Source organism: Spermophilus citellus (genome assembly GCF_964194105.1).
Source record: "Spermophilus citellus genome assembly, chromosome: 6".
Classification (NCBI taxonomy): domain Eukaryota; kingdom Metazoa; phylum Chordata; class Mammalia; order Rodentia; family Sciuridae; genus Spermophilus; species Spermophilus citellus.
Window position 1 is genome coordinate 57311525 of NC_138187.1, and position 72089 is coordinate 57383613.

Consider the following 72089-nt stretch of genomic DNA (forward strand, 5'->3'; position numbering starts at 1 on the left):
TTCCAAAAAACTACGAGTTTCCTGACATCTCAGCACACATTTTTTCACCCAAGCTTGATGACACTTTCAGGTAATGATCAGTACCCAAATCCTCCTTGGCTCACCAAATCTCGTTCTTCTAGGTTAAACCATTCGTTGGCACTAACAGTTTTAATATTTAGGTTTCACTCTGTTTTCTCCTATATGGATACATGTAGTTGGAACTCTAAATCAAACACGGTTTGTGCTAGCTCTTTGAAACTTGACACAATAAAGTAGTTCCAAGTTCTATCTCTATGGTTTGTTTCCTATTGATGTAGCCCTAAGCAGAGACTGTCGCAAATCACTTTCATGGAAAGGGGTTGCCAAGCTTCCAAAAAACTACGAGTTTCCTGAAATCTCAGCACACATTTTTTCACCCAAGCTTGATGACACTTTCAGGTAATGATCAGTAGCCCAATCCGACTTGGCATTCCAAATTTCGTTCCTCTAGGTTAAACCGTTCGTTAGCAGTAACAGTTTTAATTTTTAGGTTTCACTCTGTTTTCTCCTATATGGATACATGTAGTTGGAACTCTAAATCAAACACGGTTTGTGCTAGCACTTTGAAACTTGACACAATAAAGTAGTTTCAAGTTCTATCTCTATGGTTTGTTTCCTATTGATGTAGCCCTAAGCAGAGACTGTCGCAAATCACTTTCATGGAAAGGGGTTGCCAAGCTTCCAAAAAACTACGAGTTTCCTGAAATCTCAGCACACATTTTTTCACCCAAGCTTGATGACACTTTCAGGTAATGATCAGTACCCCAATCCGACTTGGCATTCCAAATTTCGTTCTTCTAGGTTAAACCGTTCGTTGGCAGTAACAGTTTTAATTTTTAGGTTTCACTCTGTTTTCTCAAATATGGATACATGTAGTTGGAACTCTAAAACAAACACGGTTTGTGCTAGCTCTTTGAAATTTGACACAATAAAGTAGTTCCATGTTCTATCTCTATGGTTTGTTTCCTATTGATGTAGCCCTAAGCAGAGACTGTCGCAAATCACTTTCATGGAAAGGGGTTGCCAAGCTTCCAAAAAACTACGAGTTTCCTGACATCTCAGCACACATTTTTTCACCCAAGCTTGATGACACTTTCAGGTAATGATCAGTACCCAAATCCTCCTTGGCTCACCAAATCTCGTTCTTCTAGGTTAAACCATTCGTTGGCACTAACAGTTTTAATATTTAGGTTTCACTCTGTTTTCTCCTATATGGATACATGTAGTTGGAACTCTAAATCAAACACGGTTTGTGCTAGCTCTTTGAAACTTGACACAATAAAGTAGTTTCAAGTTCTATCTCTATGGTTTGTTTCCTATTGATGTAGCCCTAAGCAGAGACTGTCGCAAATCACTTTCATGGAAAGGGGTTGCCAAGCTTCCAAAAAACTACGAGTTTCCTGACATCTCAGCACACATTTTTTCACCCAAGCTTGATGACACTTTCAGGTAATGATCAGTACACCAATCCGACTTGGCATTCCAAATTTCATTCTTCTAGGACAGACCATTCGTTGGCAGTAACAGTTTTAATTTTTAGTTTTCACTAGGTTTTCTCCTATATGGATACATGTAGTTGGAACTCTAAATCAAACACGGTTTGTGCTAGCTCTTAGAAACTTGACACAATAATGTAGTTCAAAGTTCTATCTCTATGGTTTGTTTCCTATTGATGTAGCCCTAAGCAGAGACTGGCAAAAATCACTTTTATGAAAAGTGGTTGCCAAGCTTCCAAAAAACTACGAGTTTCCTGACATCTCAGCACACATTTTTTCACCCAAGCTTGATGACACTTTCAGGGTATGATCAGTACCCCAATCCTCCTTGGCTCACCAAATTTCGTTCTTCTAGGTTAAACCATTCGTTGGCACTATCAGTTTTAATATTTAGGTTTCACTCTGTTTTCTCCTATATGGATACATGTAGTTGGAACTCTAAATCAAACACGGTTTGTGCTAGCTCTTTGAAACTTGACACAATAAAGTAGTTCCAAGTTCTACCTCTATGGTTTATTTCCTATTGATGTAGCCCTAAGCAGAGACTGTCGCAAATCACTTTCATGGAAAGGGGTTGCCAAGCTTCCAAAAAAACTACGAGTTTCCTGAAATCTCAGCACACATTTTTTCACCCAAGCTTGATGACACTTTCAGGTAATGATCAGTAGCCCAATCCGACTTGGCATTCCAAATTTCGTTCTTCTAGGTTAAACCGTTCGTTGGCAGTAACAGTTTTAATTTTTAGGTTTCACTCTGTTTTCTCCTATATGGATACATGTAGTTGGAACTCTAAATCAAACACTGTTTGTGCTAGCTCTTTGAAACTTCACAAAATAAAGTAGTTCCAAGTTCTATCTCTATGGTTTGTTTCCTATTGATGTAGCCCTAAGCAGAGACTGTCGCAAATCACTTTCATGGAAAGGGGTTGCCAAGCTTCCAAGAAACTACGAGTTTCCTGAAATCTCAGCACACATTTTTTCAAACAAGCTTTATGACACTTTCAGGTAATGATCAGTACCCCAATCCGACTTGGCATTCCAAATTTCGTTCTTCTAGGTGAAACCGTTCGTTGGCAGTAACAGTTTTAATTTTTAGGTTTCACTCTGTTTTCTCCTATATGGATACATGTAGTTGGAACTCTAAATTAAACATGGTTTGTGCTAGCTCTTTGAAACTTGACACAATAAAGTAGTTCCAAGTTCTATCTCTATGGTTTGTTTCCTATTGATGTAGCCCTAAGCAGAGACTGTCGCAAATCACTTTCATGGAAAGGGGTTGCCAAGCTTCCAAAAAACTACGAGTTTCCTGAAATCTCAGCACACATTTTTTCACCCAAGCTTGATGACACTTTCAGGTAATGATCAGTAGCCCAATCCGACTTGGCATTCCAAATTTCGTTCTTCTAGGTTAAACCGTTCGTTGGCAGTAACAGTTTTAATTTTTAGGTTTCACTCTGTTTTCTCCTATATGGATACATGTAGTTGGAACTCTAAATAAACACTGTTTGTGCTAGCTCTTTGAAACTTGACACAATAAAGTAGTTCCAAGTTCTATCTCTATGGTTTGTTTCCTATTGATGTAGCCCTAAGCAGAGACTGTCGCAAATCACTTTCATGGAAAAGGGTTGCCAAGCTTCCAAAAAACTACCAGTTTCCTGAAATCTCAGCACACATTTTTTCACCCAAGCTTGATGACACTTTCAGGTAATGATCAGTACCCAAATCCTCCTTGGCTCACCAAATTTCGTTCTTCTAGGTTAAACCATTCGTTGGCACTAACAGTTTTAATATTTAGGTTTCACTCTGTTTTCTCCTATATGGATACATGTAGTTGGAACTCTAAATCAAACACGGTTTGTGCTAGCTCTTTGAAACTTGACACAATAAAGTAGTTCCAAGTTCTACCTCTATGGTTTATTTCCTATTGATGTAGCCCTAAGCAGAGACTGTCGCAAATCACTTTCATGGAAAGGGGTTGCCAAGCTTCCAAAAAACTACGAGTTTCCTGAAATCTCAGCACACATTTTTTCACCCAAGCTTGATGACACTTTCAGGTAATGATCAGTAGCCCAATCCGACTTGGCATTCCAAATTTCGTTCTTCTAGGTTAAACCGTTCGTTGGCAGTAACAGTTTTAATTTTTAGGTTTCACTCTGTTTTCTCCTATATGGATACATGTAGTTGGAACTCTAAATCAAACACTGTTTGTGCTAGCTCTTTGAAACTTCACAAAATAAAGTAGTTCCAAGTTCTATCTCTATGGTTTGTTTCCTATTGATGTAGCCCTAAGCAGAGACTGTCGCAAATCACTTTCATGGAAAGGGGTTGCCAAGCTTCCAAGAAACTACGAGTTTCCTGAAATCTCAGCACACATTTTTTCAAACAAGCTTTATGACACTTTCAGGTAATGATCAGTACCCCAATCCGACTTGGCATTCCAAATTTCGTTCTTCTAGGTGAAACCGTTCGTTGGCAGTAACAGTTTTAATTTTTAGGTTTCACTCTGTTTTCTCCTATATGGATACATGTAGTTGGAACTCTAAATCAAACATGGTTTGTGCTAGCTCTTTGAAACTTGACACAATAAAGTAGTTCCAAGTTCTATCTCTATGGTTTGTTTCCTATTGATGTAGCCCTAAGCGGAGACTGTCGCAAATCACTTTCATGGAAAGGGGTTGCCAAGCTTCCAAAAAACTACGAGTTTCCTGAAATCTCAGCACACATTTTTTCACCCAAGCTTGATGACACTTTCAGGTAATGATCAGTAGCCCAATCCGACTTGGCATTCCAAATTTCGTTCTTCTAGGTTAAACCGTTCGTTGGCAGTAACAGTTTTAATTTTTAGGTTTCACTCTGTTTTCTCCTATATGGATACATGTAGTTGGAACTCTAAATAAACACTGTTTGTGCTAGCTCTTTGAAACTTGACACAATAAAGTAGTTCCAAGTTCTATCTCTATGGTTTGTTTCCTATTGATGTAGCCCTAAGCAGAGACTGTCGCAAATCACTTTCATGGAAAAGGGTTGCCAAGCTTCCAAAAAACTACGAGTTTCCTGAAATCTCAGCACACATTTTTTCACCCAAGCTTGATGACACTTTCAGGTAATGATCAGTACCCAAATCCTCCTTGGCTCACCAAATTTCGTTCTTCTAGGTTAAACCATTCGTTGGCACTAACAGTTTTAATATTTAGGTTTCACTCTGTTTTCTCCTATATGGATACATGTAGTTGGAACTCTAAATCAAACACGGTTTGTGCTAGCTCTTTGAAACTTGACACAATAAAGTAGTTCCAAGTTCTATCTCTATGGTTTGTTTCCTATTGATGTAGCCCTAAGCAGAGACTGTCGCAAATCACTTTCATGGAAAGGGGTTGCCAAGCTTCCAAAAAACTACGAGTTTCCTGAAATCTCAGCACACATTTTTTCACCCAAGCTTGATGACACTTTCAGGTAATGATCAGTAGCCCAATCCGACTTGGCATTCCAAATTTCGTTCCTCTAGGTTAAACCGTTCGTTAGCAGTAACAGTTTTAATTTTTAGGTTTCACTCTGTTTTCTCCTATATGGATACATGTAGTTGGAACTCTAAATCAAACACGGTTTGTGCTAGCACTTTGAAACTTGACACAATAAAGTAGTTTCAAGTTCTATCTCTATGGTTTGTTTCCTATTGATGTAGCCCTAAGCAGAGACTGTCGCAAATCACTTTCATGGAAAGGGGTTGCCAAGCTTCCAAAAAACTACGAGTTTCCTGAAATCTCAGCACACATTTTTTCACCCAAGCTTGATGACACTTTCAGGTAATGATCAGTACCCAAATCCTCCTTGGCTCACCAAATCTCGTTCTTCTAGGTTAAACCATTCGTTGGCACTAACAGTTTTAATATTTAGGTTTCACTCTGTTTTCTCCTATATGGATACATGTAGTTGGAACTCTAAATCAAACACGGTTTGTGCTAGCTCTTTGAAACTTGACACAATAAAGTAGTTCCAAGTTCTATCTCTATGGTTTGTTTCCTATTGATGTAGCCCTAAGCAGAGACTGTCGCAAATCACTTTCATGGAAAGGGGTTGCCAAGCTTCCAAAAAACTACGAGTTTCCTGAAATCTCAGCACACATTTTTTCACCCAAGCTTGATGACACTTTCAGGTAATGATCAGTAGCCCAATCCGACTTGGCATTCCAAATTTCGTTCCTCTAGGTTAAACCGTTCGTTAGCAGTAACAGTTTTAATTTTTAGGTTTCACTCTGTTTTCTCCTATATGGATACATGTAGTTGGAACTCTAAATCAAACACGGTTTGTGCTAGCTCTTTGAAACTTGACACAATAAAGTAGTTTCAAGTTCTATCTCTATGGTTTTTTTCCTATTGATGTAGCCCTAAGCAGAGACTGTCGCAAATCACTTTCATGGAAAGTGGTTGCCAAGCTTCCAAAAAACTACGAGTTTCCTGAAATCTCAGCACACATTTTTTCACCCAAGCTTGATGACACTTTCAGGTAATGATCAGTACCCCAATCCGACTTGGCATTCCAAATTTCGTTCTTCTAGGTTAAACCGTTCGTTGGCAGTAACAGTTTTAATTTTTAGGTTTCACTCTGTTTTCTCAAATATGGATACATGTAGTTGGAACTCTAAAACAAACACGGTTTGTGCTAGCTCTTTGAAATTTGACACAATAAAGTAGTTCCATGTTCTATCTCTATGGTTTGTTTCCTATTGATGTAGCCCTAAGCAGAGACTGTCGCAAATCACTTTCATGGAAAGGGGTTGCCAAGCTTCCAAAAAACTACGAGTTTCCTGACATCTCAGCACACATTTTTTCACCCAAGCTTGATGACACTTTCAGGTAATGATCAGTACCCAAATCCTCCTTGGCTCACCAAATCTCGTTCTTCTAGGTTAAACCATTCGTTGGCACTAACAGTTTTAATATTTAGGTTTCACTCTGTTTTCTCCTATATGGATACATGTAGTTGGAACTCTAAATCAAACACGGTTTGTGCTAGCTCTTTGAAACTTGACACAATAAAGTAGTTCCAAGTTCTATCTCTATGGTTTGTTTCCTATTGATGTAGCCCTAAGCAGAGACTGTCGCAAATCACTTTCATGGAAAGGGGTTGCCAAGCTTCCAAAAAACTACGAGTTTCCTGAAATCTCAGCACACATTTTTTCACCCAAGCTTGATGACACTTTCAGGTAATGATCAGTAGCCCAATCCGAATTGGCATTCCAAATTTCGTTCCTCTAGGTTAAACCGTTCGTTAGCAGTAACAGTTTTAATTTTTAGGTTTCACTCTGTTTTCTCCTATATGGATACATGTAGTTGGAACTCTAAATCAAACACGGTTTGTGCTAGCTCTTTGAAACTTGACACAATAAAGTAGTTTCAAGTTCTATCTCTATGGTTTGTTTCCTATTGATGTAGCCCTAAGCAGAGACTGTCGCAAATCACTTTCATGGAAAGGGGTTGCCAAGCTTCCAAAAAACTACGAGTTTCCTGACATCTCAGCACACATTTTTTCACCCAAGCTTGATGACACTTTCAGGTAATGATCAGTACACCAATCCGACTTGGCATTCCAAATTTCATTCTTCTAGGACAGACCATTCGTTGGCAGTAACAGTTTTAATTTTTAGTTTTCACTAGGTTTTCTCCTATATGGATACATGTAGTTGGAACTCTAAATCAAACACGGTTTGTGCTAGCTCTTAGAAACTTGACACAATAATGTAGTTCAAAGTTCTATCTCTATGGTTTGTTTCCTATTGATGTAGCCCTAAGCAGAGACTGGCAAAAATCACTTTTATGAAAAGTGGTTGCCAAGCTTCCAAAAAACTACGAGTTTCCTGACATCTCAGCACACATTTTTTCACCCAAGCTTGATGACACTTTCAGGGTATGATCAGTACCCCAATCCTCCTTGGCTCACCAAATTTCGTTCTTCTAGGTTAAACCATTCGTTGGCACTATCAGTTTTAATATTTAGGTTTCACTCTGTTTTCTCCTATATGGATACATGTAGTTGGAACTCTAAATCAAACACGGTTTGTGCTAGCTCTTTGAAACTTGACACAATAAAGTAGTTCCAAGTTCTACCTCTATGGTTTATTTCCTATTGATGTAGCCCTAAGCAGAGACTGTCGCAAATCACTTTCATGGAAAGGGGTTGCCAAGCTTCCAAAAAAACTACGAGTTTCCTGAAATCTCAGCACACATTTTTTCACCCAAGCTTGATGACACTTTCAGGTAATGATCAGTAGCCCAATCCGACTTGGCATTCCAAATTTCGTTCTTCTAGGTTAAACCGTTCGTTGGCAGTAACAGTTTTAATTTTTAGGTTTCACTCTGTTTTCTCCTATATGGATACATGTAGTTGGAACTCTAAATCAAACACTGTTTGTGCTAGCTCTTTGAAACTTCACAAAATAAAGTAGTTCCAAGTTCTATCTCTATGGTTTGTTTCCTATTGATGTAGCCCTAAGCAGAGACTGTCGCAAATCACTTTCATGGAAAGGGGTTGCCAAGCTTCCAAGAAACTACGAGTTTCCTGAAATCTCAGCACACATTTTTTCAAACAAGCTTTATGACACTTTCAGGTAATGATCAGTACCCCAATCCGATTTGGCATTCCAAATTTCGTTCTTCTAGGTGAAACCGTTCGTTGGCAGTAACAGTTTTAATTTTTAGGTTTCACTCTGTTTTCTCCTATATGGATACATGTAGTTGGAACTCTAAATAAACACTGTTTGTGCTAGCTCTTTGAAACTTGACACAATAAAGTAGTTCCAAGTTCTATCTCTATGGTTTGTTTCCTATTGATGTAGCCCTAAGCAGAGACTGTCGCAAATCACTTTCATGGAAAAGGGTTGCCAAGCTTCCAAAAAACTACCAGTTTCCTGAAATCTCAGCACACATTTTTTCACCCAAGCTTGATGACACTTTCAGGTAATGATCAGTACCCAAATCCTCCTTGGCTCACCAAATTTCGTTCTTCTAGGTTAAACCATTCGTTGGCACTAACAGTTTTAATATTTAGGTTTCACTCTGTTTTCTCCTATATGGATACATGTAGTTGGAACTCTAAATCAAACACGGTTTGTGCTAGCTCTTTGAAACTTGACACAATAAAGTAGTTCCAAGTTCTACCTCTATGGTTTATTTCCTATTGATGTAGCCCTAAGCAGAGACTGTCGCAAATCACTTTCATGGAAAGGGGTTGCCAAGCTTCCAAAAAACTACGAGTTTCCTGAAATCTCAGCACACATTTTTTCACCCAAGCTTGATGACACTTTCAGGTAATGATCAGTAGCCCAATCCGACTTGGCATTCCAAATTTCGTTCTTCTAGGTTAAACCGTTCGTTGGCAGTAACAGTTTTAATTTTTAGGTTTCACTCTGTTTTCTCCTATATGGATACATGTAGTTGGAACTCTAAATCAAACACTGTTTGTGCTAGCTCTTTGAAACTTCACAAAATAAAGTAGTTCCAAGTTCTATCTCTATGGTTTGTTTCCTATTGATGTAGCCCTAAGCAGAGACTGTCGCAAATCACTTTCATGGAAAGGGGTTGCCAAGCTTCCAAGAAACTACGAGTTTCCTGAAATCTCAGCACACATTTTTTCAAACAAGCTTTATGACACTTTCAGGTAATGATCAGTACCCCAATCCGACTTGGCATTCCAAATTTCGTTCTTCTAGGTGAAACCGTTCGTTGGCAGTAACAGTTTTAATTTTTAGGTTTCACTCTGTTTTCTCCTATATGGATACATGTAGTTGGAACTCTAAATCAAACATGGTTTGTGCTAGCTCTTTGAAACTTGACACAATAAAGTAGTTCCAAGTTCTATCTCTATGGTTTGTTTCCTATTGATGTAGCCCTAAGCGGAGACTGTCGCAAATCACTTTCATGGAAAGGGGTTGCCAAGCTTCCAAAAAACTACGAGTTTCCTGAAATCTCAGCACACATTTTTTCACCCAAGCTTGATGACACTTTCAGGTAATGATCAGTAGCCCAATCCGACTTGGCATTCCAAATTTCGTTCTTCTAGGTTAAACCGTTCGTTGGCAGTAACAGTTTTAATTTTTAGGTTTCACTCTGTTTTCTCCTATATGGATACATGTAGTTGGAACTCTAAATAAACACTGTTTGTGCTAGCTCTTTGAAACTTGACACAATAAAGTAGTTCCAAGTTCTATCTCTATGGTTTGTTTCCTATTGATGTAGCCCTAAGCAGAGACTGTCGCAAATCACTTTCATGGAAAAGGGTTGCCAAGCTTCCAAAAAACTACGAGTTTCCTGAAATCTCAGCACACATTTTTTCACCCAAGCTTGATGACACTTTCAGGTAATGATCAGTACCCAAATCCTCCTTGGCTCACCAAATTTCGTTCTTCTAGGTTAAACCATTCGTTGGCACTAACAGTTTTAATATTTAGGTTTCACTCTGTTTTCTCCTATATGGATACATGTAGTTGGAACTCTAAATCAAACACGGTTTGTGCTAGCTCTTTGAAACTTGACACAATAAAGTAGTTCCAAGTTCTATCTCTATGGTTTGTTTCCTATTGATGTAGCCCTAAGCAGAGACTGTCGCAAATCACTTTCATGGAAAGGGGTTGCCAAGCTTCCAAAAAACTACGAGTTTCCTGAAATCTCAGCACACATTTTTTCACCCAAGCTTGATGACACTTTCAGGTAATGATCAGTAGCCCAATCCGACTTGGCATTCCAAATTTCGTTCCTCTAGGTTAAACCGTTCGTTAGCAGTAACAGTTTTAATTTTTAGGTTTCACTCTGTTTTCTCCTATATGGATACATGTAGTTGGAACTCTAAATCAAACACGGTTTGTGCTAGCACTTTGAAACTTGACACAATAAAGTAGTTTCAAGTTCTATCTCTATGGTTTGTTTCCTATTGATGTAGCCCTAAGCAGAGACTGTCGCAAATCACTTTCATGGAAAGGGGTTGCCAAGCTTCCAAAAAACTACGAGTTTCCTGAAATCTCAGCACACATTTTTTCACCCAAGCTTGATGACACTTTCAGGTAATGATCAGTACCCAAATCCTCCTTGGCTCACCAAATCTCGTTCTTCTAGGTTAAACCATTCGTTGGCACTAACAGTTTTAATATTTAGGTTTCACTCTGTTTTCTCCTATATGGATACATGTAGTTGGAACTCTAAATCAAACACGGTTTGTGCTAGCTCTTTGAAACTTGACACAATAAAGTAGTTCCAAGTTATATCTCTATGGTTTGTTTCCTATTGATGTAGCCCTAAGCAGAGACTGTCGCAAATCACTTTCATGGAAAGGGGTTGCCAAGCTTCCAAAAAACTACGAGTTTCCTGAAATCTCAGCACACATTTTTTCACCCAAGCTTGATGACACTTTCAGGTAATGATCAGTAGCCCAATCCGACTTGGCATTCCAAATTTCGTTCCTCTAGGTTAAACCGTTCGTTAGCAGTAACAGTTTTAATTTTTAGGTTTCACTCTGTTTTCTCCTATATGGATACATGTAGTTGGAACTCTAAATCAAACACGGTTTGTGCTAGCTCTTTGAAACTTGACACAATAAAGTAGTTTCAAGTTCTATCTCTATGGTTTTTTTCCTATTGATGTAGCCCTAAGCAGAGACTGTCGCAAATCACTTTCATGGAAAGGGGTTGCCAAGCTTCCAAAAAACTACGAGTTTCCTGAAATCTCAGCACACATTTTTTCACCCAAGCTTGATGACACTTTCAGGTAATGATCAGTACCCCAATCCGACTTGGCATTCCAAATTTCGTTCTTCTAGGTTAAACCGTTCGTTGGCAGTAACAGTTTTAATTTTTAGGTTTCACTCTGTTTTCTCAAATATGGATACATGTAGTTGGAACTCTAAAACAAACACGGTTTGTGCTAGCTCTTTGAAATTTGACACAATAAAGTAGTTCCATGTTCTATCTCTATGGTTTGTTTCCTATTGATGTAGCCCTAAGCAGAGACTGTCGCAAATCACTTTCATGGAAAGGGGTTGCCAAGCTTCCAAAAAACTACGAGTTTCCTGACATCTCAGCACACATTTTTTCACCCAAGCTTGATGACACTTTCAGGTAATGATCAGTACCCAAATCCTCCTTGGCTCACCAAATCTCGTTCTTCTAGGTTAAACCATTCGTTGGCACTAACAGTTTTAATATTTAGGTTTCACTCTGTTTTCTCCTATATGGATACATGTAGTTGGAACTCTAAATCAAACACGGTTTGTGCTAGCTCTTTGAAACTTGACACAATAAAGTAGTTCCAAGTTCTATCTCTATGGTTTGTTTCCTATTGATGTAGCCCTAAGCAGAGACTGTCGCAAATCACTTTCATGGAAAGGGGTTGCCAAGCTTCCAAAAAACTACGAGTTTCCTGAAATCTCAGCACACATTTTTTCACCCAAGCTTGATGACACTTTCAGGTAATGATCAGTAGCCCAATCCGAATTGGCATTCCAAATTTCGTTCCTCTAGGTTAAACCGTTCGTTAGCAGTAACAGTTTTAATTTTTAGGTTTCACTCTGTTTTCTCCTATATGGATACATGTAGTTGGAACTCTAAATCAAACACGGTTTGTGCTAGCTCTTTGAAACTTGACACAATAAAGTAGTTTCAAGTTCTATCTCTATGGTTTGTTTCCTATTGATGTAGCCCTAAGCAGAGACTGTCGCAAATCACTTTCATGGAAAGGGGTTGCCAAGCTTCCAAAAAACTACGAGTTTCCTGACATCTCAGCACACATTTTTTCACCCAAGCTTGATGACACTTTCAGGTAATGATCAGTACACCAATCCGACTTGGCATTCCAAATTTCATTCTTCTAGGACAGACCATTCGTTGGCAGTAACAGTTTTAATTTTTAGTTTTCACTAGGTTTTCTCCTATATGGATACATGTAGTTGGAACTCTAAATCAAACACGGTTTGTGCTAGCTCTTAGAAACTTGACACAATAATGTAGTTCAAAGTTCTATCTCTATGGTTTGTTTCCTATTGATGTAGCCCTAAGCAGAGACTGGCAAAAATCACTTTTATGAAAAGTGGTTGCCAAGCTTCCAAAAAACTACGAGTTTCCTGACATCTCAGCACACATTTTTTCACCCAAGCTTGATGACACTTTCAGGGTATGATCAGTACCCCAATCCTCCTTGGCTCACCAAATTTCGTTCTTCTAGGTTAAACCATTCGTTGGCACTATCAGTTTTAATATTTAGGTTTCACTCTGTTTTCTCCTATATGGATACATGTAGTTGGAACTCTAAATCAAACACGGTTTGTGCTAGCTCTTTGAAACTTGACACAATAAAGTAGTTCCAAGTTCTACCTCTATGGTTTATTTCCTATTGATGTAGCCCTAAGCAGAGACTGTCGCAAATCACTTTCATGGAAAGGGGTTGCCAAGCTTCCAAAAAAACTACGAGTTTCCTGAAATCTCAGCACACATTTTTTCACCCAAGCTTGATGACACTTTCAGGTAATGATCAGTAGCCCAATCCGACTTGGCATTCCAAATTTCGTTCTTCTAGGTTAAACCGTTCGTTGGCAGTAACAGTTTTAATTTTTAGGTTTCACTCTGTTTTCTCCTATATGGATACATGTAGTTGGAACTCTAAATCAAACACTGTTTGTGCTAGCTCTTTGAAACTTCACAAAATAAAGTAGTTCCAAGTTCTATCTCTATGGTTTGTTTCCTATTGATGTAGCCCTAAGCAGAGACTGTCGCAAATCACTTTCATGGAAAGGGGTTGCCAAGCTTCCAAGAAACTACGAGTTTCCTGAAATCTCAGCACACATTTTTTCAAACAAGCTTTATGACACTTTCAGGTAATGATCAGTACCCCAATCCGATTTGGCATTCCAAATTTCGTTCTTCTAGGTGAAACCGTTCGTTGGCAGTAACAGTTTTAATTTTTAGGTTTCACTCTGTTTTCTCCTATATGGATACATGTAGTTGGAACTCTAAATTAAACATGGTTTGTGCTAGCTCTTTGAAACTTGACACAATAAAGTAGTTCCAAGTTCTATCTCTATGGTTTGTTTCCTATTGATGTAGCCCTAAGCAGAGACTGTCGCAAATCACTTTCATGGAAAGGGGTTGCCAAGCTTCCAAAAAACTACGAGTTTCCTGAAATCTCAGCACACATTTTTTCACCCAAGCTTGATGACACTTTCAGGTAATGATCAGTAGCCCAATCCGACTTGGCATTCCAAATTTCGTTCTTCTAGGTTAAACCGTTCGTTGGCAGTAACAGTTTTAATTTTTAGGTTTCACTCTGTTTTCTCCTATATGGATACATGTAGTTGGAACTCTAAATAAACACTGTTTGTGCTAGCTCTTTGAAACTTGACACAATAAAGTAGTTCCAAGTTCTATCTCTATGGTTTGTTTCCTATTGATGTAGCCCTAAGCAGAGACTGTCGCAAATCACTTTCATGGAAAAGGGTTGCCAAGCTTCCAAAAAACTACCAGTTTCCTGAAATCTCAGCACACATTTTTTCACCCAAGCTTGATGACACTTTCAGGTAATGATCAGTACCCAAATCCTCCTTGGCTCACCAAATTTCGTTCTTCTAGGTTAAACCATTCGTTGGCACTAACAGTTTTAATATTTAGGTTTCACTCTGTTTTCTCCTATATGGATACATGTAGTTGGAACTCTAAATCAAACACGGTTTGTGCTAGCTCTTTGAAACTTGACACAATAAAGTAGTTCCAAGTTCTACCTCTATGGTTTATTTCCTATTGATGTAGCCCTAAGCAGAGACTGTCGCAAATCACTTTCATGGAAAGGGGTTGCCAAGCTTCCAAAAAACTACGAGTTTCCTGAAATCTCAGCACACATTTTTTCACCCAAGCTTGATGACACTTTCAGGTAATGATCAGTAGCCCAATCCGACTTGGCATTCCAAATTTCGTTCTTCTAGGTTAAACCGTTCGTTGGCAGTAACAGTTTTAATTTTTAGGTTTCACTCTGTTTTCTCCTATATGGATACATGTAGTTGGAACTCTAAATCAAACACTGTTTGTGCTAGCTCTTTGAAACTTCACAAAATAAAGTAGTTCCAAGTTCTATCTCTATGGTTTGTTTCCTATTGATGTAGCCCTAAGCAGAGACTGTCGCAAATCACTTTCATGGAAAGGGGTTGCCAAGCTTCCAAGAAACTACGAGTTTCCTGAAATCTCAGCACACATTTTTTCAAACAAGCTTTATGACACTTTCAGGTAATGATCAGTACCCCAATCCGACTTGGCATTCCAAATTTCGTTCTTCTAGGTGAAACCGTTCGTTGGCAGTAACAGTTTTAATTTTTAGGTTTCACTCTGTTTTCTCCTATATGGATACATGTAGTTGGAACTCTAAATCAAACATGGTTTGTGCTAGCTCTTTGAAACTTGACACAATAAAGTAGTTCCAAGTTCTATCTCTATGGTTTGTTTCCTATTGATGTAGCCCTAAGCAGAGACTGTCGCAAATCACTTTCATGGAAAGGGGTTGCCAAGCTTCCAAAAAACTACGAGTTTCCTGAAATCTCAGCACACATTTTTTCACCCAAGCTTGATGACACTTTCAGGTAATGATCAGTAGCCCAATCCGACTTGGCATTCCAAATTTCGTTCTTCTAGGTTAAACCGTTCGTTGGCAGTAACAGTTTTAATTTTTAGGTTTCACTCTGTTTTCTCCTATATGGATACATGTAGTTGGAACTCTAAATAAACACTGTTTGTGCTAGCTCTTTGAAACTTGACACAATAAAGTAGTTCCAAGTTCTATCTCTATGGTTTGTTTCCTATTGATGTAGCCCTAAGCAGAGACTGTCGCAAATCACTTTCATGGAAAAGGGTTGCCAAGCTTCCAAAAAACTACGAGTTTCCTGAAATCTCAGCACACATTTTTTCACCCAAGCTTGATGACACTTTCAGGTAATGATCAGTACCCAAATCCTCCTTGGCTCACCAAATTTCGTTCTTCTAGGTTAAACCATTCGTTGGCACTAACAGTTTTAATATTTAGGTTTCACTCTGTTTTCTCCTATATGGATACATGTAGTTGGAACTCTAAATCAAACACGGTTTGTGCTAGCTCTTTGAAACTTGACACAATAAAGTAGTTCCAAGTTCTATCTCTATGGTTTGTTTCCTATTGATGTAGCCCTAAGCAGAGACTGTCGCAAATCACTTTCATGGAAAGGGGTTGCCAAGCTTCCAAAAAACTACGAGTTTCCTGAAATCTCAGCACACATTTTTTCACCCAAGCTTGATGACACTTTCAGGTAATGATCAGTAGCCCAATCCGACTTGGCATTCCAAATTTCGTTCCTCTAGGTTAAACCGTTCGTTAGCAGTAACAGTTTTAATTTTTAGGTTTCACTCTGTTTTCTCCTATATGGATACATGTAGTTGGAACTCTAAATCAAACACGGTTTGTGCTAGCACTTTGAAACTTGACACAATAAAGTAGTTTCAAGTTCTATCTCTATGGTTTGTTTCCTATTGATGTAGCCCTAAGCAGAGACTGTCGCAAATCACTTTCATGGAAAGGGGTTGCCAAGCTTCCAAAAAACTACGAGTTTCCTGAAATCTCAGCACACATTTTTTCACCCAAGCTTGATGACACTTTCAGGTAATGATCAGTACCCAAATCCTCCTTGGCTCACCAAATCTCGTTCTTCTAGGTTAAACCATTCGTTGGCACTAACAGTTTTAATATTTAGGTTTCACTCTGTTTTCTCCTATATGGATACATGTAGTTGGAACTCTAAATCAAACACGGTTTGTGCTAGCTCTTTGAAACTTGACACAATAAAGTAGTTCCAAGTTCTATCTCTATGGTTTGTTTCCTATTGATGTAGCCCTAAGCAGAGACTGTCGCAAATCACTTTCATGGAAAGGGGTTGCCAAGCTTCCAAAAAACTACGAGTTTCCTGAAATCTCAGCACACATTTTTTCACCCAAGCTTGATGACACTTTCAGGTAATGATCAGTAGCCCAATCCGACTTGGCATTCCAAATTTCGTTCCTCTAGGTTAAACCGTTCGTTAGCAGTAACAGTTTTAATTTTTAGGTTTCACTCTGTTTTCTCCTATATGGATACATGTAGTTGGAACTCTAAATCAAACACGGTTTGTGCTAGCTCTTTGAAATTTGACACAATAAAGTAGTTTCAAGTTCTATCTCTATGGTTTTTTTCCTATTGATGTAGCCCTAAGCAGAGACTGTCGCAAATCACTTTCATGGAAAGGGGTTGCCAAGCTTCCAAAAAACTACGAGTTTCCTGACATCTCAGCACACATTTTTTCACCCAAGCTTGATGACACTTTCAGGTAATGATCAGTACACCAATCCGACTTGGCATTCCAAATTTCATTCTTCTAGGACAGACCATTCGTTGGCAGTAACAGTTTTAATTTTTAGTTTTCACTAGGTTTTCTCCTATATGGATACATGTAGTTGGAACTCTAAATCAAACACGGTTTGTGCTAGCTCTTAGAAACTTGACACAATAATGTAGTTCAAAGTTCTATCTCTATGGTTTGTTTCCTATTGATGTAGCCCTAAGCAGAGACTGGCAAAAATCACTTTTATGAAAAGTGGTTGCCAAGCTTCCAAAAAACTACGAGTTTCCTGACATCTCAGCACACATTTTTTCACCCAAGCTTGATGACACTTTCAGGTAATGATCAGTACCCCAATCCTCCTTGGCTCACCAAATTTCGTTCTTCTAGGTTAAACCATTCGTTGGCACTATCAGTTTTAATATTTAGGTTTCACTCTGTTTTCTCCTATATGGATACATGTAGTTGGAACTCTAAATCAAACAGGGTTTGTGCTAGCTCTTTGAAACTTGACACAATAAATAGTTCCAAGTTCTACCTCTATGGTTTGTTTCCTATTGATGTAGCCCTAAGCAGAGACTGTCGCAAATCACTTTCATGGAAAGGGGTTGCCAAGCTTCCAAAAAACTACGAGTTTCCTGAAATCTCAGCACACATTTTTTCACCCAAGCTTGATGACACTTTCAGGTAATGATCAGTAGCCCAATCCGACTTGGCATTCCAAATTTCGTTCTTCTAGGTTAAACCGTTCGTTGGCAGTAACAGTTTTAATTTTTAGGTTTCACTCTGTTTTCTCCTATATGGATACATGTAGTTGGAACTCTAAATCAAACACTGTTTGTGCTAGGTCTTTGAAACTTCACAAAATAAAGTAGTTCCAAGTTCTATCTCTATGGTTTGTTTCCTATTGATGTAGCCCTAAGCAGAGACTGTCACAAATCACTTTCATGGAAAGGGGTTGCCAAGCTTCCAAGAAACTACGAGTTTCCTGAAATCTCAGCACACATTTTTTCAAACAAGCTTGATGACACTTTCAGGTAATAATCAGTACCCCAATCCGACTTGGCATTCCAAATTTCGTTCTTCTAGGTGAAACCGTTCGTTGGCAGTAACAGTTTTAATTTTTAGGTTTCACTCTGTTTTCTCCTATATGGATACATGTAGTTGGAACTCTAAATCAAACATGGTTTGTGCTAGCTCTTTGAAACTTGACACAATAAAGTAGTTCCAAGTTCTATCTCTATGGTTTGTTTCCTATTGATGTAGCCCTAAGCAGAGACTGTCGCAAATCACTTTCATGGAAAGGGGTTGCCAAGCTTCCAAAAAACTACGAGTTTCCTGAAATCTCAGCACACATTTTTTCACCCAAGCTTGATGACACTTTCAGGTAATGATCAGTACCCCAATCCTCCTTGGCTCACCAAATTTCGTTCTTCTAGGTTAAACCGTTCGTTGGCAGTAACAGTTTTAATATTTAGGTTTTACTCTGTTTTCTCCTATATGGATACATGTAGTTGGAACTCTAAATCAAACACGGTTTGTGCTAGCTCTTTGAAACTTGACACAATAAAGTAGTTCCAAGTTCTATCTCTATGGTTTGTTTCTATTGATGTAGCCCTAAGCAGAGACTGTCGCAAATCACTTTCATGGAAAGGGGTTGCCAAGCTTCCAAAAAACTACGAGTTTCCTGACATCTCAGCACACATTTTTTCACCCAAGCTTGATGACACTTTCAGGTAATGATCAGTACCCAAATCCTCCTTGGCTCACCAAATTTCGTTCTTCTAGGTTAAACCATTCGTTGGCACTAACAGTTTTAATTTTTAGGTTTCACTCTGTTTTCTCCTATATGGATACATGTAGTTGGAACTCTAAATCAAACACGGTTTGTGCTAGCACTTTGAAACTTGACACAATAAAGTAGTTTCAAGTTCTATCTCTATGGTTTGTTTCCTATTGATGTAGCCCTAAGCAGAGACTGTCGCAAATCACTTTCATGGAAAGGGGTTGCCAAGCTTCCAAAAAACTACGAGTTTCCTGAAATCTCAGCACACATTTTTTCACCCAAGCTTGATGACACTTTCAGGTAATGATCAGTACCCCAATCCGACTTGGCATTCCAAATTTCGTTCTTCTAGGTTAAACCGTTCGTTGGCAGTAACAGTTTTAATTTTTAGGTTTCACTCTGTTTTCTCAAATATGGATACATGTAGTTGGAACTCTAAATCAAACACGGTTTGTGCTAGCACTTTGAAACTTGACACAATAAAGTAGTTTCAAGTTCTATCTCTATGGTTTGTTTCCTATTGATGTAGCCCTAAGCAGAGACTGTCGCAAATCACTTTCATGGAAAGGGGTTGCCAAGCTTCCAAAAAACTACGAGTTTCCTGAAATCTCAGCACACATTTTTTCACCCAAGCTTGATGACACTTTCAGGTAATGATCAGTACCCAAATCCTCCTTGGCTCACCAAATCTCGTTCTTCTAGGTTAAACCATTCGTTGGCACTAACAGTTTTAATATTTAGGTTTCACTCTGTTTTCTCCTATATGGATACATGTAGTTGGAACTCTAAATCAAACACGGTTTGTGCTAGCTCTTTGAAACTTGACACAATAAAGTAGTTCCAAGTTCTATCTCTATGGTTTGTTTCCTATTGATGTAGCCCTAAGCAGAGACTGTCGCAAATCACTTTCATGGAAAGGGGTTGCCAAGCTTCCAAAAAACTACGAGTTTCCTGAAATCTCAGCACACATTTTTTCACCCAAGCTTGATGACACTTTCAGGTAATGATCAGTAGCCCAATCCGACTTGGCATTCCAAATTTCGTTCCTCTAGGTTAAACCGTTCGTTAGCAGTAACAGTTTTAATTTTTAGGTTTCACTCTGTTTTCTCCTATATGGATACATGTAGTTGGAACTCTAAATCAAACACGGTTTGTGCTAGCTCTTTGAAACTTGACACAATAAAGTAGTTTCAAGTTCTATCTCTATGGTTTTTTTCCTATTGATGTAGCCCTAAGCAGAGACTGTCGCAAATCACTTTCATGGAAAGGGGTTGCCAAGCTTCCAAAAAACTACGAGTTTCCTGACATCTCAGCACACATTTTTTCACCCAAGCTTGATGACACTTTCAGGTAATGATCAGTACACCAATCCGACTTGGCATTCCAAATTTCATTCTTCTAGGACAGACCATTCGTTGGCAGTAACAGTTTTAATTTTTAGTTTTCACTAGGTTTTCTCCTATATGGATACATGTAGTTGGAACTCTAAATCAAACACGGTTTGTGCTAGCTCTTAGAAACTTGACACAATAATGTAGTTCAAAGTTCTATCTCTATGGTTTGTTTCCTATTGATGTAGCCCTAAGCAGAGACTGGCAAAAATCACTTTTATGAAAAGTGGTTGCCAAGCTTCCAAAAAACTACGAGTTTCCTGACATCTCAGCACACATTTTTTCACCCAAGCTTGATGACACTTTCAGGTAATGATCAGTACCCCAATCCTCCTTGGCTCACCAAATTTCGTTCTTCTAGGTTAAACCGTTCGTTGGCACTATCAGTTTTAATATTTAGGTTTCACTCTGTTTTCTCCTATATGGATACATGTAGTTGGAACTCTAAATCAAACACGGTTTGTGCTAGCTCTTTGAAACTTGACACAATAAATAGTTCCAAGTTCTACCTCTATGGTTTGTTTCCTATTGATGTAGCCCTAAGCAGAGACTGTCGCAAATCACTTTCATGGAAAGGGGTTGCCAAGCTTCCAAAAAACTACGAGTTTCCTGAAATCTCAGCACACATTTTTTCACCCAAGCTTGATGACACTTTCAGGTAATGATCAGTAGCCCAATCCGACTTGGCATTCCAAATTTCGTTCTTCTAGGTTAAACCGTTCGTTGGCAGTAACAGTTTTAATTTTTAGGTTTCACTCTGTTTTCTCCTATATGGATACATGTAGTTGGAACTCTAAATCAAACACTGTTTGTGCTAGGTCTTTGAAACTTCACAAAATAAAGTAGTTCCAAGTTCTATCTCTATGGTTTGTTTCCTATTGATGTAGCCCTAAGCAGAGACTGTCACAAATCACTTTCATGGAAAGGGGTTGCCAAGCTTCCAAGAAACTACGAGTTTCCTGAAATCTCAGCACACATTTTTTCAAACAAGCTTGATGACACTTTCAGGTAATAATCAGTACCCCAATCCGACTTGGCATTCCAAATTTCGTTCTTCTAGGTGAAACCGTTCGTTGGCAGTAACAGTTTTAATTTTTAGGTTTCACTCTGTTTTCTCCTATATGGATACATGTAGTTGGAACTCTAAATCAAACATGGTTTGTGCTAGCTCTTTGAAACTTGACACAATAAAGTAGTTCCAAGTTCTATCTCTATGGTTTGTTTCCTATTGATGTAGCCCTAAGCAGAGACTGTCGCAAATCACTTTCATGGAAAGGGGTTGCCAAGCTTCCAAAAAACTACGAGTTTCCTGAAATCTCAGCACACATTTTTTCACCCAAGCTTGATGACACTTTCAGGTAATGATCAGTACCCCAATCCTCCTTGGCTCACCAAATTTCGTTCTTCTAGGTTAAACCGTTCGTTGGCAGTAACAGTTTTAATATTTAGGTTTTACTCTGTTTTCTCCTATATGGATACATGTAGTTGGAACTCTAAATCAAACACGGTTTGTGCTAGCTCTTTGAAACTTGACACAATAAAGTAGTTCCAAGTTCTATCTCTATGGTTTGTTTCTATTGATGTAGCCCTAAGCAGAGACTGTCGCAAATCACTTTCATGGAAAGGGGTTGCCAAGCTTCCAAAAAACTACGAGTTTCCTGACATCTCAGCACACATTTTTTCACCCAAGCTTGATGACACTTTCAGGTAATGATCAGTACCCAAATCCTCCTTGGCTCACCAAATTTCGTTCTTCTAGTTTAAACCATTCGTTGGCACTAACAGTTTTAATTTTTAGGTTTCACTCTGTTTTCTCCTATATGGATACATGTAGTTGGAACTCTAAATCAAACACGGTTTGTGCTAGCACTTTGAAACTTGACACAATAAAGTAGTTTCAAGTTCTATCTCTATGGTTTGTTTCCTATTGATGTAGCCCTAAGCAGAGACTGTCGCAAATCACTTTCATGGAAAGGGGTTGCCAAGCTTCCAAAAAACTACGAGTTTCCTGAAATCTCAGCACACATTTTTTCACCCAAGCTTGATGACACTTTCAGGTAATGATCAGTACCCCAATCCGACTTGGCATTCCAAATTTCGTTCTTCTAGGTTAAACCGTTCGTTGGCAGTAACAGTTTTAATTTTTAGGTTTCACTCTGTTTTCTCAAATATGGATACATGTAGTTGGAACTCTAAAACAAACACGGTTTGTGCTAGCTCTTTGAAACTTGACACAATAAAGTAGTTCCATGTTCTATCTCTATGGTTTGTTTCCTATTGATGTAGCCCTAAGCAGAGACTGTCGCAAATCACTTTCATGGAAAGGCGTTGCCAAGCTTCCAAAAAACTACGAGTTTCCTGACATCTCAGCACACATTTTTTCACCCAAGCTTGATGACACTTTCAGGTAATGATCAGTACCCAAATCCTCCTTGGCTCACCAAATCTCGTTCTTCTAGGTTAAACCATTCGTTGGCACTAACAGTTTTAATATTTAGGTTTCACTCTGTTTTCTCCTATATGGATACATGTAGTTGGAACTCTAAATCAAACACGGTTTGTGCTAGCTCTTTGAAACTTGACACAATAAAGTAGTTCCAAGTTCTATCTCTATGGTTTGTTTCCTATTGATGTAGCCCTAAGCAGAGACTGTCGCAAATCACTTTCATGGAAAGGGGTTGCCAAGCTTCCAAAAAACTACGAGTTTCCTGAAATCTCAGCACACATTTTTTCACCCAAGCTTGATGACACTTTCAGGTAATGATCAGTAGCCCAATCCGACTTGGCATTCCAAATTTCGTTCCTCTAGGTTAAACCGTTCGTTAGCAGTAACAGTTTTAATTTTTAGGTTTCACTCTGTTTTCTCCTATATGGATACATGTAGTTGGAACTCTAAATCAAACACGGTTTGTGCTAGCTCTTTGAAACTTGACACAATAAAGTAGTTTCAAGTTCTATCTCTATGGTTTTTTTCCTATTGATGTAGCCCTAAGCAGAGACTGTCGCAAATCACTTTCATGGAAAGGGGTTGCCAAGCTTCCAAAAAACTACGAGTTTCCTGACATCTCAGCACACATTTTTTCACCCAAGCTTGATGACACTTTCAGGTAATGATCAGTACACCAATCCGACTTGGCATTCCAAATTTCATTCTTCTAGGACAGACCATTCGTTGGCAGTAACAGTTTTAATTTTTAGTTTTCACTAGGTTTTCTCCTATATGGATACATGTAGTTGGAACTCTAAATCAAACACGGTTTGTGCTAGCTCTTAGAAACTTGACACAATAATGTAGTTCAAAGTTCTATCTCTATGGTTTGTTTCCTATTGATGTAGCCCTAAGCAGAGACTGGCAAAAATCACTTTTATGAAAAGTGGTTGCCAAGCTTCCAAAAAACTACGAGTTTCCTGACATCTCAGCACACATTTTTTCACCCAAGCTTGATGACACTTTCAGGTAATGATCAGTACCCCAATCCTCCTTGGCTCACCAAATTTCGTTCTTCTAGGTTAAACCATTCGTTGGCACTATCAGTTTTAATATTTAGGTTTCACTCTGTTTTCTCCTATATGGATACATGTAGTTGGAACTCTAAATCAAACACGGTTTGTGCTAGCTCTTTGAAACTTGACACAATAAATAGTTCCAAGTTCTACCTCTATGGTTTGTTTCCTATTGATGTAGCCCTAAGCAGAGACTGTCGCAAATCACTTTCATGGAAAGGGGTTGCCAAGCTTCCAAAAAACTACGAGTTTCCTGACATCTCAGCACACATTTTTTCACCCAAGCTTGATGACACTTTCAGGTAATGATCAGTAGCCCAATCCGACTTGGCATTCCAAATTTCGTTCTTCTAGGTTAAACCGTTCGTTGGCAGTAACAGTTTTAATTTTTAGGTTTCACTCTGTTTTCTCCTATATGGATACATGTAGTTGGAACTCTAAATCAAACACTGTTTGTGCTAGCTCTTTGAAACTTCACAAAATAAAGTAGTTCCAAGTTCTATCTCTATGGTTTGTTTCCTATTGATGTAGCCCTAAGCAGAGACTGTCACAAATCACTTTCATGGAAAGGGGTTGCCAAGCTTCCAAGAAACTACGAGTTTCCTGAAATCTCAGCACACATTTTTTCAAACAAGCTTGATGACACTTTCAGGTAATAATCAGTACCCCAATCCGACTTGGCATTCCAAATTTCGTTCTTCTAGGTGAAACCGTTCGTTGGCAGTAACAGTTTTAATTTTTAGGTTTCACTCTGTTTTCTCCTATATGGATACATGTAGTTGGAACTCTAAATCAAACATGGTTTGTGCTAGCTCTTTGAAACTTGACACAATAAAGTAGTTCCAAGTTCTATCTCTATGGTTTGTTTCCTATTGATGTAGCCCTAAGCAGAGACTGTCGCAAATCACTTTCATGGAAAGGGGTTGCCAAGCTTCCAAAAAACTACGAGTTTCCTGACATCTCAGCACACATTTTTTCACCCAAGCTTGATGACACTTTCAGGTAATGATCAGTAGCCCAATCCGACTTGGCATTCCAAATTTCGTTCTTCTAGGTTAAACCGTTCGTTGGCAGTAACAGTTTTAATTTTTAGGTTTCACTCTGTTTTCTCCTATATGGATAAATGTAGTTGGAACTCTAAATCAAACACGGTTTGTGCTAGCTTTGAAACTTGACACAATAAAGTAGTTCCAAGTTCTATCTCTATGGTTTGTTTCCTATTGATGTAGCCCTAAGCAGAGACTGTCGCAAATCACTTTCATGGAAAGGGGTTGCCAAGCTTCCAAAAAACTACGAGTTTCCTGAAATCTCAGCACACATTTTTTCACCCAAGCTTGATGACACTTTCAGGTAATGATCAGTAGCCCAATCCGACTTGGCATTCCAAATTTCGTTCCTCTAGGTTAAACCGTTCTTTAGCAGTAACAGTTTTAATTTTTAGGTTTCACTCTGTTTTCTCCTATATGGATACATGTAGTTGGAACTCTAAATCAAACACGGTTTGTGCTAGCACTTTGAAACTTGACACAATAAAGTAGTTTCAAGTTCTATCTCTATGGTTTGTTTCCTATTGATGTAGCCCTAAGCAGAGATTGTCGCAAATCACTTTCATGGAAAGGGGTTGCCAAGCTTCCAAAAAACTACGAGTTTCCTGAAATCTCAGCACACATTTTTTCAAACAAGCTTTATGACACTTTCAGGTAATGATCAGTACCCCAATCCGACTTGGCATTCCAAATTTCGTTCTTCTAGGTTAAACCGTTCGTTGGCAGTAACAGTTTTAATTTTTAGGTTTCACTCTGTTTTCTCAAATATGGATACATGTAGTTGGAACTCTAAATCAAACACGGTTTGTGCTAGCTCTTTGAAACTTGACACAATAAAGTAGTTCCAAGTTCTATCTCTATGGTTTGTTTCCTATTGATGTAGCCCTAAGCAGAGACTGTCGCAAATCACTTTCATGGAAAGGGGTTGCCAAGCTTCCAAAAAACTACGAGTTTCCTGAAATCTCAGCACACATTTTTTCACCCAAGCTTGATGACACTTTCAGGTAATGATCAGTAGCCCAATCCGACTTGGCATTCCAAATTTCGTTCCTCTAGGTTAAACCGTTCGTTAGCAGTAACAGTTTTAATTTTTAGGTTTCACTCTGTTTTCTCCTATATGGATACATGTAGTTGGAACTCTAAATAAAACACGGTTTGTGCTAGCTCTTTGAAACTTGACACAATAAAGTAGTTTCAAGTTCTATCTCTATGGTTTGTTTCCTATTGATGTAGCCCTAAGCAGAGACTGTCGCAAATCACTTTCATGGAAAGGGGTTGCCAAGCTTCCAAAAAACTACGAGTTTCCTGAAATCTCAGCACACATTTTTTCACCCAAGCTTGATGACACTTTCAGGTAATGATCAGTACCCCAATTCAACTTGGCATTCCAAATTTCGTTCTTCTAGGTTAAACCGTTCGTTGGCAGTAACAGTTTTAATTTTTAGGTTTCACTCTGTTTTCTCCTATATGGATACATGTAGTTGGAACTCTAAATCAAACACGGTTTGTGCTAGCTTTGAAACTTGACACAATAAAGTAGTTCCAAGTTCTATCTCTATGGTTTGTTTCCTATTGATGTAGCCCTAAGCAGAGACTGTCGCAAATCACTTTCATGGAAAGTGGTTGCGAAGATTCCAAAAAACTATGAGTTTCCTGAAATCTCAGCACACATTTTTTCACCGAAGCTTGATGACACTTTCAGGTAATGATCAGTACCCCAATCCTCCTTGGCTCACCAAATTTCATTCTTCTAGGTTAAACCGTTCGTTGGCAGTAACAGTTTTAATTTTTAGGTTTTACTCTGTTTTCTCCTATATGGATACATGTAGTTGGAACTCTAAATCAAACACGGTTTGTGCTAGCTCTTTGAAACTTGACACAATAAAGTAGTTCCAAGTTCTATCTCTATGGTTTGTTTCCTATTGATGTAGACCTAAGCAGAGATTGTCGCAAATCACTTTCATGGAAAGGGGTTGCCAAGCTTCCAAAAAACTACGAGTTTCCTGAAATCTCAGCACACATTTTTTCACCCAAGTTTGATGACACTTTCAGGTAATGATCAGTACCCCAATCCGACTTGGCATTCCAAATTTCATTCTTCTAGGACAGACCATTCGTTGGCAGTAACAGTTTTAATTTTTAGGTTTCACTCTGTTTTCTCCTATATGGATACATGTAGTTGGAACTCTAAATCAAACACGGTTTGTGCTAGCTCTTTGAAACTTGACACAATAAAGTAGTTCCAAGTTCTATCTCTATGGTTTGTTTCCTATTGATGTAGCCCTAAGCAGAGACTGTCGCAAATCACTTTCATGGAAAGGGGTTGCCAAGCTTCCAAAAAACTACGAGTTTCCTGACATCTCAGCACACATTTTTTCACCCAAGCTTGATGACACTTTCAGGTAATGATCAGTACCCCAATCCTCCTTGGCTCACCAAATTTCGTTCTTCTAGGTTAAACCATTCGTTGGCACTATCAGTTTTAATATTTAGGTTTCACTCTATTTTCTCCTATATGGATACATGTAGTTGGAACTCTAAATCAAACACGGTTTGTGCTAGCTCTTTGAAACTTGACACAATAAAGTAGTTCCAAGTTCTATCTCTATGGTTTGTTTCCTATTGATGTAGCCCTAAGCAGAGACTGTCGCAAATCACTTTCATGGAAAGGGGTTGCCAAGCTTCCAAAAAACTACGAGTTTCCTGAAATCTCAGCACACATTTTTTCACCCAAGCTTGATGACACTTTCAGGTAATGATCAGTAGCCCAATCCGACTTGGCATTCCAAATTTCGTTCTTCTAGGTTAAACCGTTCGTTGGCAGTAACAGTTTTAATTTTTAGGTTTCACTCTGTTTTCTCCTATATGGATACATGTAGTTGGAACTCTAAATCAAACACTGTTTGTGCTAGCTCTTTGAAACTTCACAAAATAAAGTAGTTCCAAGTTCTATCTCTATGGTTTGTTTCCTATTGATGTAGCCCTAAGCAGAGACTGTCGCAAATCACTTTCATGGAAAGGGGTTGCCAAGCTTCCAAAAAACTACGAGTTTCCTGAAATCTCAGCACACATTTTTTCAAACAAGCTTGATGACACTTTCAGGTAATGATCAGTACCCCAATCCGACTTGGCATTCCAAATTTCGTTTTTCTAGGTGAAACCGTTCGTTGGCAGTAACAGTTTTAATTTTTAGGTTTCACTCTGTTTTCTCCTATATGGATACATGTAGTTGGAACTCTAAATCAAACACGGTTTGTGCTAGCTCTTTGAAACTTGACACAATAAAGTAGTTCCAAGTTCTACCTCTATGGTTTGTTTCCTATTGATGTAGCCCTAAGCAGAGACTGTCGCAAATCACTTTCATGGAAAGGGGTTGCCAAGCTTCCAAAAAACTACGAGTTTCCTGAAATCTCAGCACACATTTTTTCACCCAAGCTTGATGACACTTTCAGGTAATGATCAGTAGCCCAATCCGACTTGGCATTCCAAATTTCGTTCTTCTAGGTTAAACCGTTCGTTGGCAGTAACAGTTTTAATTTTTAGGTTTCACTCTGTTTTCTCCTATATGGATACATGTAGTTGGAACTCTAAATCAAACACTGTTTGTGCTAGCTCTTTGAAACTTCACAAAATAAAGTAGTTCCAAGTTCTATCTCTATGGTTTGTTTCCTATTGATGTAGCCCTAAGCAGAGACTGTCGCAAATCACTTTCATGGAAAGGGGTTGCCAAGCTTCCAAGAAACTACGAGTTTCCTGAAATCTCAGCACACATTTTTTCAAACAAGCTTGATGACACTTTCAGGTAATGATCAGTACCCCAATCCGACTTGGCATTCCAAATTTCGTTCTTCTAGGTGAAACCGTTCGTTGGCAGTAACAGTTTTAATTTTTAGGTTTCACTCTGTTTTCTCCTATATGGATACATGTAGTTGGAACTCTAAATCAAACATGGTTTGTGCTAGCTCTTTGAAACTTGACACAATAAAGTAGTTCCAAGTTCTATCTCTATGGTTTGTTTCCTATTGATGTAGCCCTAAGCAGAGACTGTCGCAAATCACTTTCATGGAAAGGGGTTGCCAAGCTTCCAAAAAACTACGAGTTTCCTGAAATCTCAGCACACATTTTTTCACCCAAGCTTGATGACACTTTCAGGTAATGATCAGTAGCCCAATCCGACTTGGCATTCCAAATTTCGTTCTTCTAGGTTAAACCGTTCGTTGGCAGTAACAGTTTTCATTTTTAGGTTTCACTCTGTTTTCTCAAATATGGATACATGTAGTTGGAACTCTAAATCAAACACGGTTTGTGCTAGCTCTTTGAAACTTGACACAATAAAGTAGTTTCAAGTTCTATCTCTATGGTTTGTTTCCTATTGATGTAGCCCTAAGCAGAGACTGTCGCAAATCACTTTCATGGAAAGGGGTTGCCAAGCTTCCAAAAAACTACGAGTTTCCTGACATCTCAGCACACATTTTTTCACCCAAGCTTGATGACACTTTCAGGTAATGATCAGTAGCCCAATCCGACTTGGCATTCCAAATTTCGTTCCTCTAGGTTAAACCGTTCGTTAGCAGTAACAGTTTTAAATTTTAGGTTTCACTCTGTTTTCTCCTATATGGATACATGTAGTTGGAACTCTAAATCAAACACGGTTTGTGCTAGCTCTTTGAAACTTGACACAATAAAGCAGTTCCAAGTTCTATCTCTATGGTTTCTTTCCTATTGATGTAGCCCTAAGCAGAGACTGTCGCAAATCACTTTCATGGAAAGGGGTTGCCAAGCTTCCAAAAAACTACGAGTTTCCTGAAATCTCAGCACACATTTTTTCACCCAAGCTTGATGACACTTTCAGGTAATGATCAGTACCCCAATCCGACTTGGCATTCCAAATTTCGTTCTTCTAGGTTAAACCGTTCGTTGGCAGTAACAGTTTTAATTTTTAGGTTTCACTCTGTTTTCTCCTATATGGATACATGTAGTTGGAACTCTAAATCAAACACGGTTTGTGCTAGCTCTTTGAAACTTGACACAATAAAGTAGTTCCAAGTTCTATCTCTATGGTTTGTTTCCTATTGATGTAGCCCTAAGCAGAGACTGTCGCAAATCACTTTCATGGAAAGGGGTTGCCAAGCTTCCAAAAAACTACGAGTTTCCTGAAATCTCAGCACACATTTTTTCACCCAAGCTTGATGACACTTTCAGGTAATGATCAGTAGCCCAATCCGACTTGGCATTCCAAATTTCGTTCCTCTAGGTTAAACCGTTCGTTAGCAGTAACAGTTTTAATTTTTAGGTTTCACTCTGTTTTCTCCTATATGGATACATGTAGTTGGAACTCTAAATCAAACACGGTTTGTGCTAGCACTTTGAAACTTGACACAATAAAGTAGTTTCAAGTTCTATCTCTATGGTTTGTTTCCTATTGATGTAGCCCTAAGCAGAGACTGTCGCAAATCACTTTCATGGAAAGGGGTTGCCAAGCTTCCAAAAAACTACGAGTTTCCTGAAATCTCAGCACACATTTTTTCACCCAATCTTGATGACACTTTCAGGTAATGATCAGTACCCCAATCCGACTTGGCATTCCAAATTTCGTTCTTCTAGGTTAAACCGTTCGTTGGCAGTAACAGTTTTAATTTTTAGGTTTCACTCTGTTTTCTCCTATATGGATACATGTAGTTGGAACTCTAAATCAAACACGGTTTGTGCTAGCTTTGAAACTTGACACAATAAAGTAGTTCCAAGTTCTATCTCTATGGTTTGTTTCCTATTGATGTAGCCCTAAGCAGAGACTGTCGCAAATCACTTTCATGGAAAGGGGTTGCCAAGCTTCCAAAAAACTACGAGTTTCCTGACATCTCAGCACACATTTTTTCACCCAAGCTTGATGACACTTTCAGGTAATGATCAGTAGCCCAATCCGACTTGGCATTCCAAATTTCGTTCCTCTAGGTTAAACCGTTCGTTAGCAGTAACAGTTTTAATTTTTAGGTTTCACTCTGTTTTCTCCTATATGGATACATGTAGTTGGAACTCTAAATCAAACACGGTTTGTGCTAGCACTTTGAAACTTGACACAATAAAGTAGTTTCAAGTTCTATCTCCATGGTTTGTTTCCTATTGATGTAGCCCTAAGCAGAGACTGTCGCAAATCACTTTCATGGAAAGGGGTTGCCAAGCTTCCAAAAAACTACGAGTTTCCTGAAATCTCAGCACACATTTTTTCACCCAAGCTTGATGACACTTTCAGGTAATGATCAGTACCCCAATCCGACTTGGCATTCCAAATTTCGTTCTTCTAGGTTAAACCGTTCGTTGGCAGTAACAGTTTTAATTTTTAGGTTTCACTCTGTTTTCTCAAATATGGATACATGTAGTTGGAACTCTAAAACAAACACGGTTTGTGCTAGCTCTTTGAAATTTGACACAATAAAGTAGTTCCATGTTCTATCTCTATGGTTTGTTTCCTATTGATGTAGCCCTAAGCAGAGACTGTGGCAAATCACTTTCATGGAAAGTGGTTGCCAAGCTTCCAAAAAACTACGAGTTTCCTGACATCTCAGCACACATTTTTTCACCCAAGCTTGATGACACTTTCAGGTAATGATCAGTACCCAAATCCTCCTTGGCTCACCAAATCTCGTTCTTCTATGTTAAACCATTCGTTGGCACTAACAGTTTTAATATTTAGGTTTCACTCTGTTTTCTCCTATATGGATACATGTAGTTGGAACTCTAAATCAAACACGGTTTGTGCTAGCTCTTTGAAACTTGACACAATAAAGTAGTTCCAAGTTCTATCTCTATGGTTTGTTTCCTATTGATGTAGCCCTAAGCAGAGACTGTCGCAAATCACTTTCATAGAAAGGGGTTGCCAAGCTTCCAAAAAACTACGAGTTTCCTGAAATCTCAGCACACATTTTTTCACCCAAGCTTGATGACACTTTCAGGTAATGATCAGTAGCCCAATCCGACTTGGCATTCCAAATTTCGTTCCTCTAGGTTAAACCGTTCGTTAGCAGTAACAGTTTTAATTTTTAGGTTTCACTCTGTTTTCTCCTATATGGATACATGTAGTTGGAACTCTAAATCAAACACGGTTTGTGCTAGCTCTTTGAAACTTGACACAATAAAGTAGTTTCAAGTTCTATCTCTATGGTTTGTTTCCTATTGATGTAGCCCTAAGCAGAGACTGTCGCAAATCACTTTCATGGAAAGGGGTTGCCAAGCTTCCAAAAAACTACGAGTTTCCTGAAATCTCAGCACACATTTTTTCACCCAAGCTTGATGACACTTTCAGGTAATGATCAGTACCCCAATCCGACTTGGCATTCCAAATTTCGTTCTTCTAGGTTAAACCGTTCGTTGGCAGTAACAGTTTTAATTTTTAGGTTTCACTCTGTTTTCTCCTATATGGATACATGTAGTTGGAACTCTAAATCAAACACGGTTTGTGCTAGCTTTGAAACTTGACACAATAAAGTAGTTCCAAGTTCTATCTCTATGGTTTGTTTCCTATTGATGTAGCCCTAAGCAGAGACTGTCGCAAATCACTTTCATGGAAAGGGGTTGCCAAGCTTCCAAAAAACTACGAGTTTCCTGACATCTCAGCACACATTTTTTCACCCAAGCTTGATGACACTTTCAGGTAATGATCAGTAGCCCAATCCAACTTGGCATTCCAAATTTCGTTCCTCTAGGTTAAACCGTTCGTTAGCAGTAACAGTTTTAATTTTTAGGTTTCACTCTGTTTTCTCCTATATGGATACATGTAGTTGGAACTCTAAATCAAACACGGTTTGTGCTAGCACTTTGAAACTTGACACAATAAAGTAGTTTCAAGTTCTATCTCCATGGTTTGTTTCCTATTGATGTAGCCCTAAGCAGAGACTGTCGCAAATCACTTTCATGGAAAGGTGTTGCCAAGCTTCCAAAAAACTACGAGTTTCCTGAAATCTCAGCACACATTTTTTCACCCAAGCTTGATGACACTTTCAGGTAATGATCAGTACCCCAATCCGACTTGGCATTCCAAATTTCGTTCTTCTAGGTTAAACCGTTCGTTGGCAGTAACAGTTTTAATTTTTAGGTTTCACTCTGTTTTCTCAAATATGGATACATGTAGTTGGAACTCTAAAACAAACACGGTTTGTGCTAGCTCTTTGAAATTTGACACAATAAAGTAGTTCCATGTTCTATCTCTATGGTTTGTTTCCTATTGATGTAGCCCTAAGCAGAGACTGTCGCAAATCACTTTCATGGAAAGTGGTTGCCAAGCTTCCAAAAAACTACGAGTTTCCTGACAACTCAGCACACATTTTTTCACCCAAGCTTGATGACACTTTCAGGTAATGATCAGTACCCAAATCCTCCTTGGCTCACCAAATCTCGTTCTTCTAGGTTAAACCATTCGTTGGCACTAACAGTTTTAATATTTAGGTTTCACTCTGTTTTCTCCTATATGGATACATGTAGTTGGAACTCTAAATCAAACACGGTTTGTGCTAGCTCTTTGAAACTTGACACAATAAAGTAGTTCCAAGTTCTATCTCTATGGTTTGTTTCCTATTGATGTAGCCCTAAGCAGAGACTGTCGCAAATCACTTTCATGGAAAGGGGTTGCCAAGCTTCCAAAAAACTACGAGTTTCCTGAAATCTCAGCACACATTTTTTCACCCAAGCTTGATGACACTTTCAGGTAATGATCAGTAGCCCAATCCGACTTGGCATTCCAAATTTCGTTCCTCTAGGTTAAACCGTTCGTTAGCAGTAACAGTTTTAATTTTTAGGTTTCACTCTGTTTTCTCCTATATGGATACATGTAGTTGGAACTCTAAATCAAACACGGTTTGTGCTAGCTCTTTGAAACTTGACACAATAAAGTAGTTTCAAGTTCTATCTCTATGGTTTGTTTCCTATTGATGTAGCCCTAAGCAGAGACTGTCGCAAATCACTTTCATGGAAAGGGGTTGCCAAGCTTCCAAAAAACTACGAGTTTCCTGAAATCTCAGCACACATTTTTTCACCCAAGCTTGATGACACTTTCAGGTAATGATCAGTACCCCAATCCGACTTGGCATTCCAAATTTCGTTTTTCTAGGTGAAACCGTTCGTTGGCAGTAACAGTTTTAATTTTTAGGTTTCACTCTGTTTTCTCCTATATGGATACATGTAGTTGGAACTCTAAATCAAACACAGTTTGTGCTAGCTCTTTGAAACTTGACACAATAAAGTAGTTCCAAGTTCTACCTCTATGGTTTGTTTCCTATTGATGTAGCCCTAAGCAGAGACTGTCGCAAATCACTTTCATGGAAAGGGGTTGCCAAGCTTCCAAAAAACTACGAGTTTCCTGAAATCTCAGCACACATTTTTTCACCCAAGCTTGATGACACTTTTAGGTAATGATCAGTAGCCCAATCCGACTTGGCATTCCAAATTTCGTTCTTCTAGGTTAAACCGTTCGTTGGCAGTAACAGTTTTAATTTTTAGGTTTCACTCTGTTTTCTCCTATATGGATACATGTAGTTGGAACTCTAAATCAAACACTGTTTGTGCTAGCTCTTTGAAACTTCACAAAATAAAGTAGTTCCAAGTTCTATCTCTATGGTTTGTTTCCTATTGATGTAGCCCTAAGCAGAGACTGTCGCAAATCACTTTCATGGAAAGGGGTTGCCAAGCTTCCAAGAAACTACGAGTTTCCTGAAATCTCAGCACACATTTTTTCAAACAAGCTTGATGACACTTTCAGGTAATGATCAGTACCCCAATCCGACTTGGCATTCCAAATTTCGTTCTTCTAGGTGAAACCGTTCGTTGGCAGTAACAGTTTTAATTTTTAGGTTTCACTCTGTTTTCTCCTATATGGATACATGTAGTTGGAACTCTAAATCAAACATGGTTTGTGCTAGCTCTTTGAAACTTGACACAATAAAGTAGTTCCAAGTTCTATCTCTATGGTTTGTTTCCTATTGATGTAGCCCTAAGCAGAGACTTTCGCAAATCACTTTCATGGAAAGGGGTTGCCAGGCTTCCAAAAAACTACGAGTTTCCTGAAATCTCAGCACACATTTTTTCACCCAAGCTTGATGACACTTTCAGGTAATGATCAGTAGCCCAATCCGACTTGGCATTCCAAATTTCGTTCTTCTAGGTTAAACCGTTCGTTGGCAGTAACAGTTTTCATTTTTAGGTTTCACTCTGTTTTCTCAAATATGGATACATGTAGTTGGAACTCTAAATCAAACACGGTTTGTGCTAGCTCTTTGAAACTTGACACAATAAAGTAGTTTCATGTTCTATCTCTATGGTTTGTTTCCTATTGATGTAGCCCTAAGCAGAGACTGTCGCAAATCACTTTCATGGAAAGGGGTTGCCAAGCTTCCAAAAAACTACGAGTTTCCTGACATCTCAGCACACATTTTTTCACCCAAGCTTGATGACACTTTCAGGTAATGATCAGTACACCAATCCGACTTGGCATTCCAAATTTCATTCTTCTAGGACAGACCATTCGTTGGCAGTAACAGTTTTAATTTTTAGTTTTCACTAGGTTTTCTCCTATATGGATACATGTAGTTGGAACTCTAAATCAAACACGGTTTGTGCTAGCTCTTAGAAACTTGACACAATAATGTAGTTCAAAGTTCTATCTCTATGGTTTGTTTCCTATTGATGTAGCCCTAAGCAGAGACTGGCAAAAATCACTTTTATGAAAAGTGGTTGCCAAGCTTCCAAAAAACTACGAGTTTCCTGACATCTCAGCACACATTTTTTCACCCAAGCTTGATGACACTTTCAGGTAATGATCAGTAGCCCAATCCGACTTGGCATTCCAAATTTCGTTCTTCTAGGTTAAACCGTTCGTTGGCAGTAACAGTTTTAATTTTTAGGTTTCACTCTGTTTTCTCCTATATGGATACATGTAGTTGGAACTCTAAATCAAACACTGTTTGTGCTAGCTCTTTGAAACTTGACACAATAAAGTAGTTCCAAGTTCTATCTCTATGGTTTGTTTCCTATTGATGTAGCCCTAAGCAGAGACTGTCGCAAATCACTTTCATGGAAAAGGGTTGCCAAGCTTCCAAAAAACTACGAGTTTCCTGAAATCTCAGCTCACATTTTTTCACCCAAGCTTGATGACACTTTCAGGTAATGATCAGTAGCCCAATCCGACTTGGCATTCCAAATTTCGTTCCTCTAGGTTAAACCGTTCGTTAGCAGTAACAGTTTTAAATTTTAGGTTTCACTCTGTTTTCTCCTATATGGATACATGTAGTTGGAACTCTAAATCAAACACGGTTTGTGCTAGCTCTTTGAAACTTGACACAATAAAGCAGTTTCAAGTTCTATCTCTATGGTTTGTTTCCTATTGATGTAGCCCTAAGCAGAGACTGTCGCAAATCACTTTCATGGAAAGGGGTTGCCAAGCTTCCAAAAAACTACGAGTTTCCTGAAATCTCAGCACACATTTTTTCACCCAAGCTTGATGACACTTTCAGGTAATGATCAGTAGCCCAATCCGACTTGGCATTCCAAATTTCGTTCTTCTAGGTTAAACCGTTCGTTGGCAGTAACAGTTTTAATTTTTAGGTTTCACTCTGTTTTCTCCTATATGGATACATGTAGTTGGAACTCTAAATCAAACACGGTTTGTGCTAGCTCTTTGAAACTTGACACAATAAAGTAGTTTCAAGTTCTATCTCTATGGTTTGTTTCCTATTGATGTAGCCCTAAGCAGAGACTGTCGCAAATCACTTTCATGGAAAGGGGTTGCCAAGCTTCCAAAAAACTACGAGTTTCCTGAAATCTCAGCACACATTTTTTCACCCAAGCTTGATGACACTTTCAGGTAATGATCAGTACCCCAATCCGACTTGGCATTCCAAATTTCGTTTTTCTAGGTGAAACCGTTCGTTGGCAGTAACAGTTTTAATTTTTAGGTTTCACTCTGTTTTCTCCTATATGGATACATGTAGTTGGAACTCTAAATCAAACACAGTTTGTGCTAGCTCTTTGAAACTTGACACAATAAAGTAGTTCCAAGTTCTACCTCTATGGTTTGTTTCCTATTGATGTAGCCCTAAGCAGAGACTGTCGCAAATCACTTTCATGGAAAGGGGTTGCCAAGCTTCCAAAAAACTACGAGTTTCCTGAAATCTCAGCACACATTTTTTCACCCAAGCTTGATGACACTTTTAGGTAATGATCAGTAGCCCAATCCGACTTGGCATTCCAAATTTCGTTCTTCTAGGTTAAACCGTTCGTTGGCAGTAACAGTTTTAATTTTTAGGTTTCACTCTGTTTTCTCCTATATGGATACATGTAGTTGGAACTCTAAATCAAACACTGTTTGTGCTAGCTCTTTGAAACTTCACAAAATAAAGTAGTTCCAAGTTCTATCTCTATGGTTTGTTTCCTATTGATGTAGCCCTAAGCAGAGACTGTCGCAAATCACTTTCATGGAAAGGGGTTGCCAAGCTTCCAAAAAACTACGAGTTTCCTGAAATCTCAGCACACATTTTTTCACCCAAGCTTGATGACACTTTCAGGTAATGATCAGTAGCCCAATCCGACTTGGCATTCCAAATTTCGTTCCTCTAGGTTAAACCGTTCGTTAGCAGTAACAGTTTTAATTTTTAGGTTTCACTCTGTTTTCTCCTATATGGATACATGTAGTTGGAACTCTAAATCAAACACGGTTTGTGCTAGCTCTTTGAAACTTGACACAATAAAGTAGTTTCAAGTTCTATCTCTATGGTTTGTTTCCTATTGATGTAGCCCTAAGCAGAGACTGTCGCAAATCACTTTCATGGAAAGGGGTTGCCAAGCTTCCAAAAAACTACGAGTTTCCTGAAATCTCAGCACACATTTTTTCACCCAAGCTTGATGACACTTTCAGGTAATGATCAGTACCCCAATCCGACTTGGCATTCCAAATTTCGTTCTTCTAGGTTAAACCGTTCGTTGGCAGTAACAGTTTTAATTTTTAGGTTTCACTCTGTTTTCTCCTATATGGATACATGTAGTTGGAACTCTAAATCAAACACGGTTTGTGCTAGCTTTGAAACTTGACACAATAAAGTAGTTCCAAGTTCTATCTCTATGGTTTGTTTCCTATTGATGTAGCCCTAAGCAGAGACTGTCGCAAATCACTTTCATGGAAAGGGGTTGCCAAGCTTCCAAAAAACTACGAGTTTCCTGAAATCTCAGCACACATTTTTTCACCCAAGCTTGATGACACTTTCAGGTAATGATCAGTAGCCCAATCCGACTTGGCATTCCAAATTTCGTTCCTCTAGGTTAAACCGTTCGTTAGCAGTAACAGTTTTAATTTTTAGGTTTCACTCTGTTTTCTCCTATATGGATACATGTAGTTGGAACTCTAAATCAAACACGGTTTGTGCTAGCACTTTGAAACTTGACACAATAAAGTAGTTCCAAGTTCTATCTCTATTGTTTGTTTCCTATTGATGTAGCCCTAAGCAGAGACTGTCGCAAATCACTTTCATGGAAAGGGGTTGCCAAGCTTCCAAAAAACTACGAGTTTCCTGAAATCTCAGCACACATTTTTTCACCCAATCTTGATGACACTTTCAGGTAATGATCAGTACCCCAATCCGACTTGGCATTCCAAATTTCGTTCTTCTAGGTTAAACCGTTCGTTGGCAGTAATAGTTTTAATTTTTAGGTTTCACTCTGTTTTCTCAAATATGGATACATGTAGTTGGAACTCTAAAACAAACACGGTTTGTGCTAGCTCTTTGAAATTTGACACAATAAAGTAGTTCCATGTTCTATCTCTATGGTTTGTTTCCTATTGATGTAGCCCTAAGCAGAGACTGTCGCAAATCACTTTCATGGAAAGTGGTTGCCAAGCTTCCAAAAAACTACGAGTTTCCTGACATCTCAGCACACATTTTTTCACCCAAGCTTGATGACACTTTCAGGTAATGATCAGTACCCAAATCCTCCTTGGCTCACCAAATCTCGTTCTTCTAGGTTAAACCATTCGTTGGCACTAACAGTTTTAATATTTAGGTTTCACTCTATTTTCTCCTATATGGATACATGTAGTTGGAACTCTAAATCAAACACGGTTTGTGCTAGCTCTTTGAAACTTGACACAATAAAGTAGTTCCAAGTTCTATCTCTATGGTTTGTTTCCTATTGATGTAGCCCTAAGCAGAGACTGTCGCAAATCACTTTCATGGAAAGGGGTTGCCAAGCTTCCAAAAAACTACGAGTTTCCTGAAATCTCAGCACACATTTTTTCACCCAAGCTTGATGACACTTTCAGGTAATGATCAGTAGCCCAATCCGACTTGGCATTCCAAATTTCGTTCCTCTAGGTTAAACCGTTCGTTAGCAGTAACAGTTTTAATTTTTAGGTTTCACTCTGTTTTCTCCTATATGGATACATGTAGTTGGAACTCTAAATCAAACACGGTTTGTGCTAGCTCTTTGAAACTTGACACAATAAAGTAGTTTCAAGTTCTATCTCTATGGTTTGTTTCCTATTGATGTAGCCCTAAGCAGAGACTGTCGCAAATCACTTTCATGGAAAGGGGTTGCCAAGCTTCCAAAAAACTACGAGTTTCCTGAAATCTCAGCACACATTTTTTCACCCAAGCTTGATGACACTTTCAGGTAATGATCAGTACCCCAATCCGACTTGGCATTCCAAATTTCGTTCTTCTAGGTTAAACCGTTCGTTGGCAGTAACAGTTTTAATTTTTAGGTTTCACTCTGTTTTCTCCTATATGGATACATGTAGTTGGAACTCTAAATCAAACACGGTTTGTGCTAGCTTTGAAACTTGACACAATAAAGTAGTTCCAAGTTCTATCTCTATGGTTTGTTTCCTATTGATGTAGCCCTAAGCAGAGACTGTCGCAAATCACTTTCATGGAAAGGGGTTGCCAAGCTTCCAAAAAACTACGAGTTTCCTGACATCTCAGCACACATTTTTTCACCCAAGCTTGATGACACTTTCAGGTAATGATCAGTAGCCCAATCCGACTTGGCATTCCAAATTTCGTTCCTCTAGGTTAAACCGTTCGTTAGCAGTAACAGTTTTAATTTTTAGGTTTCACTCTGTTTTCTCCTATATGGATACATGTAGTTGGAACTCTAAATCAAACACGGTTTGTGCTAGCTCTTTGAAACTTGACACAATAAAGTAGTTTCAAGTTCTATCTCTATGGTTTGTTTCCTATTGATGTAGCCCTAAGCAGAGACTGTCGCAAATCACTTTCATGGAAAGGGGTTGCCAAGCTTCCAAAAAACTACGAGTTTCCTGAAATCTCAGCACACATTTTTTCACCCAAGCTTGATGACACTTTCAGGTAATGATCAGTAGCCCAATCCGACTTGGCATTCCAAATTTCGTTCTTCTAGGTTAAACCGTTCGTTGGCAGTAACAGTTTTAATTTTTAGGTTTCACTCTGTTTTCTCCTATATGGATACATGTAGTTGGAACTCTAAATCAAACACGGTTTGTGCTAGCTTTGAAACTTGACACAATAAAGTAGTTCCAAGTTCTATCTCTATGGTTTGTTTCCTATTGATGTAGCCCTAAGCAGAGACTGTCGCAAATCACTTTCATGGAAAGTGGTTGCGAAGATTCCAAAAAACTACGAGTTTCCTGAAATCTCAGCACACATTTTTTCACCCAAGCTTGATGACACTTTCAGGTAATGATCAGTACCCCAATCCTCCTTGGCTCACCAAATTTCGTTCTTCTAGGTTAAACCGTTCGTTGGCAGTAACAGTTTTAATTTTTAGGTTTTATTCTGTTTTCTCCTATATGGATACATGTAGTTGGAACTCTAAATCAAACACGGTTTGTGCTAGCTCTTTGAAACTTGACACAATAAAGTAGTTCCAAGTTCTATCTCTATGGTTTGTTTCCTATTGATGTAGACCTAAGCAGAGATTGTCGCAAATCACTTTCATGGAAAGGGGTTGCCAAGCTTCCAAAAAACTACGAGTTTCCTGAAATCTCAGCACACATTTTTTCACCCAAGCTTGATGACACTTTCAGGTAATGATCAGTACCCCAATCCGACTTGGCATTCCAAATTTCATTCTTCTAGGACAGACCATTCGTTGGCAGTAACAGTTTTAATTTGTAGGTTTCACTCTGTTTTCTCCTATATGGATACATGTAGTTGGAACTCTAAATCAAACACGGTTTGTGCTAGCTCTTTGAAACTTGACACAATAAAGTAGTTCCAAGTTCTATCTCTATGGTTTGTTTCCTATTGATGTAGACCTAAGCAGAGACTGTCGCAAATCACTTTCATGGAAAGGGGTTGCCAAGCTTCCAAAAAACTACGAGTTTCCTGACATCTCAGCACACATTTTTTCACCCAAGCTTGATGACACTTTCAGGTAATTATCAGTACCCCAATCCTCCTTGGCTCACCAAATTTCGTTCTTCTAGGTGAAACCATTCGCTGGCACTATCAGTTTTAATATTTAGGTTTCACTCTATTTTCTCCTATATGGATACATGTAGTTGGAACTCTAAATCAAACACGGTTTGTGCTAGCTCTTTGAAACTTGACACAATAAAATAGTTCCAAGTTCTATCTTTATGGTTTGTTTCCTATTGATGTAGCCCTAAGCAGAGACTGTCGCAAATCACTTTCATGGAAAGGGGTTGCCAAGCTTCCAAAAAACTACGAGTTTCCTGAAATCTCAGCACACATTTTTTCACCCAAGCTTGATGACACTTTCAGGTAATGATCAGTAGCCCAATCCGACTTGGCATTCCAAATTTCGTTCTTCTAGTTTAAACCGTTCGTTGGCAGTAACAGTTTTAATTTTTAGGTTTCACTCTGTTTTCTCCTATATGGATACATGTAGTTGGAACTCTAAATCAAACACTGTTTGTGCTAGCTCTTTGAAACTTCACAAAATAAAGTAGTTCCAAGTTCTATCTCTATGGTTTGTTTCCTATTGATGTAGCCCTAAGCAGAGACTGTCGCAAATCACTTTCATGGAAAGGGGTTGCCAAGCTTCCAAAAAACTACGAGTTTCCTGAAATGTCAGCACACATTTTTTCAAACAAGCTTGATGACACTTTCAGGTAATGATCAGTACCCCAATCCGACTTGGCATTCCAAATTTCGTTTTTCTAGGTGAAACCGTTCGTTGGCAGTAACAGTTTTAATTTTTAGGTTTCACTCTGTTTTCTCCTATATGGATACATGTAGTTGGAACTCTAAATCAAACACGGTTTGTGCTAGCTCTTTGAAACTTGACACAATAAAGTAGTTCCAAGTTCTATCTCTATGGTTGGTTTCCTATTGATGTAGACGTAAGCAGAGACTGTCCCAAATCACTTTCATGGAAAAGGGTTGCCAAGCTTCCAAAAAACTACGAGTTTCCTGAAATCTCAGCACACATTTTTTCACCCAAGCTTGATGACACTTTCAGGTAATGATCAGTACCCCAATCCTCCTTGGCTCACCAAATTTCGTTCTTCTAGGTTAAACCGTTCGTTGGCAGTAACAGTTTTAATATTTAGGTTTTACTCTGTTTTCTCCTATATGGATACATGTAGTTGGAACTCTAAATCAAACACGGTTTGTGCTAGCTCTTTGAAACTTGACACAATAAAGTAGTTCCAAGTTCTATCTCTATGGTTTGTTTCCTATTGATGTAGCCCTAAGCAGAGACTGTCGCAAATCACTTTCATGGAAAGGGGTTGCCAAGCTTCCAAAAAACTACGAGTTTCCTGACATCTCAGCACACATTTTTTCACCCAAGCTTGATGACACTTTCAGGTAATGATCAGTAGCCCAATCCGACTTGGCATTCCAAATTTCGTTCCTCTAGGTTAAACCGTTCGTTAGCAGTAACAGTTTTAATTTTTAGGTTTCACTCTGTTTTCTCCTATATGGATACATGTAGTTGGAACTCTAAATCAAACACGGTTTGTGCTAGCACTTTGAAACTTGACACAATATAGTAGTTTCAAGTTCTATCTCTATGGTTTGTTTCCTATTGATGTATCCCTAAGCAGAGACTGTCGCAAATCACTTTCATGGAAAGGGGTTGCCAAGCTTCCAAAAAACTACGAGTTTCCTGAAATCTCAGCACACATTTTTTCACCCAAGCTTGATGACACTTTCAGGTAATGATCAGTACCCCAATCCGACTTGGCATTCCAAATTTCGTTCTTCTAGGTTAAACCGTTCGTTGGCAGTAACAGTTTTAATTTTTAGGTTTCACTCTGTTTTCTCCTATATGGATACATGTAGTTGGAACTCTAAATCAAACACTGTTTGTGCTAGCTCTTTGAAACTTCACAAAATAAAGTAGTTCCAAGTTCTATCTCTATGGTTTGTTTCCTATTGATGTAGCCCTAAGCAGAGACTGTCGCAAATCACTTTCATGGAAAGGGGTTGCCAAGCTTCCAAAAAACTACGAGTTTCCTGAAATCTCAGCACACATTTTTTCAAACAAGCTTGATGACACTTTCAGGTAATGATCAGTACCCCAATCCGACTTGGCATTCCAAATTTCGTTTTTCTAGGTGAAACCGTTCGTTGGCAGTAACAGTTTTAATTTTTAGGTTTCACTCTGTTTTCTCCTATATGGATACATGTAGTTGGAACTCTAAATCAAACACGGTTTGTGCTAGCTCTTTGAAACTTGACACAATAAAGTAGTTCCAAGTTCTATCTCTATGGTTTGTTTCCTATTGATGTAGACCTAAGCAGAGACTGTCCCAAATCACTTTCATGGAAAAGGGTTGCCAAGCTTCCAAAAAACTACGAGTTTCCTGAAATCTCAGCACACATTTTTTCACCCAAGCTTGATGACACTTTCAGGTAATGATCAGTACCCCAATCCTCCTTGGCTCACCAAATTTCGTTCTTCTAGGTTAAACCGTTCGTTGGCAGTAACAGTTTTAATATTTAGGTTTTACTCTGTTTTCTCCTATATGGATACATGTAGTTTGAACTCTAAATCAAACACGGTTTGTGCTAGCTCTTTGAAACTTGACACAATAAAGTAGTTCCAAGTTCTATCTCTATGGTTTGTTTCCTATTGATGTAGCCCTAAGCAGAGACTGTCGCAAATCACTTTCATGGAAAGGGGTTGCCAAGCTTCCAAAAAACTACGAGTTTCCTGACATCTCAGCACACATTTTTTCACCCAAGCTTGATGACACTTTCAGGTAATGATCAGTACCCAAATCCTCCTTGGCTCACCAAATTTCGTTCTTCTAGGTTAAACCATTCGTTGGCACTAACAGTTTTAATATTTAGGTTTCACTCTGTTTTCTCCTATATGGATACATGTAGTTGGAACTCTAAATCAAGCACGGTTTGTGCTAGCTCTTTGAAACTTGACACAATAAAGTAGTTCCAAGTTCTATCTCTATGGTTTGTTTCCTATTGATGTAGCCCTAAGCAGAGACTGTCGCAAATCACTTTCATGGAAAGGGGTTGCCAAGCTTCCAAAAAACTACGAGTTTCCTGAAATCTCAGCAGACATTTTTTCACCCAAGCTTGATGACACTTTCAGGTAATGATCAGTAGCCCAATCCGACTTGGCATTCCAAATTTTGTTCCTCTAAGTTAAACCGTTCGTTAGCAGTAACAGTTTAAATTTTTAGGTTTCACTCTGTTTTCTCCTATATGGATACATGTAGTTGGAACTCTAAATCAAACACGGTTTGTGCTAGCACTTTGAAACTTGACACAATATAGTAGTTTCAAGTTCTATCTCTATGGTTTGTTTCCTATTGATGTATCCCTAAGCAGAGACTGTCGCAAATCACTTTCATGGAAAGGGGTTGCCAAGCTTCCAAAAAACTACGAGTTTCCTGAAATCTCAGCACACATTTTTTCACCCAAGCTTGATGACACTTTCAGGTAATGATCAGTACCCCAATCCGACTTGGCATTCCAAATTTCGTTCTTCTAGGTTAAACCGTTCGTTGGCAGTAACAGTTTTAATTTTTAGGTTTCACTCTGTTTTCTCCTATATGGATACATGTAGTTGGAACTCTAAATCAAACACGGTTTGTGCTAGCTCTTTGAAATTTGACACCATAAAGTAGTTCCAAGTTCTATCTCTATGGTTTGTTTCCTATTGATGTAGCCCTAAGCAGAGACTGTCGCAAATCACTTTCATGGAAAGTGGTTGCCAAGATTCCAAAAAACTACGAGTTTCCTGAAATCTCAGCACACATTTTTTCACCCAAGCTTGATGACACTTTCAGGTAATGATCAGTACCCCAATCCTCCTTGGCTCACCAAATTTCGTTCTTCTAGGTTAAACCGTTCATTGGCAGTAACAGTTTTAATTTTTAGGTTTTACTCTGTTTTCTCCTATATGGATACATGTAGTTGGAACTCTAAATCAAACACGGTTTGTGCTAGCTCTTTGAAACTTGACACAATAAAGTAGTTCCAAGTTCTATCTCTATGGTTTGTTTCCTATTGATGTAGCCCTAAGCAGAGACTGTCGCAAATCACTTTCATGGAAAGGGGTTGCCAAGCTTCCAAAAAACTACGAGTTTCCTGACATCTCAGCACACATTTTTTCACCCAAGCTTGATGACACTTTCAGGTAATGATCAGTACCCAAATCCTCCTTGGCTCACCAAATTTCGTTCTTCTAGGTTAAACCATTCGTTGGCACTAACAGTTTTAATATTTAGGTTTCACTCTGTTTTCTCCTATATGGATACATGTAGTTGGAACTCTAAATCAAGCACGGTTTGTGCTAGCTCTTTGAAACTTGACACAATAAAGTAGTTCCAAGTTCTATCTCTATGGTTTGTTTCCTATTGATGTAGCCCTAAGCAGAGACTGTCGCAAATCACTTTCATGGAAAGGGGTTGCCAAGCTTCCAAAAAACTACGAGTTTCCTGAAATCTCAGCACACATTTTTTCACCCAAGCTTGATGACACTTTCAGGTAATGATCAGTACCCCAATCCGACTTGGCATTCCAAATTTCGTTCTTCTAGGTTAAACCGTTCGTTGGCAGTAACAGTTTTAATTTTTAGGTTTCACTCTGTTTTCTCAAATATGGATACATGTAGTTGGAACTCTAAAACAAACACGGTTTGTGCTAGCTCTTTGAAATTTGACACAATAAAGTAGTTCCATGTTCTATCTCTATGGTTTGTTTCCTATTGATGTAGCCCTAAGCAGAGACTGTCGCAAATCACTTTCATGGAAAGTGGTTGCCAAGCTTCCAAAAAACTACGAGTTTCCTGACATCTCAGCACACATTTTTTCACCCAAGCTTGATGACACTTTCAGGTAATGATCAGTACCCAAATCCTCCTTGACTCACCAAATCTCGTTCTTCTAGGTTAAACCATTCGTTGGCACTAACAGTTTTAATATTTAGGTTTCACTCTGTTTTCTCCTATATGGATACATGTAGTTGGAACTCTAAATCAAACACGGTTTGTGCTAGCTCTTTGAAACTTGACACAATAAAGTAGTTCCAAGTTCTATCTCTATGGTTTGTTTCCTATTGATGTAGCCCTAAGCAGAGACTGTCGCAAATCACTTTCATGGAAAGGGGTTGCCAAGCTTCCAAAAAACTACTAGTTTCCTGAAATCTCAGCACACATTTTTTCACCCAAGCTTGATGACACTTTCAGGTAATGATCAGTAGCCCAATCCGACTTGGCATTCCAAATTTCGTTCCTCTAGGTTAAACCGTTCGTTAGCAGTAACAGTTTTAATTTTTAGGTTTCACTCTGTTTTCTCCTATATGGATACATGTAGTTGGAACTCTAAATCAAACACGGTTTGTGCTAGCTCTTTGAAACTTGACACAATAAAGTAGTTTCAAGTTCTATCTCTATGGTTTGTTTCCTATTGATGTAGCCCTAAGCAGAGACTGTCGCAAATCACTTTCATGGAAAGGGGTTGCCAAGCTTCCAAAAAACTACGAGTTTCCTGAAATCTCAGCACACATTTTTTCACCCAAGCTTGATGACACTTTCAGGTAATGATCAGTACCCCAATCCGACTTGGCATTCCAAATTTCGTTCTTCTAGGTTAAACCGTTCGTTGGCAGTAACAGTTTTAATTTTTAGGTTTCACTCTGTTTTCTCCTATATGGATACATGTAGTTGGAACTCTAAATCAAACACGGTTTGTGCTAGCTTTGAAACTTGACACAATAAAGTAGTTCCAAGTTCTATCTCTATGGTTTGTTTCCTATTGATGTAGCCCTAAGCAGAGACTGTCGCAAATCACTTTCATGGAAAGTGGTTGCGAAGATTCCAAAAAACTACGAGTTTCCTGAAATCTCAGCACACATTTTTTCACCCAAGCTTGATGACACATTCAGGTAATGATCAGTACCCCAATCCTCCTTGGCTCACCAAATTTCGTTCTTCTAGGTTAAACCGTTCGTTGGCAGTAACAGTTTTAATTTTTAGGTTTTATTCTGTTTTCTCCTATATGGATACATGTAGTTGGAACTCTAAATCAAACACGGTTTGTGCTAGCTCTTTGAAACTTGACACAATAAAGTAGTTCCAAGTTCTATCTCTATGGTTTGTTTCCTATTGATGTAGACCTAAGCAGAGATTGTCGCAAATCACTTTCATGGAAAGGGGTTGCCAAGCTTCCAAAAAACTACGAGTTTCCTGAAATCTCAGCACACATTTTTTCACCCAAGCTTGATGACACTTTCAGGTAATGATCAGTACCCCAATCCGACTTGGCATTCCAAATTTCATTCTTCTAGGACAGACCATTCGTTGGCAGTAACAGTTTTAATTTGTAGGTTTCACTCTGTTTTCTCCTATATGGATACATGTAGTTGGAACTCTAAATCAAACACGGTTTGTGCTAGCTCTTTGAAACTTGACACAATAAAGTAGTTCCAAGTTCTATCTCTATGGTTTGTTTCCTATTGATGTAGACCTAAGCAGAGACTGTCGCAAATCACTTTCATGGAAAGGGGTTGCCAAGCTTCCAAAAAACTACGAGTTTCCTGACATCTCAGCACACATTTTTTCACCCAAGCTTGATGACACTTTCAGGTAATTATCAGTACCCCAATCCTCCTTGGCTCACCAAATTTCGTTCTTCTAGGTGAAACCATTCGCTGGCACTATCAGTTTTAATATTTAGGTTTCACTCTATTTTCTCCTATATGGATACATGTAGTTGGAACTCTAAATCAAACACGGTTTGTGCTAGCTCTTTGAAACTTGACACAATAAAATAGTTCCAAGTTCTATCTTTATGGTTTGTTTCCTATTGATGTAGCCCTAAGCAGAGACTGTCGCAAATCACTTTCATGGAAAGGGGTTGCCAAGCTTCCAAAAAACTACGAGTTTCCTGAAATCTCAGCACACATTTTTTCACCCAAGCTTGATGACACTTTCAGGTAATGATCAGTAGCCCAATCCGACTTGGCATTCCAAATTTCGTTCTTCTAGTTTAAACCGTTCGTTGGCAGTAACAGTTTTAATTTTTAGGTTTCACTCTGTTTTCTCCTATATGGATACATGTAGTTGGAACTCTAAATCAAACACGGTTTGTGCTAGCTCTTTGAAACTTCACAAAATAAAGTAGTTCCAAGTTCTATCTCTATGGTTTGTTTCCTATTGATGTAGCCCTAAGCAGAGACTGTCGCAAATCACTTTCATGGAAAGTGGTTGCCAAGCTTCCAAAAAACTACGAGTTTCCTGAAATGTCAGCACACATTTTTTCAAACAAGCTTGATGACACTTTCAGGTAATGATCAGTACCCCAATCCGACTTGGCATTCCAAATTTCGTTTTTCTAGGTGAAACCGTTCGTTGGCAGTAACAGTTTTAATTTTTAGGTTTCACTCTGTTTTCTCCTATATGGATACATGTAGTTGGAACTCTAAATCAAACACGGTTTGTGCTAGCTCTTTGAAACTTGACACAATAAAGTAGTTCCAAGTTCTATCTCTATGGTTGGTTTCCTATTGATGTAGACGTAAGCAGAGACTGTCCCAAATCACTTTCATGGAAAAGGGTTGCCAAGCTTCCAAAAAACTACGAGTTTCCTGAAATCTAAGCACACATTTTTTCACCCAAGCTTGATGACACTTTCAGGTAATGATCAGTACCCCAATCCTCCTTGGCTCACCAAATTTCGTTCTTCTAGGTTAAACCGTTCGTTGGCAGTAACAGTTTTAATATTTAGGTTTTACTCTGTTTTCTCCTATATGGATACATGTAGTTGGAACTCTAAATCAAACACGGTTTGTGCTAGCTCTTTGAAACTTGACACAATAAAGTAGTTCCAAGTTCTATCTCTATGGTTTGTTTCCTATTGATGTAGCCCTAAGCAGAGACTGTCGCAAATCACTTTCATGGAAAGGGGTTGCCAAGCTTCCAAAAAACTACGAGTTTCCTGACATCTCAGCACACATTTTTTCACCCAAGCTTGATGACACTTTCAGGTAATGATCAGTAGCCCAATCCGAGTTGGCATTCCAAATTTCGTTCCTCTAGGTTAAACCGTTCGTTAGCAGTAACAGTTTTAATTTTTAGGTTTCACTCTGTTTTCTCCTATATGGATACATGTAGTTGGAACTCTAAATCAAACACGGTTTGTGCTAGCACTTTGAAACTTGACACAATATAGTAGTTTCAAGTTCTATCTCTATGGTTTGTTTCCTATTGATGTATCCCTAAGCAGAGACTGTCGCAAATCACTTTCATGGAAAGGGGTTGCCAAGCTTCCAAAAAACTACGAGTTTCCTGAAATCTCAGCACACATTTTTTCACCCAAGCTTGATGACACTTTCAGGTAATGATCAGTACCCCAATCCGACTTGGCATTCCAAATTTCGTTCTTCTAGGTTAAACCGTTCGTTGGCAGTAACAGTTTTAATTTTTAGGTTTCACTCTGTTTTCTCCTATATGGATACATGTAGTTGGAACTCTAAATCAAACACTGTTTGTGCTAGCTCTTTGAAACTTCACAAAATAAAGTAGTTCCAAGTTCTATCTCTATGGTTTGTTTCCTATTGATGTAGCCCTAAGCAGAGACTGTCGCAAATCACTTTCATGGAAAGGGGTTGCCAAGCTTCCAAAAAACTACGAGTTTCCTGAAATCTCAGCACACATTTTTTCAAACAAGCTTGATGACACTTTCAGGTAATGATCAGTACCCCAATCCGACTTGGCATTCCAAATTTCGTTTTTCTAGGTGAAACCGTTCGTTGGCAGTAACAGTTTTAATTTTTAGGTTTCACTCTGTTTTCTCCTATATGGATACATGTAGTTGGAACTCTAAATCAAACACGGTTTGTGCTAGCTCTTTGAAACTTGACACAATAAAGTAGTTCCAAGTTCTATCTCTATGGTTTGTTTCCTATTGATGTAGACCTAAGCAGAGACTGTCCCAAATCACTTTCATGGAAAAGGGTTGCCAAGCTTCCAAAAAACTACGAGTTTCCTGAAATCTCAGCACACATTTTTTCACCCAAGCTTGATGACACTTTCAGGTAATGATCAGTACCCCAATCCTCCTTGGCTCACCAAATTTCGTTCTTCTAGGTTAAACCGTTCGTTGGCAGTAACAGTTTTAATATTTAGGTTTTACTCTGTTTTCTCCTATATGGATACATGTAGTTTGAACTCTAAATCAAACACGGTTTGTGCTAGCTCTTTGAAACTTGACACAATAAAGTAGTTCCAAGTTCTATCTCTATGGTTTGTTTCCTATTGATGTAGCCCTAAGCAGAGACTGTCGCAAATCACTTTCATGGAAAGGGGTTGCCAAGCTTCCAAAAAACTACGAGTTTCCTGACATCTCAGCACACATTTTTTCACCCAAGCTTGATGACACTTTCAGGTAATGATCAGTACCCAAATCCTCCTTGGCTCACCAAATTTCGTTCTTCTAGGTTAAACCATTCGTTGGCACTAACAGTTTTAATATTTAGGTTTCACTCTGTTTTCTCCTATATGGATACATGTAGTTGGAACTCTAAATCAAGCACGGTTTGTGCTAGCTCTTTGAAACTTGACACAATAAAGTAGTTCCAAGTTCTATCTCTATGGTTTGTTTCCTATTGATGTAGCCCTAAGCAGAGACTGTCGCAAATCACTTTCATGGAAAGGGGTTGCCAAGCTTCCAAAAAACTACGAGTTTCCTGAAATCTCAGCAGACATTTTTTCACCCAAGCTTGATGACACTTTCAGGTAATGATCAGTAGCCCAATCCGACTTGGCATTCCAAATTTTGTTCCTCTAGGTTAAACCGTTCGTTAGCAGTAACAGTTTAAATTTTTAGGTTTCACTCTGTTTTCTCCTATATGGATACATGTAGTTGGAACTCTAAATCAAACACGGTTTGTGCTAGCACTTTGAAACTTGACACAATATAGTAGTTTCAAGTTCTATCTCTATGGTTTGTTTCCTATTGATGTATCCCTAAGCAGAGACTGTCGCAAATCACTTTCATGGAAAGGGGTTGCCAAGCTTCCAAAAAACTACGAGTTTCCTGAAATCTCAGCACACATTTTTTCACCCAAGCTTGATGACACTTTCAGGTAATGATCAGTACCCCAATCCGACTTGGCATTCCAAATTTCGTTCTTCTAGGTTAAACCGTTCGTTGGCAGTAACAGTTTTAATTTTTAGGTTTCACTCTGTTTTCTCCTATATGGATACATGTAGTTGGAACTCTAAATCAAACACGGTTTGTGCTAGCTCTTTGAAATTTGACACCATAAAGTAGTTCCAAGTTCTATCTCTATGGTTTGTTTCCTATTGATGTAGCCCTAAGCAGAGACTGTCGCCAATCACTTTCATGGAAAGTGGTTGCCAAGATTCCAAAAAACTACGAGTTTCCTGAAATCTCAGCACACATTTTTTCACCCAAGCTTGATGACACTTTCAGGTAATGATCAGTACCCCAATCCTCCTTGGCTCACCAAATTTCGTTCTTCTAGGTTAAACCGTTCATTGGCAGTAACAGTTTTAATTTTTAGGTTTTACTCTGTTTTCTCCTATATGGATACATGTAGTTGGAACTCTAAATCAAACACGGTTTGTGCTAGCTCTTTGAAACTTGACACAATAAAGTAGTTCCAAGTTCTATCTCTATGGTTTGTTTCCTATTGATGTAGCCCTAAGCAGAGACGGTCGCAAATCACTTTCATGGAAAGGGGTTGCCAAGCTTCCAAAAAACTACGAGTTTCCTGACATCTCAGCACACATTTTTTCACCCAAGCTTGATGACACTTTCAGGTAATGATCAGTACCCAAATCCTCCTTGGCTCACCAAATTTCGTTCTTCTAGGTTAAACCATTCGTTGGCACTAACAGTTTTAATATTTAGGTTTCACTCTGTTTTCTCCTATATGGATACATGTAGTTGGAACTCTAAATCAAGCACGGTTTGTGCTAGCTCTTTGAAACTTGACACAATAAAGTAGTTCCAAGTTCTATCTCTATGGTTTGTTTCCTATTGATGTAGCCCTAAGCAGAGACTGTCGCAAATCACTTTCATGGAAAGGGGTTGCCAAGCTTCCAAAAAACTACGAGTTTCCTGAAATCTCAGCAGACATTTTTTCACCCAAGCTTGATGACACTTTCAGGTAATGATCAGTAGCCCAATCCGACTTGGCATTCCAAATTTTGTTCCTCTAGGTTAAACCGTTCGTTAGCAGTAACAGTTTTAATTTTTAGGTTTCACTCTGTTTTCTCCTATATGGATACATGTAGTTGGAACTCTAAATCAAACACGGTTTGTGCTAGCACTTTGAAACTTGACACAATATAGTAGTTTCAAGTTCTATCTCTATGGTTTGTTTCCTATTGATGTATCCCTAAGCAGAGACTGTCGCAAATCACTTTCATGGAAAGGGGTTGCCAAGCTTCCAAAAAACTACGAGTTTCCTGAAATCTCAGCACACATTTTTTCACCCAAGCTTGATGACACTTTCAGGTAATGATCAGTACCCCAATCCGACTTGGCATTCCAAATTTCGTTCTTCTAGGTTAAACCGTTCGTTGGCAGTAACAGTTTTAATTTTTAGGTTTCACTCTGTTTTCTCCTATATGGATACATGTAGTTGGAACTCTAAATCAAACACGGTTTGTGCTAGCTCTTTGAAATTTGACACAATAAAGTAGTTCCAAGTTCTATCTCTATGGTTTGTTTCCTATTGATGTAGCCCTAAGCAGAGACTGTCGCAAATCACTTTCATGGAAAGTGGTTGCCAAGATTCCAAAAAACTACGAGTTTCCTGAAATCTCAGCACACATTTTTTCACCCAAGCTTGATGACACTTTCAGGTAATGATCAGTACCCCAATCCTCCTTGGCTCACCAAATTTCGTTCTTCTAGGTTAAACCGTTCATTGGCAGTAACAGTTTTAATTTTTAGGTTTTACTCTGTTTTCTCCTATATGGATACATGTAGTTGGAACTCTAAATCAAACACGGTTTGTGCTAGCTCTTTGAAACTTGACACAATAAATAGTTCCAAGTTCTATCTCTATGGTTTGTTTCCTATTGATGTAGCCCTAAGCAGAGATTGTCGCAAATCACTTTCATGGAAAGGGGTTGCCAAGCTTCCAAAAAACTACGAGTTTCCTGAAATCTCAGCACACATTTTTTCACCCAAGCTTGATGACACTTTCAGGTAATGATCAGTACCCCAATCCGACTTGGCATTCCAAATTTCATTCTTCTAGGACAGACCATTCGTTGGCAGTAACAGTTTTAATTTTTAGGTTTCACTCTGTTTTCTCCTATATGGATACATGTAGTTGGAACTCTAAATCAAACACGGTTTGTGCTAGCTCTTTGAAACTTGACACAATAAAGTAGTTCCAAGTTCTATCTCTATGGTTTGTTTCCTATTGATGTAGCCCTAAGCAGAGATTGTCGCAAATCACTTTCATGGAAAGGGGTTGCCAAGCTTCCAAAAAACTACGAGTTTCCTGAAATCTCAGCACACATTTTTTCACCCAAGCTTGATGACACTTTCAGGTAATGATCAGTAGCCCAATCCGACTTGGCATTCCAAATTTCGTTCTTCTAGGTTAAACCGTTCGTTGGCAGTAACAGTTTTAATTTTTAGGTTTCACTCTGTTTTCTCCTATATGGATACATGTAGTTGGAACTCTAAATCAAACACTGTTTGTGCTAGCTCTTTGAAACTTGACACAATAAAGTAGTTCCAAGTTCTATCTCTATGGTTTGTTTCCTATTGATGTAGACCTAAACAGAGACTGTCCCAAATCACTTTCATGGAAAGGGGTTGCCAAGCTTCCAAAAAACTACGAGTTTCCTGAAATGTCAGCACACATTTTTTCAAACAAGCTTGATGACACTTTCAGGTAATGATCAGTACCCCAATCCTCCTTGGCTCACCAAATTTCGTTCTTCTAGGTTAAACCGTTCGTTGTCAGTAACAGTTTTAATATTTAGGTTTTACTCTGTTTTCTCCTATATGGATACATGTAGTTGGAACTCTAAATCAAACACGGTTTGTGCTAGCTCTTTGAAACTTGACACAATAAAGTAGTTCCAAGTTCTATCTCTATGGTTTGTTTCCTATTGATGTAGCCCTAAGCAGAGACTGTCGCAAATCACTTTCATGGAAAGGGGTTGCCAAGCTTCCAAAAAACTACGAGTTTCCTGACATCTCAGCACACATTTTTTCACCCAAGCTTGATGACACTTTCAGGTAATGATCAGTACCCAAATCCTCCTTGGCTCACCAAATTTCGTTCTTCTAGGTTAAACCATTCTTTGGCACTAACAGTTTTAATATTTAGGTTTCACTCTGTTTTCTCCTATATGGATACATGTAGTTGGAACTCTAAATCAAACACGGTTTGTGTAAGCTCTTTGAAACTTGACACAATAAAGTAGTTCCAAGTTCTATCTCTATGGTTTGTTTCCTATTGATGTAGCCCTAAGCAGAGACTGTCGCAAATCACTTTCATGGAAAGGGGTTGCCAAGCTTCCAAAAAACTACGAGTTTCCTGAAATCTCAGCAGACATTTTTTCACCCAAGCTTGATGACACTTTCAGGTAATGATCAGTACCCCAATCCGACTTGGCATTCCAAATTTCGTTCCTCTAGGTTAAACCGTTCGTTAGCAGTAACAGTTTTAATTTTTAGGTTTCACTCTGTTTTCTCCTATATGGATACATGTAGTTGGAACTCTAAATCAAACACGGTTTGTGCTAGCACTTTGAAACTTGACACAATATAGTAGTTTCAAGTTCTATCTCTATGGTTTGTTTCCTATTGATGTATCCCTAAGCAGAGACTGTCGCAAATCACTTTCATGGAAAGGGGTTGCCAAGCTTCCAAAAAACTACGAGTTTCCTGAAATCTCAGCACACATTTTTTCACCCAAGCTTGATGACACTTTCAGGTAATGATCAGTACCCCAATCCGACTTGGCATTCCAAATTTCGTTCTTCTAGGTTAAACCGTTCGTTGGCAATAACAGTTTTAATTTTTAGGTTTCACTCTGTTTTCTCCTATATGGATACATGTAGTTGGAACTCTAAATCAAACACGGTTTGTGCTAGCTCTTTGAAACTTGACACAATAAAGTAGTTCCAAGTTCTATCTCTATGGTTTGTTTCCTATTGATGTAGCCCTAAGCAGAGACTGTCGCAAATCACTTTCATGGAAAGGGGTTGCCAAGCTTCCAAAAAACTACGAGTTTCCTGAAATCTCAGCACACATTTTTTCACCCAAGCTTGATGACACTTTCAGGTAATGATCAGTAGCCCAATAGGACTTGGCATTCCAAATTTCGTTCTTCTAGGTTAAACCGTTCATTGGCAGTAACAGTTTTAATTTTTAGGTTTCACTCTGTTTTCTCCTATATGGATACATGTAGTTGGAACTCTAAATCAAACACTGTTTGTGCTAGCTCTTTGAAACTTGACACAATAAAGTAGTTCCAAGTTCTATCTCTATGGTTTGTTTCCTATTGATGTAGCCCTAAGCAGAGACTGTCGCAAATCACTTTCATGGAAAAGGGTTGCCAAGCTTCCAAAAAACTACGAGTTTCCTGAAATCTCAGCACACATTTTTTCACCCAAGCTTGATGACACTTTCAGGTAATGATCAGTACCCCAATCCGACTTGGCATTCCAAATTTCGTTCTTCTAGGTGAAACCGTTCGTTGGCAGTAACAGTTTTAATTTTTAGGTTTCACTCTGTTTTCTCCTATATGGATACATGTAGTTGGAACTCTAAATCAAACACGGTTTGTGCTAGCTCTTTGAAACTTGACACAATAAAGTAGTTCCAAGTTCTATCTCTATGGTTTGTTTCCTATTGATGTAGCCCTAAGCAGAGACTGTAGCAAATCACTTTCATGGAAAGGGGTTGCCAAGCTTCCAAAAAACTACGAGTTTCCTGACATCTCAGCACACATTTTTTCACCCAAGCTTGATGACACTTTCAGGTAATGATCAGTAGCCCAATCCGACTTGGCATTCCAAATTTCGTTCTTCTAGGTTAAACCGTTCGTTGGCAGTAACAGTTTTAATTTTTAGGTTTCACTCTGTTTTCTCCTATATGGATACATGTAGTTGGAACTCTAAATCAAACACTGTTTGTGCTAGCTATTTGAAACTTGACACAATAAAGTAGTTCCAAGTTCTATCTCTATGGTTTGTTTCCTATTGATGTAGCCCTAAGCAGAGACTGTCGCAAATCACTTTCATGGAAAAGGGTTGCCAAGCTTCCAAAAAATTACGAGTTTCCTGAAATCTCAGCACACATTTTTTCACCCAAGCTTGATGACACTTTCAGGTAATGATCAGTACCCCAATCCTCAGTGGCTCACCAAATTTCGTTCTTCTAGGTTAAACCGTTCGTTGGCAGTAACAGTTTTAATATTTAGGTTTTACTCTGTTTTCTCCTATATGGATACATGTAGTTGGAACTCTAAATCAAACACGGTTTGTGCTAGCTCTTTGAAACTTCACAAAATAAAGTAGTTCCAAGTTCTATCTCTATGGTTTCTTTCCTATTGATGTAGCCCTAAGCAGAGACTGTCGCAAATCACTTTCATGGAAAGGGGTTGCCAAGCTTCCAAAAAACTACGAGTTTCCTGACATCTCAGCAGACATTTTTTCAAACAAGCTTGATGACACTTTCAGGTAATGATCAGTAGCCCAATCCGACTTGGCATTCCAAATTTCGTTCCTCTAGGTTAAACCGTTCGTTAGCAGTAACAGTTTTAATTTTTAGGTTTCACTCTGTTTTCTCCTATATGGATACATGTAGTTGGAACTCTAAATCAAACACGGTTTGTGCTAGCTCTTTGAAACTTGACACAATAAAGTAGTTCCAAGTTCTATCTCTATGGTTTGTTTCCTATTGATGTAGCCCTAAGCAGAGACTGTCGCAAATCACTTTCATGGAAAGGGGTTGCCAAGCTTCCAAAAAACTACGAGTTTCCTGAAATCTCAGCACACATTTTTTCACCCAAGCTTGATGACACTTTCAGGTAATGATCAGTAGCCCAATAGGACTTGGCATTCCAAATTTCGTTCTTCTAGGTTAAACCGTTCATTGGCAGTAACAGTTTTAATTTTTAGGTTTCACTCTGTTTTCTCCTATATGGATACATGTAGTTGGAACTCTAAATCAAACACTGTTTGTGCTAGCTCTTTGAAACTTGACACAATAAAGTATTTCCAAGTTCTATCTCTATGGTTTGTTTCCTATTGATGTAGCCCTAAGCAGAGACTGTCGCAAATCACTTTCATGGAAAAGGGTTGCCAAGCTTCCAAAAAACTACGAGTTTCCTGAAATCTCAGCACACATTTTTTCACCCAAGCTTGATGACACTTTCAGGTAATGATCAGTACCCCAATCCGACTTGGCATTCCAAATTTCGTTCTTCTAGGTGAAACCGTTCGTTGGCAGTAACAGTTTTAATTTTTAGGTTTCACTCTGTTTTCTCCTATATGGATACATGTAGTTGGAACTCTAAATCAAACACGGTTTGTGCTAGCTCTTTGAAACTTGACACAATAAAGTAGTTCCAAGTTCTATCTCTATGGTTTGTTTCCTATTGATGTAGCCCTAAGCAGAGACTGTAGCAAATCACTTTCATGGAAAGGGGTTGCCAAGCTTCCAAAAAACTACGAGTTTCCTGAAATCTCAGCACACATTTTTTCACCCAAGCTTGATGACACTTTCAGGTAATGATCAGTAGCCCAATCCGACTTGGCATTCCAAATTTCGTTCTTCTAGGTTAAACCGTTCGTTGGCAGTAACAGTTTTAATTTTTAGGTTTCACTCTGTTTTCTCCTATATGGATACATGTAGTTGGAACTCTAAATCAAACACTGTTTGTGCTAGCTATTTGAAACTTGACACAATAAAGTAGTTCCAAGTTCTATCTCTATGGTTTGTTTCCTATTGATGTAGCCCTAAGCAGAGACTGTCGCAAATCACTTTCATGGAAAAGGGTTGCCAAGCTTCCAAAAAATTACGAGTTTCCTGAAATCTCAGCACACATTTTTTCACCCAAGCTTGATGACACTTTCAGGTAATGATCAGTACCCCAATCCTCAGTGGCTCACCAAATTTCGTTCTTCTAGGTTAAACCGTTCGTTGGCAGTAACAGTTTTAATATTTAGGTTTTACTCTGTTTTCTCCTATATGGATACATGTAGTTGGAACTCTAAATCAAACACGGTTTGTGCTAGCTCTTTGAAACTTCACAAAATAAAGTAGTTCCAAGTTCTATCTCTATGGTTTCTTTCCTATTGATGTAGCCCTAAGCAGAGACTGTCGCAAATCACTTTCATGGAAAGGGGTTGCCAAGCTTCCAAAAAACTACGAGTTTCCTGAAATCTCAGCAGACATTTTTTCACCCAAGCTTGATGACACTTTCAGGTAATGATCAGTACCCCAATCCGACTTGGCATTCCAAATTTCGTTCCTCTAGGTTAAACCGTTCGTTAGCAGTAACAGTTTTAATTTTTAGGTTTCACTCTGTTTTCTCCTATATGGATACATGTAGTTGGAACTCTAAATCAAACACGGTTTGTGCTAGCACTTTGAAACTTGACACAATATAGTAGTTTCAAGTTCTATCTCTATGGTTTGTTTCCTATTGATGTATCCCTAAGCAGAGACTGTCGCAAATCACTTTCATGGAAAGGGGTTGCCAAGCTTCCAAAAAACTACGAGTTTCCTGAAATCTCAGCACACATTTTTTCACCCAAGCTTGATGACACTTTCAGGTAATGATCAGTACCCCAATCCGACTTGGCATTCCAAATTTCGTTCTTCTAGGTTAAACCGTTCGTTGGCAGTAACAGTTTTAATTTTTAGGTTTCACTCTGTTTTCTCCTATATGGATACATGTAGTTGGAACTCTAAATCAAACACGGTTTGTGCTAGCTCTTTGAAATTTGACACAATAAAGTAGTTCCATGTTCTATCTCTATGGTTTGTTTCCTATTGATGTAGCCCTAAGCAGAGACTGTCGCAAATCACTTTCATGGAAAGTGGTTGCCAAGCTTCCAAAAAACTACGAGTTTCCTGACATCTCAGCACACATTTTTTCACCCAAGCTTGATGACACTTTCAGGTAATGATCAGTAGCCCAATCCGACTTGGCATTCCAAATTTCGTTCCTCTAGGTTAAACCGTTCGTTAGCAGTAACAGTTTTAATTTTTAGGTTTCACTCTGTTTTCTCCTATATGGATACATATAGTTGGAACTCTAAATGAAACACGGTTTGTGCTAGCTCTTTGAAACTTGACACAATAAAGTAGTTCCAAGTTCTATCTCTATGGTTTGTTTCCTATTGATGTAGCCCTAAGCAGAGACTGTCGCAAATCACTTTCATGGAAAGGGGTTGCCAAGCTTCCAAAAAACTACGAGTTTCCTGAAATCTCAGCACACATTTTTTCACCCAAGCTTGATGACACTTTCAGGTAATGATCAGTAGCCCAATAGGACTTGGCATTCCAAATTTCGTTCTTCTAGGTTAAACCGTTCATTGGCAGTAACAGTTTTAATTTTTAGGTTTCACTCTGTTTTCTCCTATATGGATACATGTAGTTGGAACTCTAAATCAAACACTGTTTGTGCTAGCTCTTTGAAACTTGACACAATAAAGTAGTTCCAAGTTCTATCTCTATGGTTTGTTTCCTATTGATGTAGCCCTAAGCAGAGACTGTCGCAAATCACTTTCATGGAAAGGGGTTGCCAAGCTTCCAAAAAACTACGAGTTTCCTGAAATCTCAGCACACATTTTTTCACCCAAGCTTGATGACACTTTCAGGTAATGATCAGTAGCCCAATCCGACTTGGCATTCCAAATTTCGTTCTTCTAGGTTAAACCGTTCGTTGGCAGTAACAGTTTTAATTTTTATGTTTCACTCTGTTTTCTCCTATATGGATACATGTAGTTGGAACTCTAAATCAAACACTGTTTGTGCTAGCTATTTGAAACTTGACACAATAAAGTAGTTCCAAGTTCTATCTCTATGGTTTGTTTCCTATTGATGTAGCCCTAAGCAGAGACTGTCGCAAATCACTTTCATGGAAAAGGGTTGCCAAGCTTCCAAAAAACTACGAGTTTCCTGAAATCTCAGCACACATTTTTTCACCCAAGCTTGATGACACTTTCAGGTAATGATGAGTACCCCAATCCTCCTTGGCTCACCAAATTTCGTTCTTCTAGGTTAAACCGTTCGTTGGCAGTAACAGTTTTAATATTTAGGTTTTACTCTGTTTTCTCCTATATGGATACAAGCAGTTGGAACTCTAAATCAAACACGGTTTGTGCTAGCTCTTTGAAACTTGACACAATAAAGTAGTTCCAAGTTCTACCTCTATGGTTTGTTTCCTATTGATGTAGCCCTAAGCAGAGACTGTCGCAAATCACTTTCATGGAAAGGGGTTGCCAAGCTTCCAAAAAACTACGAGTTTCCTGACATCTCAGCACACATTTTTTCACCCAAGCTTGATGACACTTTCAGGTAATGATCAGTACCCAAATCCTCCTTGGCTCACCAAATTTCGTTCTTCTAGGTTAAACCATTCGTTGGCACTAACACTTTAAATATTTAGGTTTCACTCTGTTTTCTCCTATATGGATACATGTAGTTGGAACTCTAAATCAAACACGGTTTGTGCTAGCTCTTTGAAACTTGACACAATAAAGTAGTTCCAAGTTCTATCTCTATGGTTTGTTTCCTATTGATGTAGCCCTAAGCAGAGACTGTCGCAAATCACTTTCATGGAAAGGGGTTGCCAAGCTTCCAAAAAACTACGAGTTTCCTGAAATCTCAGCACACATTTTTTCACCCAAGCTTGATGACACTTTCAGATAATGATCAGTAGCCCAATCCGACTTGGCATTCCAAATTTCGTTCTTCTAGGTTAAACCGTTCGTTGGCAGTAACAGATTTAATTTTTAGGTTTCACTCTGTTTTCTCCTATATGGATACATGTAGTTGGAACTCTAAATCAAACACTGTTTGTGCTAGCTCTTTGAAACTTGACACAATAAAGTAGTTCCAAGTTCTATCTCTATGGTTTGTTTCCTATTGATGTAGCCCTAAGCAGAGACTGTCGCAAATCACTTTCATGGAAAAGGGTTGCCAAGCTTCCAAAAAACTACGAGTTTCCTGAAATCTCAGCACACATTTTTTCACCCAAGCTTGATGACACTTTCAGGTAATGATCAGTACCCCAATCCGACTTGGCATTCCAAATTTCGTTCTTCTAGGTGAAACCGTTCGTTGGCAGTAACAGTTTTAATTTTTAGGTTTCACTCTGTTTTCTCCTATATGGATACATGTAGTTGGAACTCTAAATCAAACACGGTTTGTGCTAGCTCTTTGAAACTTGACACAATAAAGTAGTTCCAAGTTCTATCTCTATGGTTTGTTTCCTATTGATGTAGCCCTAAGCAGAGACTGTAGCAAATCACTTTCATGGAAAGTGGTTGCCAAGCTTCCAAAAAACTACGAGTTTCCTGACATCTCAGCACACATTTTTTCACCCAAGCTTGATGACACTTTCAGGTAATGATCAGTAGCCCAATCCGACTTGGCATTCCAAATTTCGTTCCTCTAGGTTAAACCGTTCGTTAGCAGTAACAGTTTTAATTTTTAGGTTTCACTCTGTTTTCTCCTATATGGATACATGTAGTTGGAACTCTAAATCAAACACGGTTTGTGCTAGCTCTTTGAAACTTGACACAATAAAGTAGTTCCAAGTTCTATCTCTATGGTTTGTTTCCTATTGATGTAGCCCTAAGCAGAGACTGTCGCAAATCACTTTCATGGAAAGGGGTTGCCAAGCTTCCAAAAAACTACGAGTTTCCTGAAATCTCAGCACACATTTTTTCACCCAAGCTTGATGACACTTTCAGGTAATGATCAGTACCCCAATCCTCCTTGGCTCAACAAATTTCGTTCTTCTAGGTTAAACCGTTCGTTGGCAGTAACAGTTTTAATATTTAGGTTTTACTCTGTTTTCTCCTATATGGATACATGTAGTTGGAACTCTAAATCAAACACGGTTTGTGCTAGCTCTTTGAAACTTCACAAAATAAAGTAGTTCCAAGTTCTATCTCTATGGTTTGTTTCCTATTGATGTAGCCCTAAGCAGAGACTGTCGCAAATCACTTTCATGGAAAGGGGTTGCCAAGCTTCCAAAAAACTACGAGTTTCCTGAAATCTCAGCACACATTTTTTCACCCAAGCTTGATGACACTTTCAGGTAATGATCAGTAGCCCAATAGGACTTGGCATTCCAAATTTCGTTCTTCTAGGTTAAACCGTTCGTTGGCAGTAACAGTTTTAATTTTTAGGTTTCACTCTGTTTTCTCCTATATGGATACATGTAGTTGGAACTCTAAATCAAACACTGTTTGTGCTAGCTCTTTGAAACTTGACACAATAATGTAGTTCCAAGTTCTATCTCTATGGTTTGTTTCCTATTGATGTAGCCCTAAGCAGAGACTGTCGCAAATCACTTTCATGGAAAAGGGTTGCCACGCTTCCAAAAACCTACGAGTTTCCTGAAATCTCAGCACACATTTTTTCACCCAAGCTTGATGACACTTTCAGGTAATGATCAGTACCCCAATCCGACTTGGCATTCCAAATTTCGTTCTTCTAGGTGAAACCGTTCGTTGGCAGTAACAGTTTTAATTTTTAGGTTTCACTCTGTTTTCTCCTATATGGATACATGTAGTTGGAACTCTAAATCAAACACGGTTTGTGCTAGCTCTTTGAAACTTGACACAATAAAGTAGTTCCAAGTTCTATCTCTATGGTTTGTTTCCTATTGATGTAGCCCTAAGCAGAGACTGTAGCAAATCACTTTCATGGAAAGGGGTTGCCAAGCTTCCAAAAAACTACGAGTTTCCTGAAATCTCAGCACACATTTTTTCACCCAAGCTTGATGACACTTTCAGGTAATGATCAGTAGCCCAATCCGACTTGGCATTCCAAATTTCGTTCTTCTAGGTTAAACCGTTCGTTGGCAGTAACAGTTTTAATTTTTAGGTTTCACTCTGTTTTCTCCTATATGGATACATGTAGTTGGAACTCTAAATCAAACACTGTTTGTGCTAGCTCTTTGAAACTTGACACAATAAAGTAGTTCCAAGTTCTATCTCTATGGTTTGTTTCCTATTGATGTAGCCCTAAGCAGAGACTGTCGCAAATCACTTTCATGGAAAAGGGTTGCCAAGCTTCCAAAAAATTACGAGTTTCCTGAAATCTCAGCACACATTTTTTCACCCAAGCTTGATGACACTATCAGGTAATGATCAGTACCCCAATCCTCCTTGGCTCAACAAATTTCGTTCTTCTAGGTTAAACCGTTCGTTGGCAGTAACAGTTTTAATATTTAGGTTTTACTCTGTTTTCTCCTATATGGATACATGTAGTTGGAACTCTAAATCAAACACGGTTTGTGCTAGCTCTTTGAAACTTCACAAAATAAAGTAGTTCCAAGTTCTATCTCTATGGTTTGTTTCCTATTGATGTAGCCCTAAGCAGAGACTGTCGCAAATCACTTTCATGGAAAGGGGTTGCCAAGCTTCCAAAAAACTACGAGTTTCCTGAAATCTCAGCACACATTTTTTCACCCAAGCTTGATGACACTTTCAGGTAATGATCAGTACCCCAATCCGACTTGGCATTCCAAATTTCGTTCTTCTAGGTTAAACCGTTCGTTGGCAGTAACAGTTTTAATTTTTAGGTTTCACTCTGTTTTCTCCTATATGGATACATGTAGTTGGAACTCTAAATCAAACACTGTTTGTGCTAGCTCTTTGAAACTTGACACAATAATGTAGTTCCAAGTTCTATCTCTATGGTTTGTTTCCTATTGATGTAGCCCTAAGCAGAGACTGTCGCAAATCACTTTCATGGAAAAGGGTTGCCAAGCTTCCAAAAACCTACGAGTTTCCTGAAATCTCAGCACACATTTTTTCACCCAAGCTTGATGACACTTTCAGGTAATGATCAGTACCCCAATCCGACTTGGCATTCCAAATTTCGTTCTTCTAGGTGAAACCGTTCGTTGGCAGTAACAGTTTTAATTTTTAGGTTTCACTCTGTTTTCTCCTATATGGATACATGTAGTTGGAACTCTAAATCAAACACGGTTTGTGCTAGCTCTTTGAAACTTGACACAATAAAGTAGTTCCAAGTTCTATCTCTATGGTTTGTTTCCTATTGATGTAGCCCTAAGCAGAGACTGTAGCAAATCACTTTCATGGAAAGGGGTTGCCAAGCTTCCAAAAAACTACGAGTTTCCTGAAATCTCAGCACACATTTTTTCACCCAAGCTTGATGACACTTTCAGGTAATGATCAGTAGCCCAATCCGACTTGGCATTCCAAATTTCGTTCTTCTAGGTTAAACCGTTCATTGGCAGTAACAGTTTTAATTTTTAGGTTTCACTCTGTTTTCTCCTATATGGATACATGTAGTTGGAACTCTAAATCAAACACTGTTTGTGCTAGCTATTTGAAACTTGACACAATAAAGTAGTTCCAAGTTCTATCTCTATGGTTTGTTTCCTATTGATGTAGCCCTAAGCAGAGACTGTCGCAAATCACTTTCATGGAAAAGGGTTGCCAAGCTTCCAAAAAATTACGAGTTTCCTGAAATCTCAGCACACATTTTTTCACCCAAGCTTGATGACACTATCAGGTAATGATCAGTACCCCAATCCTCCTTGGCTCAACAAATTTCGTTCTTCTAGGTTAAACCGTTCGTTGGCAGTAACAGTTTTAATATTTAGGTTTTACTCTGTTTTCTCCTATATGGATACATGTAGTTGGAACTCTAAATCAAACACGGTTTGTGCTAGCTCTTTGAAACTTCACAAAATAAAGTAGTTCCAAGTTCTATCTCTATGGTTTGTTTCCTATTGATGTAGCCCTAAGCAGAGACTGTCGCAAATCACTTTCATGGAAAGGGGTTGCCAAGCTTCCAAAAAACTACGAGTTTCCTGAAATCTCAGCACACATTTTTTCACCCAAGCTTGATGACACTTTCAGGTAATGATCAGTACCCCAATCCGACTTGGCATTCCAAATTTCGTTCTTCTAGGTGAAACCGTTCGTTGGCAGTAACAGTTTTAATTTTTAGGTTTCACTCTGTTTTCTCCTATATGGATACATGTAGTTGGAACTCTAAATCAAACACGGTTTGTGCTAGCTCTTTGAAACTTGACACAATAAAGTAGTTCCAAGTTCTATCTCTATGGTTTGTTTCCTATTGATGTAGCCCTAAGCAGAGACTGTAGCAAATCACTTTCATGAAAAGGGGTTGCCAAGCTTCCAAAAAACTACGAGTTTCCTGAAATCTCAGCACACATTTTTTCACCCAAGCTTGATGACACTTTCAGGTAATGATCAGTAGCCCAATCCGACTTGGCATTCCAAATTTCGTTCTTCTAGGTTAAACCGTTCGTTGGCAGTAACAGTTTTAATTTTTAGGTTTCACTCTGTTTTCTCCTATATGGATACATGTAGTTGGAACTCTAAATCAAACACTGTTTGTGCTAGCTATTTGAAACTTGACACAATAAAGTAGTTCCAAGTTCTATCTCTATGGTTTGTTTCCTATTGATGTAGCCCTAAGCAGAGACTGTCGCAAATCACTTTCATGGAAAAGGGTTGCCAAGCTTCCAAAAAATTACGAGTTTCCTGAAATCTCAGCACACATTTTTTCACCCAAGCTTGATGACACTTTCAGGTAATGATCAGTACCCCAATCCTCCTTGGCTCAACAAATTTCGTTCTTCTAGGTTAAACCGTTCGTTGGCAGTAACAGTTTTAATATTTAGGTTTCACTCTGTTTTCTCCTATATGGATACATGTAGTTGGAACTCTAAATCAAACACGGTTTGTGCTAGCTCTTTGAAACTTCACAAAATAAAGTAGTTCCAAGTTCTATCTCTATGGTTTGTTTCCTATTGATGTAGCCCTAAGCAGAGACTGTCGCAAATCACTTTCATGGAAAGGGGTTGCCAAGCTTCCAAAAAACTACGAGTTTCCTGAAATCTCAGCACACATTTTTTCACCCAAGCTTGATGACACTTTCAGGTAATGATCAGTACCCCAATCCGACTTGGCATTCCAAATTTCGTTCTTCTAGGTGAAACCGTTCGTTGGCAGTAACAGTTTTAATTTTTAGGTTTCACTCTGTTTTCTCCTATATGGATACATGTAGTTGGAACTCTAAATCAAACACGGTTTGTGCTAGCTCTTTGAAACTTGACACAATAAAGTAGTTCCAAGTTCTATCTCTATGGTTTGTTTCCTATTGATGTAGCCCTAAGCAGAGACTGTCGCAAATCACTTTCATGGAAAGGGGTTGCCAAGCTTCCAAAAACCTACGAGTTTCCTGAAATCTCAGCACACATTTTTTCACCCAAGCTTGATGACACTTTCAGGTAATGATCAATACCCCAATCCGACTTGGCATTCCAAATTTCGTTCTTCTAGGTTAAACCGTTCGTTGGCAGTAACAGTTTTAATTTTTAGGTTTCACTCTGTATTCTCCTATATGGATACATGTAGTTGGAACTCTAAATCAAACACGGTTTGTGCTAGCTCTTTGAAACTTGACACAATAAAGTAGTTCCAAGTTCTATCTCTATGGTTTGTTTCCTATTGATGTAGCCCTAAGCAGAGACTGTCGCAAATCACTTTCATGGAAAGGGGTTTCCAAGCTTCCAAAAAACTACGAGTTTCCTGAAATCTCAGCACACATTTTTTAACCCAAGCTTGATGACACTTTCAGGTAATGATCAGTACCCCAATCCGACTTGGCATTCCAAATTTCGTTCCTCTAGGTTAAACCGTTCGTTAGCAGTAACAGTTTTAATTTTTAGGTTTCACTCTGTTTTCTCCTATATGGATACATGTAGTTGGAACTCTAAATCAAACACGGTTTGTGCTAGCTCTTTGAAACTTGACACAATAAAGTAGTTCCAAGTTCTATCTCTATGGTTTGTTTCCTATTGATGTAGCCCTAAGCAGAGACTGTAGCAAATCACTTTCATGGAAAGGGGTTGCCAAGCTTCCAAAAAACTACGAGTTTCCTGAAATCTCAGCACACATTTTTTCACCCAAGCTTGATGACACTTTCAGGTAATGATCAGTAGCCCAATCCGACTTGGCATTCCAAATTTCGTTCTTCTAGGTTAAACCGTTCGTTGGCAGTAACAGTTTTAATTTTTAGGTTTCACTCTGTTTTCTCCTATATGGATACATGTAGTTGGAACTCTAAATCAAACACTGTTTGTGCTAGCTCTTTGAAACTTGACACAATAAAGTAGTTCCAAGTTCTATCTCTATGGTTTGTTTCCTATTGATGTAGCCCTAAGCAGAGACTGTCGCAAATCACTTTCATGGAAAAGGGTTGCCAAGCTTCCAAAAAATTACGAGTTTCCTGAAATCTCAGCACACATTTTTTCACCCAAGCTTGATGACACTATCAGGTAATGATCAGTACCCCAATCCTCCTTGGCTCAACAAATTTCGTTCTTCTAGGTTAAACCGTTCGTTGGCAGTAACAGTTTTAATATTTAGGTTTTACTCTGTTTTCTCCTATATGGATACATGTAGTTGGAACTCTAAATCAAACACGGTTTGTGCTAGCTCTTTGAAACTTCACAAAATAAAGTAGTTCCAAGTTCTATCTCTATGGTTTGTTTCCTATTGATGTAGCCCTAAGCAGAGACTGTCGCAAATCACTTTCATGGAAAGGGGTTGCCAAGCTTCCAAAAAACTACGAGTTTCCTGAAATCTCAGCACACATTTTTTCACCCAAGCTTGATGACACTTTCAGGTAATGATCAGTACCCCAATCCGACTTGGCATTCCAAATTTCGTTCTTCTAGGTTAAACCGTTCGTTGGCAGTAACAGTTTTAATTTTTAGGTTTCACTCTGTTTTCTCCTATATGGATACATGTAGTTGGAACTCTAAATCAAACACTGTTTGTGCTAGCTCTTTGAAACTTGACACAATAATGTAGTTCCAAGTTCTATCTCTATGGTTTGTTTCCTATTGATGTAGCCCTAAGCAGAGACTGTCGCAAATCACTTTCATGGAAAAGGGTTGCCAAGCTTCCAAAAACCTACGAGTTTCCTGAAATCTCAGCACACATTTTTTCACCCAAGCTTGATGACACTTTCAGGTAATGATCAGTACCCCAATCCGACTTGGCATTCCAAATTTCGTTCTTCTAGGTGAAACCGTTCGTTGGCAGTAACAGTTTTAATTTTTAGGTTTCACTCTGTTTTCTCCTATATGGATACATGTAGTTGGAACTCTAAATCAAACACGGTTTGTGCTAGCTCTTTGAAACTTGACACAATAAAGTAGTTCCAAGTTCTATCTCTATGGTTTGTTTCCTATTGATGTAGCCCTAAGCAGAGACTGTAGCAAATCACTTTCATGGAAAGGGGTTGCCAAGCTTCCAAAAAACTACGAGTTTCCTGAAATCTCAGCACACATTTTTTCACCCAAGCTTGATGACACTTTCAGGTAATGATCAGTAGCCCAATCCGACTTGGCATTCCAAATTTCGTTCTTCTAGGTTAAACCGTTCATTGGCAGTAACAGTTTTAATTTTTAGGTTTCACTCTGTTTTCTCCTATATGGATACATGTAGTTGGAACTCTAAATCAAACACTGTTTGTGCTAGCTATTTGAAACTTGACACAATAAAGTAGTTCCAAGTTCTATCTCTATGGTTTGTTTCCTATTGATGTAGCCCTAAGCAGAGACTGTCGCAAATCACTTTCATGGAAAAGGGTTGCCAAGCTTCCAAAAAATTACGAGTTTCCTGAAATCTCAGCACACATTTTTTCACCCAAGCTTGATGACACTATCAGGTAATGATCAGTACCCCAATCCTCCTTGGCTCAACAAATTTCGTTCTTCTAGGTTAAACCGTTCGTTGGCAGTAACAGTTTTAATATTTAGGTTTTACTCTGTTTTCTCCTATATGGATACATGTAGTTGGAACTCTAAATCAAACACGGTTTGTGCTAGCTCTTTGAAACTTCACAAAATAAAGTAGTTCCAAGTTCTATCTCTATGGTTTGTTTCCTATTGATGTAGCCCTAAGCAGAGACTGTCGCAAATCACTTTCATGGAAAGGGGTTGCCAAGCTTCCAAAAAACTACGAGTTTCCTGAAATCTCAGCACACATTTTTTCACCCAAGCTTGATGACACTTTCAGGTAATGATCAGTACCCCAATCCGACTTGGCATTCCAAATTTCGTTCTTCTAGGTGAAACCGTTCGTTGGCAGTAACAGTTTTAATTTTTAGGTTTCACTCTGTTTTCTCCTATATGGATACATGTAGTTGGAACTCTAAATCAAACACGGTTTGTGCTAGCTCTTTGAAACTTGACACAATAAAGTAGTTCCAAGTTCTATCTCTATGGTTTGTTTCCTATTGATGTAGCCCTAAGCAGAGACTGTAGCAAATCACTTTCATGAAAAGGGGTTGCCAAGCTTCCAAAAAACTACGAGTTTCCTGAAATCTCAGCACACATTTTTTCACCCAAGCTTGATGACACTTTCAGGTAATGATCAGTAGCCCAATCCGACTTGGCATTCCAAATTTCGTTCTTCTAGGTTAAACCGTTCGTTGGCAGTAACAGTTTTAATTTTTAGGTTTCACTCTGTTTTCTCCTATATGGATACATGTAGTTGGAACTCTAAATCAAACACTGTTTGTGCTAGCTATTTGAAACTTGACACAATAAAGTAGTTCCAAGTTCTATCTCTATGGTTTGTTTCCTATTGATGTAGCCCTAAGCAGAGACTGTCGCAAATCACTTTCATGGAAAAGGGTTGCCAAGCTTCCAAAAAATTACGAGTTTCCTGAAATCTCAGCACACATTTTTTCACCCAAGCTTGATGACACTTTCAGGTAATGATCAGTACCCCAATCCTCCTTGGCTCAACAAATTTCGTTCTTCTAGGTTAAACCGTTCGTTGGCAGTAACAGTTTTAATATTTAGGTTTCACTCTGTTTTCTCCTATATGGATACATGTAGTTGGAACTCTAAATCAAACACGGTTTGTGCTAGCTCTTTGAAACTTCACAAAATAAAGTAGTTCCAAGTTCTATCTCTATGGTTTGTTTCCTATTGATGTAGCCCTAAGCAGAGACTGTCGCAAATCACTTTCATGGAAAGGGGTTGCCAAGCTTCCAAAAAACTACGAGTTTCCTGAAATCTCAGCACACATTTTTTCACCCAAGCTTGATGACACTTTCAGGTAATGATCAGTACCCCAATCCGACTTGGCATTCCAAATTTCGTTCTTCTAGGTGAAACCGTTCGTTGGCAGTAACAGTTTTAATTTTTAGGTTTCACTCTGTTTTCTCCTATATGGATACATGTAGTTGGAACTCTAAATCAAACACGGTTTGTGCTAGCTCTTTGAAACTTGACACAATAAAGTAGTTCCAAGTTCTATCTCTATGGTTTGTTTCCTATTGATGTAGCCCTAAGCAGAGACTGTCGCAAATCACTTTCATGGAAAGGGGTTGCCAAGCTTCCAAAAACCTACGAGTTTCCTGAAATCTCAGCACACATTTTTTCACCCAAGCTTGATGACACTTTCAGGTAATGATCAATACCCCAATCCGACTTGGCATTCCAAATTTCGTTCTTCTAGGTTAAACCGTTCGTTGGCAGTAACAGTTTTAATTTTTAGGTTTCACTCTGTATTCTCCTATATGGATACATGTAGTTGGAACTCTAAATCAAACACGGTTTGTGCTAGCTCTTTGAAACTTGACACAATAAAGTAGTTCCAAGTTCTATCTCTATGGTTTGTTTCCTATTGATGTAGCCCTAAGCAGAGACTGTCGCAAATCACTTTCATGGAAAGGGGTTTCCAAGCTTCCAAAAAACTACGAGTTTCCTGAAATCTCAGCACACATTTTTTAACCCAAGCTTGATGACACTTTCAGGTAATGATCAGTACCCCAATCCGACTTGGCATTCCAAATTTCGTTCCTCTAGGTTAAACCGTTCGTTAGCAGTAACAGTTTTAATTTTTAGGTTTCACTCTGTTTTCTCCTATATGGATACATGTAGTTGGAACTCTAAATCAAACACGGTTTGTGCTAGCTATTTGAAACTTGACACAATAAAGTAGTTTCAAGTTCTATCTCTATGGTTTGTTTCCTATTGATGTAGCCCTAAGCAGACACTGTCGCAAATCACTTTCATGGAAAGGGCTTCCCAAGCTTCCAAAAAACTACGAGTTTCCTGAAATCTCAGCACACATTTTTTCACCCAAGCTTGATGACACTTTCAGGTAATGATCAGTACCCCAATCCGACTTGGCATTCCAAATTTCGTTCTTCTAGGTTAACCCGTTCGTTGGCAGTAACAGTTTTAATTTTTAGGTTTCACTCTGTTTTCTCCTATATGGATACATGTAGTTGGAACTCTAAATCAAACACGGTTTGTGCTAGCTCTTTGAAACTTGACACAATAAAGTAGTTCCAAGTTCTGTCTCTATGGTTTGTTTCCTATTGATGTAGCCCTAAGCAGAGACTGTCGCAAATCACTGTCATGGAAAGTGGTTGCCAAGCTTCCAAAAAACTACGAGTTTCCTGATATCTCAGCACACATTTTTTTACCCAAGCTTGATGACACTTTCAGGTAATGATCAGTACCCAAATCCTCCTTGGCTCACCAAATTTCGTTCTTGTAGGTTAAACCATTCGTTGGCACTAACAGTTTTAATATTTAGATTTCACTCTGTTTTCTCCTATATGGATACATGTAGTTGGAACTCTAAATCAAAAACGGTTTGTGCTAGCTCTTTGAAACTTGACACAATAAAGTAGTTCCAAGTTTTATCTCTATGGTTTGTTTCCTATTGATGTAGCCCTAAGCAGAGACTGTCGCAAATCACTTTCATGGAAAGGGGTTGCCAAGCTTCCAAAAAACTAC